General features: G+C 40.1%; 2 protein-coding genes across 2 annotated transcripts; both read left to right on the forward strand.

Moving 5' to 3' along the window:
- The first annotated feature begins 11,900 nt into the window (after positions 1–11,900).
- Positions 11,901–17,102, forward strand: LOC118238200 (mucin-22-like). Its single transcript, XM_035438818.1, has one exon. The coding sequence runs from the start codon at positions 11,991–11,993 to the stop codon at positions 17,100–17,102; it is 5,112 nt and encodes a 1,703-aa protein (XP_035294709.1). The 5' UTR covers positions 11,901–11,990.
- A 1,328-nt stretch (positions 17,103–18,430) lies between these two features.
- On the forward strand, positions 18,431–32,859 carry LOC100764026 (mucin-19-like). The gene is made up of 15 exons (XM_035438819.1): positions 18,431–18,458; positions 19,578–19,631; positions 19,736–19,789; positions 19,903–19,968; positions 20,639–20,692; positions 21,061–21,111; positions 23,202–23,255; positions 24,844–24,873; positions 26,582–26,613; positions 26,696–26,858; positions 27,290–27,327; positions 29,230–29,340; positions 31,265–31,304; positions 31,940–32,048; positions 32,685–32,859. Exons 1-15 carry the CDS (start codon positions 18,431–18,433, stop codon positions 32,857–32,859), a joined length of 1,059 nt encoding a protein of 352 aa, XP_035294710.1.
- The last annotated feature ends 39,230 nt before the right edge of the window (positions 32,860–72,089 follow it).

Genomic DNA, 72,089 nt, shown 5'->3' on the forward strand with positions numbered 1-72,089 from the left:
TGCAGCTAGAGGATGATGTTTGAGTTTGGCTCTTGGATGTGTTGTATATTAGTAAAAGTCACCTTCATTAGGTCACTGAATTATATGTAATCAACACAAATAATTTGACTGATTAGTGGGATTTGCCAATATAAGTAAGATTATTTGTTTAATGCATTTATAATTGTTATCTCTTCCTCAATTGATATAGAAGATTCCACTAGACCTACATCCAGTGATGAGGAAGACAGCACATCCAAGGAACAAGAACCTGCAGCTACAAGTCCAGGAACCTCAGGTAATTCCAAACATGGACCTGAGTATCTGAAATGTGCATGTATCAGTCCCAAACCACAGAAGCCACGAGATCTGGCTTGAGTGGGGGAGCATGGGCTTGGAAATTCTTAGCAACCCAATGGCAATAAAGACCAGACACTGGCATCTTGTTATCTTTAGAGAGCTCTCAGTTCCATGCTGCAAACTGGAGACTCCCATTTATTCCAGGATTTTCCTCAACTGCTTTCTAACCATTCTCTGGTGTTAGCAGAGGCCATTTCTCCTGAAACTCTCCCTAAACTCTCTCAGAAGATACCTCGTAACCATTTGTCCTCACAAAGACCTCACCCTCTACCTTGATGCAGGCCTGTAGAGATGCAAAACTAGGGGACATTCTCCACTGAGGCCATGCCATTCAACATCGAATCAGCTAGTATCTGCAATACATGGCAGACCAGAGCTCTGGAGGTTTGAACCCCGAGAAATTCTCTAATAGAATTTTTCTCAGCTCCCGACAGTGCACAACCAATGAAGATAGAAGTGGCATGGCCTTGTATTTTGAAAACAGCAGGAAATGTGTGAAATGCTACTTTCCATAGATGCTTGCACAGACCATTTCCTGCTTCATCTTAGCAAGTCTACTGCATATAGTAGAGTCAGCTCAAAAGGGCCAAGTGTCAGAGACAGTGAAGTTATCTACAACAATTCCAGAAAAACAAGGACCATGTCAACAGCTATTAAGGATATGGTCATTTGGGACAAAGTCATTTCAAAATTGTGCTTAAACATATACTGTGACATTTTCAAAATTTTTCATTATTTAATTTTATTTCTTAGTTCATGTTATGAAGGCTGCCTTCAAAGCTTCAGTCCTCTGCAAACTAGAATGTTTATAAAACTATTGTTTTGTTGCACAGAGCTTGGGAACTAGAAGCTTGGGTGGAAATTCAGGGATTGAGTTTGGATCTCAGGCTTATAATAAATCAATGTGGCCCAGGTATTTTACCTTGTATGGTAAAATAGGATTTTCTGCTGTGGATATTGATGAGAATGTTCAATTGGTTGATGACTTCTCAAATAATTTTAAATGCCACTTTCTTTTTAATTGGTAACACAGCAGGCGCTACCACACCCACATCAAGAGGTAAAGAAAGAAGCACACCTGGAGAACACAGCTCTAGAGTTACCAGTTCAGAAGTGTCAGGTAGGCCAGGGGTTGCACATCTATGCCTATAATGGGGCAAGTGTGACAGTGAGATATAGGGGATATGATGAATGTGCACAAATACAATTGTGCCCACATTTCCTAATAGGCCATACAAAAATAAGAATATGTTGAAACACCACTACCTAGTTAGTCAGGGCCTAAAGTAGGGTAGGTAGGGACTTCAGGTCATGCATGTGAGCACAGCAGGACTAAGAGTGTGAGCACAGCAGGACTATGAGTGTGAGCACAGCAGGACTATGAGTGTGAGCACAGCCGACCATGAGTGTGAGTATACAAGACCATGAGCATCAGCCTGGCAGGATTTGACTGTGAGTACAGCTGGACCAGGAGTGTAAAAACAGCAGAGGGTTAACCTCTGCCGCCCATGTAAGCACAACATAGTGTCCCCCTACGTGGATCCAGGTCAACTGTCTCCAGGATTTAGAATGGGATGAGGGTGAGGACAGGAGATCAGGGACAACTTTAAAGGAACTAAGGCTATGAAGGAGTGATGGAATACCCTGGCGATGGTTTTCTTTACTGTTCAATTCAGAAAGCTCCTTTTATCCCACAGCCACAAGTGGAAGAACAGGTGCACCAACTTCTAGAGCCACTGCAGGAAGCACATCTGGAAGAACAGGTAAGGAGGGGTAGGGGGAGGTAATAGGCAAGCACGAGGCCTGGGAGCTTAGTGTCCAGATTCATCAACAACAAAAGGTTCCCTGGGGATTTGTCACATTGTTTCCATTGTGAGGCCAAGTGCCCACAGACTAGAAAGGTAATAAAGTCATTTGTTGCATTCTGAGCAGTCTAGGGAATCTATGAAGCATAACAGGTTGATGCCAATTGCCTCAGAGATGAGAAATAGATTAAGTCTATAGGTTGTATTCCTAATACTCTATATGGTACTGTGTGGAATACAGGAATATATGAAGTGGGTGTTTATCTCCCAACTCTGCTTCCATTTGGAAAAGGAAGATATTGCATTCACATAATTGGTGACCCCCCAACTTGTCATCCAAGAGCCTTCATCTAGTAACTGATGGAAACACATGCAGAGAACCACTGAGAAGCATTTGGGCTGAGCTCAAGGAGTCCTGCTGAAGAGAGGGAGGAAGGAATGGAGAAGCCAGTGGGGGGCGGGGTGTCAAAGACATCACAAGGGAACTCACACAAACAACTAACCTGGCTCATTGGGAGCTCCCATATTCTGAACCAACAATCAGAACCTGCATGGGACCGACGTAGGCCTCTACATATATGTGACAGTTGTATAGCTAGCTTGGTTTACTTATGGGACTCCTAATAGTGGGAACAGGGACTGTTCCTAATGCTTTTGCTGGCTTTTGGTAACCTATTCCTCATACTAGGTTGCCTTGCCCAACCTTAATAGAAGGGGAGGTGCTTAGTACTACTGCAACTTGATATGCCAAGCTTTGTTGATACCCATGGGAGGCCTGCTCTTTCTGGGGAGAAGCAGAGAAGAGCGGACTGGGGAGTGGAGGGGAAGTGGGGGCAGAGACTGGGAAGAGAGGAGGGAGGGGAAACTGAACAGATTGTATAATTTAAAAAAAGATATGGACATAAAATAACTAGCCAGACAGAAAGGATTTTGGGGGCTGTGTCAATGGTATTGTAAGCATGAGGAAACATAAGATCAGTCAATGGTGAATATTGAGAAATAGACATGATTGATGTTTCTTAAAGTATGAAAACATTAATCAGAATGGTCTGATTTAACAGGATTGGGACTCTCACTCCACAGTTAAGAATTTTTGTATATAAGTGATTTTTCAGAAAAAAAGCAAACAGGCTTAATAATCCTTTTTGAAAGTTTATAAATTCACAGAATCTCAGTCTAATGTTTGTCCCCGTTATCAACATAAGGCTCATCTGGGCCATTATCTGGATCTAGCCCTGATACAACAAGTGTTAGCACCCCTGGAGAAGCAAGCACTGGAGCCACAGGTTCAGGTGGGAGACAATAGGCTGGGGTGATGATCCAGCAACTGCTGCCCAGGCTCTGATGAAGGGGAAGTTCCCTTGACCTCCTGGCGTTTAACTGAATGATACTGTGGTGCTGAGAAGTGCTTGGGGAATCATAAATTTCCATTTTCATTTCCTGAACTCCTAAAATATTCCAAGAAAAACAATCAGGTCCTCAACTTCCAATTTACTCTTGGTTTCTAGGAACCATAAACACTTCTGGAGTCTCCACCACTGTGAGACCTGACACATCGACTAGACCAGTCAGGACTTCTGCTACAAGCAGTGCAGGTAAAGGATAGAGAGATGTCTGACTTGGATATATGTGTGGAGCCCATTTTCTGGACATGGTTATTGGTGCACAATAGAAAGGAGTAGTAGGAAGCTGATGCTATAAGGGCTACTGCATGAAAAGCTATAAAGAAAAATGTGGGATAGATAATATTTCTCTAATCAGCTTGAGTGTTAACATGGCCACAGTGTTTTGAGAACCCCTTATACCTTGTAAGGCTTTGGATATTGAGTGGGAATGTGACTTTTAATGGAGCTTAGATAGGAGAATCACTAGTGATATTTTTGTAATATCAATGGAGAGACTTTCAGACTCATTGACATTCAAACTGTGTGGGAAACAATTTTAAAAGCATCAATAATTTCCACTGTGCAACCTCATTTCAGAAGCACTGAGCTCACCTTAGGGACATCAAATAAATAAATAAATGGCAAGCTAAAATGCATCCAGTAAACATTGGATCCTGCACAATTATTCTAGAACCTGTACATATTTTATGACTAAATGTTGGAAGTGCTGAATTAGAAGGGAAGATGTGACAAGACACATTTGGGAGAAATGTGAAATCAGGGAGCAGATTTGGCGTGATGTGGTTTATCAGGGGTCCTAATATCCACTTCCTGTTTACTCTGAAAGGGACCACTGCACCATCAGCTGGTGAAACAACTAGAGCCTCTAGCAGTCAATCAACCCAGCCTGGAGAACAATCAGGTGAGCAGGTAGTATTCAGAAGTGTGGAGTCATCACCCTGTTTCTCACTTAAAGCACAGAATTGGCATCAAACGCATGGATATCTGGTTGACCCAACCCCAGTTTTTAACTGTGTCTATGTAAAACAGTGCCAGAAGAGAAAACTAGCATATTTGAGACTATCATAACAGAATAAAACATTCGTCTATTATATTTTCTTGAGGACAAAAAACAAAAAAAAAGCTTAATCCTCCATTGGTAATCAAGTCCACCTAAACTTTAAATGAGTATTCCCTTTGATGTGTTCTGGGGCTCTATTGAAACCTCAGCTCCCATGAGCTCCTCAGTTGAAGGTGCAGGAACAAAAGCAAACCTGACCCCCAAGTTCAAAAGTCCTGGGCTCACAGAAGTCAAACTCAGTTGTGAATGAGAATCCTGGCCCAAGCCTGTTATACAAGAACACCAAGAAGATATTTCTTTTCCAAAATACAATACCATGCTTAGTTATTCCTTATGTTTAATTGAATCATAGTATCTTTAATCTTTCATAATTGCTTTAACCTATCATGTTACAATTTTATGTTCCTCCTTTCTTGAGCAGATACTTAGGCTGCTAATTATTTTTTCTGTATCATATCAGCCACAACTCTGGAGTCTTCTAGTGTAACCACAACAACAGTCAAAGGGCAAGGACATGGCAATGACACAGCATTCAGAGACGGTAAGACCACATAATCAGTCACTAGGAATAGTGTAAAAATACATTAATAAAATAACCATATAGTTATTGGACAGCTCAGAGTTTCCCTATTAGCCTCACACATCTACCTCATAAGTTAGTAAACATTAATGACTAGATGATGACATTTCTGTGAGTTGAGATATTATTAAATGTACAAGATGCAAAACCAGCATTAGATCTCCCTCATTCTGTCATTTGTAGGTCAAAGCTGAAACCAATAAAGGATAAAGAAAAGGTGCTTGTCCTTGTGAATCTAGGATATTGAGAGTCAGGAATTAAAACATATGATATAGAGACTTTAATAAGATAATTTGTTGGCAAATAGAATTTATTGAGTGCCTTAATTAGGATTACTATAGCTATCATGAAACCCCATGGCCAAGGCAATTTATAAAATGAAACTTTAGTTGAGGCCTTGCTTACAGTTTCAGAGTGTTAGTATTTGACCATCATGGCAGGGCATATGGAAGCAGGCATGCAGTCATAGTGCTGAATCGATAGTTAAGACCATATGCCCTGCTTTTTAGGCAGAAGATCTTTTAGGGAAAGATGAAGACTGGGCCTGGATTAGGCATTTGAAACCTAAAAGCCCAACACAACCCAGTGGCACACCTCCTCTCAGAAGGTCACACCTCCTTCAACAAAGCCAGATTTCCAGTCAAGGTCGTCACATATCCTCCAACAAGGCCATACCTCCTAATCCTGTCAAAGCAGCTAACTGGGGAACAGGCATTCAAATATACAAGCATCTGGGGACCATTTGCATTCAAACTATCACACATATGAACACAGTTCAAATGACTAAGTAATCCAGCATCCTTTAAAAGTTGTATTTCTTTTCTTTCTTTCTTTCTTTTTTCCTGGAACTCACTCTGTAGACCAGATTGGCCTTGAACTCACAGAGATCCACCTGTCTCTGCCTCCTGAATGCTAGACTTAAAGGCATGCCCCACCAGGCCTGGCAACTGATTGTGATTTCAAAAATGATACCCAGGAACCCACATTTCCTAAAGTTTGAATCAGGTTACTGGGGCCTTATGAAAAGCTCAATCACTTGTGCACTTTGTTTATCAGGCACTGTCAGTAGTGATGAGAGAAAGATGCTAAATTGGGTGCTTCTTACAGGAGTGATATACTAAGGCCTGAAACTGAGCTCATTCTCTTGGGAAAACATCCAACTGACACAGTGGAGTAGTATTTCTCTGTTGAAAAAGGCTTAGGTTATTATTAATTTTCTTTAATTTTTTTCTTTTCTATTTGCATTAGCCATAATTTTAAAACATGAATCTATCACAGTTGAGATTGTGTTATTAGTCATTGGCTCATGTGTTTAAGGAGTGCGGCTAGATCTAGATGCTTGAGTTAAATCTGTGAATGCATTCTTAACTAATTCACTAACCTGACTTATGTCCTTGCAATAATTCAAACATATTGAGAAACAATAAGTGCATTTAGAGGAGATCTAAACAATATCAATATTTTATTTGTTCTAGGGAAATTTTAATTGCTATTTTCTCATTAGTAGGTGAAGGCGGTCCCACTATGCCCATGCCTGCTCAAGGAGAAGCCAGTACACCCGGGGAGCAAGACTCTGCAGCTACCACTCTAGGAACCTTGGGTAATTCCAAACATGCACTGGGATGTCTTAAATATGTCCAATCGGGAAAACATGAAGGCTGTTGTGAACTTGGTGGAAAGTCAGGCCATGAAAGTTTGATTACATTTCCCAGAATCCCTTTCAAAGCAGCAACACATTAGAATCTCTGCTCTTGTTTGTCAGGTTCAACAGGGCCATCTTCAGGAACCAGCTCAGGAGCAGGCAATGGAAACTCACTTAGAACACCAGGCACAGGGACCTCCAGCTCTGTTACAACACCAGGTTAGGCGAGGTGTTGGTTGGTTCTTTCCCTGCTCTGCTACCCCTTCAACTCTCCACCCCTTTTTCTCTATGTACCCCTTTGCTACTTTATTCCATTTTCTTCCCCTTTCCTAAGACCACTTTTTTTCTTGTCTCGTGGACCATTTTCTTGTTCTTGGCCTTTTTTCACATTTGCTACTATCTAGATACATTTATTTCCCAGCTGGAGGTTAGAATCCACATATGGGAGGAGCATGTTTGTCCTTCTGAGTCTAAGTTACTTCACTTTATAACCTTTCCTTTCATCCATGTTCTTCTGGCATATTTCATAATCCTTTGTACCATATTTTTATTATCAGTTTCTCTGTTGACAGTTATCTAGGCTGATTCTATTCCCTTGCTACTGTAAAAAGAGCAGCATTACATGGATATACAGATGCCACTGCAGTAGGATATACAGTCCTTTGGGTATCTTCCCAGAGCTCAATTTTAGATAAGGGGTGTTGTTAATTGAAGTTAAAATATAGTAGATTTATTCTATTTTGAGAAGACCATATTACCAGTGTATGACGATGCTGGTCAATACACCTTAAGTAATGTCTCAGCACACAGGAAAGCACCATATAGTTTTTGGGCTGTGGCCAATTTCAGAGACCCCAAGGGCATAAATGTTTTAGGTGTTAGGAAAGCAGAAGTGAAAATAGTCTCTAAACTTAGAATCTTTATGCAAAGTGGAAAACAATAAAAATGGGCCTATTGATAAATATTAAAGCAGGATGAGATGCACAACAGCCTACTAAAGGACCGAGCAACCATGTTCCCAGTATAATCAATAAAAGCCCTCATGTGGGAGATATTAGCAGCATCATTCTTTTAAAAACAGGACATACTAAGTTCTCCTCTGGAAAGAATGTGTGTGGATGCAGTGTTCATTAATGAATCTAGGGAGGATTTTTCTTATCCCATCTCTTAAATGTCATATCTATCTATCTATCTATCTATCTATCTATCTTTTTCTCTCTCTCTTTCTCTCTCTCTCTCTGTTTCAATGTCTAATTAGCTGCCTTAATATTTCCTTACACTGGAAATACTTCTACCAAAAGTACAAAGGAATATAATGACAAGATCTGCTTGATCCTCAATGTGTACCTGTGCTCACAGAACAGCAACACAAAGGTTCAAGGCACAAATGGGGTTTTGTTTCATGAAAGGTGGGACATAGGTAAATACATAAACTAGAATACACAGGTAATTCTATCAGTCACAAAGAGGGACACATAGTTTGTACATGGAGGACATTAGACAGGACAGAAAAGATTTCAGTGCCTGGAAAGGAGCCCCACTCCAGGAAACAGTACTGAGATTCTTCACAGTAGAGGTGAGATGCCAGAAAGTGCATCAAAAGAGAGACAGATGGGGAGGCCTGCCACCCAAACATTGCAGATACTGTTATTTTCATTTTTTTAGACAATGTCTTATATACATAACAATAATTAAATGAAAAAAAGAAATCATGAATTTGAAAGAGCAGGGAGGGTTATGTGGGCGCATTTGAAGGGAGAAAAAGGAAGAGAGAAATTATGTAATTATGATATCAAAAATAAAAGAAAAATATGCAGATATATGACAGACAAATTAAAAAGATGAAAATTAGATAAACATTGCTAGGTAACAGGCAGGAGGTGGTCAGATGAGTCATTAGGGTTTCATGAATGAAATAAATGAGAGGTAACATTGCTGAGAGAGAAAAATGAACCATTAAGAAGAAGATGCTTGATAATTTTTATTAATTGATTGAAGGCATTCTCAAGATTAGGAAACACAGTGATAAAATTCATAACAGAAATTGGTCTGAGAGAAATAGAAACAAGAGTTTTCCCCAGAGAGGCCAAAAAGACATTGGGTTACCACTGTCTCACAAAGGAAGAATACCAATGATAGACAGAATGAATGAGTTTTTCCTTAAAATTATGTAGAGTCCTCAGCCATCAACTCAATATCTTAGTTCAGAATCACCAGGCACATTCTCTGAATGCAGGCAGGGAGATGACAATGACAGGCACTGGCACACAACCATTCAACAATTTTACAGTTAATAATGAAGTGGAAGAGGTAGGAATTGGAAGCAGGGATGAAATAGAAGATCAAATTCATGCACCCCCCAAATGTAAATTCAAACCAGACTGAAATGGCACTTCTCACTTTTTGGATTGGCAGAAATCCAAATGTTTGACAACAGCACTGTTGACAGGTTGGGAAAGAAACAGGTGGCACTTCGTGCCTGGCAGGTGGGCACTCACCATGACACACCCCACGGAGGCCAGCCAGACAAAGGGAACAAACCTCCAGTCATTTACCCTTCGGCCCAGAAGGCCTGCATTAGTGCTCTGTGGTGCAGTACAAGGTATCATACCCATACACTGCTCATGCTGGTGCTGGTTTTGTTTTTGTTTTTTTTTTTTTAAACAGAAGCAGATCAGAAACAAAGCTTGTCTTCAGAGAAAAAGACTGGAGGGGGGTAAATCTGCTGCAAAATTGCACCATTGCCACCATGACAAAGGAAGGAGGAGGCACTAATATATAATCTGTTTCCAAATCTGATCAGGAAAAGGCAGAAGCATAACTTACATGTACTCTACAGCCTTATTTTAAAAAGAGGGGTGGGTGTGTATATGCGCATATGTTGTTCAAGGGTTGGTATTATAGCCTCCTGTGTGCAAATGTGCATACAGAAACCAGAAGATGAAGGAAAGAGAATAGGAGGCTCTGAATTCTCTCAGTGGTCTATTAAGTTGCTTGTCATGACAACTTATTCCTTTATCCCTTTCTTAGTTGTCCCACAAATTGTAATTGTACATGAGACTTTTGCAGCACAAACTCAAGCCTTTCAGTGTTTAAAAATACCCTTGGAGTATCTAGTAAGAATTTGCATTTTAATAGACTTAACTAGTGACTCTTAGACACATTAGGAATTAAGGCTAATTGTTTATTATTAAGATTTATTACCATACACCATTCTGGAGCACAGAATACAGTCAGGACTATGCTGAAGAATACTGACCTAATGGTTAGGCGAAGAAGAACTGCAATACTTCAGTTAAAATGAAAATAGTGTGGCAAAACTGGTCACAGGAATGTCTGGAGTCCACAGCTTATTTTAGTTGAGCATAATTATACTTTAATCTTCTCTCTCTTCTTTGAGCAGGGACAATGGGAGTCTCAGTCAAATCAAGTGTAGCAACAGGAAGAACCACCAGCCTGCCAGGCAGTGAGTAGTGTGCCTTGGGATTCAGGAAAGGGCCAGATAATCACAGCAGTCTATCCATTCTGATCAGTTGTATTGATGACAAGCAAAGAATGCAAGTGTTTGGAAAAGGACAGTACACAATGGGAACAGAAAAGAGGATTTAGTAATTGCCTTCATTTCCCAGAAACTGTAGAAGTTGATTTAATCACAGCTGCTTTGAATGTTGTTCAAGTGGGACAGATCAGTCTGTGAAATCTACCAAGGGACATGACAGTACAGGTAGAGCTTTTGTAACTGAGGCCACCAGGTCAGGACACCCAACTGCATATCAAGCTGTCCCAACAATGGCCAACCTAAAGAAAGACATCAGGTATTCACAAGTCTAAGAGTGCAAGTACTTCAGCTTTGGTGAAGCTACAATTGAAGCATTTTTTATATTTAAAATCTTGCCTACCTGTTGGAAATTAGAGATCTTAGATCAAAATTTGATGTAGCAAAGACTTTGCAAATAATTCAATTATAAATTACCCAAATAACCAACTGATTTTTGGAAACAATACAATTATAGAGAAATTCCTATTATAATAATAATTGAAGAAATATGGAAGAAGAAATATATAAGCCACACAAGGGTTATTGTTACCTTTTACTAAGCAGTGCTTACATGATATAGCATTTTGCTTCTAGACCTAAAGAAACAGGTTAAAAAATAAATGAATTGATTGGTTAATATTTTTGAGAGATGAGAAAAAACTTTCTAAAAAATGTAACTAATAGACTAGCATCCACTTACCTTGATTTTTACTAGATATATTGAATAGAAGTTAATTGACAGAATAAAAGCATAAAAGTAGTTAGCTTTTGGAAAAAGCATTAGTGAATCATTTAAATCCAATTAACAAAAATGATAATTATAATGTGATTACAAAGTATAAAATGCAAACATTTTCCAACATACAAAATGGCTTGAATCTTCTATCCCATAAAATTTTAGCTATATTACTAGCTATTATATTTAATGTGTATAAAATAAGAGTACTTACTTGCAAAACAGAATAATTGTGGTAGTGGTCCAGGAAGGATGAGGCTTGAATCCTCACCAACAAGACACAAGTATTGTAGATATCTGTCAAAACTATAGAAAAATAATTTATCCTCTGGCTACCTTTCTGCCTTCCTTTCTCTCTTCTTTCTTTCCTTCCTTTCTTCCTTCCTTCCTTCTTTCCTTTCTCTCCCTCCTTCCCCCATAACCCTCTCTCTCTTTTCTTATGATAGTGTTTCCAAAACCTAGATTAGTTTCTAATTTAGGTACTTGAATGCCTGGTAGACCTGCAGTGATAAGGTAAAAAAAAAAAAATGAATATAGACTTCCAATTAGCTAAGGGACAACAGCTTTATTCTGAGATGTGAAACAAAATAACACACTATGAGAAATTAAGAAACACTTGTTGAAGGACTATCAATGTTGGTAAGGAGTGGGATACTTTCTATTATATTCAATAGAATTCTACTAAAAACGTCTTCAAGTCTATGCACTGTAGTATATGAATTACTGTTTTGGAAAATGCCAAGTCTCTGTAATTCTCTTCTCCTTTAGTGAATGTCACATCTGGAGAATCAACTAAAGTGAAAGAGACATCCACAACTTCTGTAGGGACAACATTTCAATCTACTGTAGTGTCAGACCAAATTACACTATCCACAGGCCCTACAATGACAACTGGACATTCATCAACTCATGGAATACAAACAAATACAGAAATTGCTAGGGGAACAGGAACAACTATTTTGTCAACTGGAGTTACTGAGAGAACTTCACAGTCCATTGGACAATCAGAAATTACTGGCTCCTCAACTAACACAGCAGAAACAACTAAGGAATCTGTAACTGGCTCAGAGTCAACTGGCACACCAACTAGAGGAACAGAGGCAGATACTATCTCAGCTGGAGAAGCAATACAAACTACACCAACACCTAGAGTGACTGTGACATCTCGACAAACATCTGGTACCACAACAGAAAGCACTCCGTCAGTTTCAGTGTCAGAAAGTACAGTAACAACTGGTAAACTGACTGTGACATCTGGGCAAGCACCTGAAGTGAAGGAGACATCCACACCTTCAATAGGGAACACAATCGGATCGACTGTAGTTTCACAAGAAACTACAATTTCCTCTGGCCCTACAGCCACAATTGGACAGTCATCAACACATGGACTACAAACAAGTACAGAAACTGTCAGAGGAACAGGAACAACTCTTGTGTCAACTATAGTTACAGAGAGAACTTCACAATCCCTTGGACAATCAGAAACTACTACATCTCCAACTAAAGCACCAGAAACAACTAAGGAACCTGTAACTGGCACAAGGATAACTGACACACCAACTAGAGGAACAGAGGCAGATACTACCTCAGCCGGAGAAGCAATAGAAACTACATCAACACCTAGAGTGGCTGTAACATCTGGACAAACATCTGGTACCACAGCAGCAACCACTCCATCAGTTTCAGTGTCAGGAAGTACCGTAACAACAGGAAAATTGACTGTGACATCTGGCCAGACCACTAGGGTGAATTCCACATCTGGACAATCACCAGAAGTCAAGGAGACATCAACACATTCTGTAGGGAACACATTGAGATCTACTGTAGTTTCACACCAAACTACAATTTCCTCTGGCCCTACAACCATAACTGGACTGTCATCAACTCATGGACTACGAACAAGTACAGAAACTTCTAGGGGAATAGGAACAACTGTTGTCTCAACTGTAGTTACCAAGAGAACTTCACAATCCTTTGGACAATCAGAAACTACTACATCCCGAACTAAAGAATCAGAAACAACTAAGGTATCTGTAACTGGCTCACAGTCAACTGGCACACCAACTAGAGGAACAAAGACAGATACTACCTCGGCTGGAGAAGCAATAGAAACTGCAACAACACCAAGAGTGGCTGTGACATCTGGACAAACATCTGGTACCACTGCAGCAACCACTCCATCAATTTCAGTGTCAGGAAGTACAGTAACAACTAGTAAATTGACTGTGACATCTGGCCAGACCACAAGGTTGAATTCCACATCTGGGCAAGCACCTGAAGTGAAGGAGACATCCACACCTTCTGTAGGAAACACAGTGAGAACTACTGTAATTTCACACCAAACTACAATTTCCTCTGGCCCTACAACCATAACTGGACTGTCATCAACTCATGGACTACAAACAAGTACAGAAACTGCTAGGGGAACAGGAACAACTGTTGTGTCAACCATAGTTACAGAGAGAACTTCACAATCCCTTGGACAATCAGAAACTACTACATCCCCAACTAAAGCATCAGAAACAACTAAGGTATCTGTAACTGGCTCACAGTCAACTGGCACACCAACTAGAGGAACAGAAACAGATACTACCTCAGCTGGAGAAGCAATAGAAACTGCAACAACACCAAGAGTGACTGTGACATCTGGACAAACATCTGCTACCACAGCAGCAACCACTACATCAGTTTCAGTGTCAGAAAGCACCATAACAACAGGAAAATTGACTGTGACATCTGGGCAAGCCCCTGAAGTGAAGGAGACATCCACACCTTCAGTAGGGAACACAGTGGGATCGACTGTAGTTGCAGACCAAACTACAATTTCTTCTGGCCCTACAACCACAATTGGACAGTCATCAACTCATGGTCTACAAACAAGTACAGAAACTGCTAGGGGAACAGGAACAACTGTTGTGTCAACTATAGTTACAGAGAGAACTTCACAATCCCTTGGACAATCAGAAACTACAACATCCCCAACTAAATCACCAGAAACAACTAAGGAATCTGTAACTGGCTCACAGTCAACTGGCACACCAACTAGAGGAACAGAGGCAGATACTACCTCAGCTGGAGAAGCAATAGAAACTACAACAACACCAAGAGTGACTGTGACATCTGGACAAACATCTGGTACCACATCAGCAACCACTCCATCAGGTTCAGTGTCAGAAAGCACCATAACAACAGGAAAATTGACTGTGACATCTGGTCAAGAACATGAAGTGAAGGAGACATCCACATCTTCAGTAGGGAACACAGTGGGATCGACTGTAGCTACAGACCAAACTACAATTTCCTCTGGCCCTACAACCACAATTGGACAGTCATCAACTCATGGTCTACAAACAAGTACAGAAACTGCTAGGGGAACAGGAACAACTGTTGTGTCAACTATAGTTACAGAGAGAACTTCACAATCCCTTGGACAATCAGAAACTACTACATCCCCAACTAAAGCACCAGAAACAACTAAGGTATCTGTAACTGGCTCACAGTCAACTGGCACACCAACTAGAGGAACAGAGGCAGATACTACCTCAGCTGGAGAAGCAATACAAACTACACCAACACCTAGAGTGGCTGTGACATCTGGACAAACATCTGCTACCACAGCAGCAACCACTCCATCAGTTTCAGTGTCAGGAAGTACTGTAACAACAGGAAAATTGACTGTGACATCTGGCCAGACCACTAGGGTGAATTCCACATCTGGACAATCACCAGAAGTGAAGGAGACATCCACACCTTCAGTAGGGAACACAGTGGGATCGACTGTAGTTGCAGACCAAACTACAATTTCCTCTGGCCCTACAACCACAACTGGACAGTCATCAACACATGGACTTCAAACAGGTACAGAAACTGCTAGGGGAACAGGAACAACTCGTGTGTCAACTATAGTTACAGAGAGAACTTCACAATCCCTTGGACAATCAGAAACTACTACATCCCCAACTAAAGCACCAGAAACAACTACGGTATCTGTAACTGGCTCACAGTCAACTGGCACACCAACTAGAGGAACAGAAACAGATACTACCTCAGCTGAAGAAGCAGTAGAAACTACACCAACACCTAGAGTGTCTGTGACATCTGGACAAACATCTGGTACCACTGCAGCAACCACTCCATCAGTTTCAGTGTCAGGAAGTACAGTAACAACTGGTAAATTGACTGTGACATCAGGCCAGACCACTAGGGTGAATTCCACATCTGTGCAAGCACCTGAAGTGAAGGAAACATCTACACCTTCGGTAAGGAACACAGTGGGATCGACTGTAGTTGCAGACCAAACTACAATTTCCTCTGGCCCTACAACCACAACTGGACAGTCGTCAACTCATGGACTACAAACAAGTACAGAAACTGCTAGGGGAACAGGACCAACTGTTGTGTCAACTATAGTTACAGAGAGAACTTCACAATCCCTTGGACAATCAGAAGCTACAACATCCCCAACTAAAGCACCAGAAACAACTAAGGAATCTGTAACTGGCTCAGAGTCAACTGGCACACCAACTAGAGGAACAAAGGCAGATACTACCTCAGCTGGAGAAGCAATACAAACTACACCAACACCTAGAGTGGCTGTGACATCTGGACAAACATCTGGTACCACAGCAGCAACCACTCCATCAGTTTCAGTGTCAGGAAGTACTGTAACAACAGGAAAATTGACTGTGACATCTGGCCAGACCACTAGGGTGAATTCCACATCTGGACAATCACCAGAAGTGAAGGAGACATCCACACCTTCAGTAGGGAACACAGTGGGATCGACTGTAGTTGCAGACCAAACTACAATTTCCTCTGGCCCTACAACCACAACTGGACAGTCATCAACACATGGACTTCAAACAGGTACAGAAACTGCTAGGGGAACAGGAACAACTCGTGTGTCAACTATAGTTACAGAGAGAACTTCACAATCCCTTGGACAATCAGAAACTACTACATCCCCAACTAAAGCACCAGAAACAACTACAGTATCTGTAACTGGCTCACAGTCAACTGGCACACCAACTAGAGGAACAGAGGCAGATACTACCTCAGCTGGAGAAGCAGTAGAAACTACACCAACACCTAGAGTGTCCATGACATCTGGACAAACATCTGGTACCACTGCAGCAACCACTCCATCAGTTTCAGTGTCAGGAAGTACAGTAACAACTGGTAAATTGACTGTGACATCAGGCCAGACCACTAGGGTGAATTCCACATCTGGGCAAGCACCTGAAGTGAAGGAGACATCCACACCTTCAGTAGGGAACACAGTGGGATCCACTGTAGTTTCACACCAAACTACAATTTCCCCTACAATGACAACTGGGCAGTCATCAACACATGGACTACAAACAAGTACAGAAACTGCTAGGGGAACAGGGACAACTGTTGTGACAACCATAGTTACCAAGAGAACTTCACAATCCCTTGGACAATCAGAAACTACTACATCCCCAATTAAAGCACCAGAAACAACTAAGGTATCAGTAATTGACACAAGTAAACCTGGGTTGTCAACAGGAGTAACCTTACGAAATGTTTCATCCATTGGAGAATCAGCTACTACTGTTTCCTCAGCTAAAGTGGTATTAACTACTAGGGTAACAGTTACTGGCTCAGGAACTGTCAATTCATCAACTGCATTTACAGAGACAACTGCATCTTATGATAGAAAATCATTTTCAACTGGATCAGTAGCTGGAGTGTCCATTTCATCTGGACCAACACCTGCAGCTACTGGTGTTTCTAGATCTCCATCTGTAGGTTCACCTTCTATAAGTACAATTAGTGATTTGACTTCAACATTGAAACCGTCACCTGGAGTCACTGTACCATTTGAGATTTCACCTGGAAGCACAGTGCTATCCAGTTCATTCACTGAAGTTCCCGGAAGAACTGTTCCAGCTGATGAAGGAACTACAAGCAGAAGAAATAATACTGGAGTAGCAGGAACTGAGTCTACAACAAGTAAAGGCAAGTGTGATTAACTCAATGTAAATTTTGCATGTGGTAAGGCCATGCTTGCTCTCATTTCCTTTAGGGAATTGTAAAATCTTACAGTAATTAAATAAGACATTAAGTCCTGAAATTGGTGAATACTCCTGTTTACCAAATCACCCTTGTTCTAATGTGAATTTTCAGCTGTTGTGAGAAATTTCTTATCGTTCTCATACAAAAATAACCAATCCTGGTACAGGATAATTATGGAGGCAGTTGCATGGGATCCCTAGGCTTTTATCAGTACTGCTGATAACAAAGCTATCAAGGCTCACCTGTGTGCTGTGCTGGTGATTCTTCATAAGCATCTCTATTATCCAACCTGTGATAAAATGGAGTAATATAACTAAGGACCTGAGTTCTAGGAAAAATTATTAGAGATGATCCATTTTATCAACGTGTAGATTTGGGGATACATTATAGATGTTCACTGCTTTTACTATAACCACATATGATATTACTTTTTTTACCATATATGATAACCATAGATCCACAACTCTTACAGGTTATGGCATGACCAGATTGACCACACCTGAGAAGTCAGGCAAGGGCGAGAGGAAATGACTTAGAGTGTCGCTTAGCATAAGGTGGTCTGCTAGATCTAGTAACTAATAGTCATGGGATGATTTATATAATTAAAGAGCAGGTCAGAATTGTCTGGTATTTTGAATTTTATATCTTGTTAGGTGATGTAGGGCTTTCCTGGAAGAATGTGCAACTGTCTTCACAGAGCTTAATTGATAAATAAATTTTGTAACAAAGCAGTGGAATCAGAGCTGTGTACTATGGGACAAGATGACTTTAATCAGGGTTGTGTCACATGTATCAATTTTCGGAGCAACCAATGTTTTCAAAACGTATGTTTTAACCTTTTCTAACAAGGACACCAAGGAGAATTTCAGTTAGCAGGGTAGTTGAGGCATCACACTTAGGAAACTGGGTAGCAGATTGGTGTGCCACTTTCCAGCATCACTCTCCCTCCTGTGGTAATGGCTATAAACTGGGCAGAAAGGGTGTTATCCTTAAAAGGAATGCCATTGAGGTCTCAGCTGTTAGAAATTTAACTAAAAACAAACAACCCTCCCCCAAACAGCAACATAAAAACTGAGCTACTGCAGAAGCTGCCACACTACACCTATAGATAAGGACAAAATTTAAACTACTCTATACCAGAAGTTTCTCTAATTTTGTTACATTTGATTCATTTTTGTTGTCTGTGAGCTATGTGCCATGTGCTATAAGAACTGTATGAGAAAAGATTTAAACATTTTGGGAAAGGTTACTAGGTAATAAGACAACGAACACTACAATAACATTAATGCGACAGCTATACAAAGAGGTAAAAGGTGAGCACATTAAAGATACATCTCCCCTTGTGACTAAAAGTCACAGTTCAAACCTGAGTCAGGGAAACAAGAGACCAGCAAGTCCAGGCGACAATTGCCCACATTATTAGAATTTGTTGCACTTGTTTTAATTTTGGCTAGCCCAGTAGTGCCTGTTGGGATCCATTGGAGTGCCAGGTGGAAATGGTGCTGTCACATAAAATCTGAGCACAGGAGTGACACCCTCCCAGATCACTGTTCCCTCAAAATCAGGTCACTACTCCTGGCTCTCTATTTAATTTCACACATCCCTAACCCAGCATTTGCAACAGGAAAACCACTGTGAACATGGTTGTCTGGTGGATTTTTGGCACATTTTTATACTGAGCAATCAGGAATGTAATTATTTGTTTAAAGATATCATCTCATCTAATTGTGGGGACATTTATTATTTTCTCGTGCTGCTTATGAAAATCATAGCCAAAGGCATTATCTAACTTGGTGTCAGTTTTGCAGCAAGTCGAGTGGTGGAACTGCTGTGTTTCCCTCCCTCTACCAACTCCAAAGTCTCTGCTTTTCATTGTGATACCATCCTCTTTAAAGCAAATTGCACCATGTTCTTTAATAATCCAGCAGGAAAACTTGCTTTTGAAGCAGTGGTTAATTTCTCATTGCCTTTATCACCCCAAGTTCACAAGGACTTCTGTCCATGGTTCTCAACCTATGGGTTGTGACCCCTTTGACAAACCTCCATCTCCAATTTACATTGTGATTCATAACAGTAGCAACATTAGAGTTATGAAGTAGCAATGAAAATGAATTTATGGTTAGAGGTCACCATAACACAGGAATTGTATTAAATGGTCACAGCATTAGGAAGTTTGGAAACCACTGTGTTAGTTGATCATGAATCTAAACTAATGACCAATATATGATATGAGAGGAAATTTCCTACCCACATTCAAAGCAAATGGCATTATGGTTGAGAACTGTCTCAGGAGACTTGATTTAGAATCATTGTATGGGACAGCTTCTACCATGGCAGGTCTCAGTGGTGGCTTCATAGAGGTTGGATTCCTGTTTGAATCAATGGCTAGACACATAATTGAACTCATGAGCACAATTATGTTCTTGTTTTAGGGACCACTGGTGCAGTCTCCAGGAAAACTGAAGAACCAGTGAGGTCTACTACAGGTAGTTATGGAAATACACTTCAAATGTGGACATTATATTTTTATAGCAGTACAGGGCATACTTTCCTAGATCACAGTCTTTACTCCTTTTGTTTGCTCTCCCAGAGGCCACAACTTCCACAGAAGGCAGTGAAACTACCCATGGAGAAGTTCCAACAGGTGAGCCTTTATTTTGTGAAGTTGTGAGTTTCTTATTTGTAATATTATTAAATGTATTCAAAGACTTTATTCTTGATGTGTGTCTCTATTCAACCCCATTCTTCTCCCCACAGAAACAAAAGGAAGAGCAGATGAAGACAGCAGTGCATCTTTTGAGGAAAGCACATCTGAGGAAAGAGGTACTGAGGGTGTTTGGCAGAGGGACATCAAGCAGGAGACTCACATTTATTATGTTTGTGCTTCAATGACTTGTCAATCGGGCATCATGGAATACAATTCCTGAAAGTTGTATTGGTGATGCAGCCAAAATCTACTTCCATATGACTAAATTCAGCCAAGAGAACTATGACAACAGATGTCTTATGTAAATTTACCAAAGGAGCAATATGTTCCATAGAAACATCTCCACTGTCTTAAAACCACAAAGCCAGAGATATAAGTTTATTACTGAATAGAGAAAATTCAGGACTTTTTTTTTTCCTTTAGAGATGATACCCATGTCACAGTCTACCATCAGGGTGAAGATTTTGTTATGTTTGCTATGTAAGCTACTATAAGATAGGCTTCTCAGGAAATGCCTTCATTTATTTTGGTATAATCCCGGCAACTAAGCAGGGAGTAATACATATTTATTGAATAAATTAAATAGTTGGTATGTGAGAAAAAAAAACTTAACCCAGGAACAGAGGGGCTGATGAAAGCATGTGGTCAAAGAACTGCCAAACAGTTTCTAAAAGGCCCCTTCCAGAGCTGTGCAGTACAAAATCCTGAATGAGAGCACTTGCTGTATACCTTGGTTGTGTCAATGCAAAACATTCTCAGTATTGACTTCAAGCCTTCTCATTCCAGGTACCACTCATGCAGCTGTCAGTGTGACTAAGATATCTGGAAGTTCCAGTGCAGGTGAGCTAACCATTCTGTAAGAAGGGTGCATGGTGCTGCTTTGTGACAGTGTCACAAATTCCTTCCTAAATTTCTATCTTTCATCTGTTTCTCTCAGAAGCCACAACTTTCACAGGAGTCAGTGGAACTATGGTCATAGGAGAGAATGTGGGTGGGAATGAATGGAGGGTGTTTGCCTTTTAAGGGATGATAAATTACAATTAAATTTTGTTTCTTAGTAATAAGAAGTTCTCATTAAGGTCAACAGTGCCTTCATTTGTGACTAGGCTTTGGATCAATTTTGGCAGATTTTAGGAGGTGAGTCTCTGTAAACTAGAGTGGACTTGGCAATTATCTGGAAAATTTTCTTTTTCCATTTGTCTTTTCAGGAATCACTACATCAGCTGGAGGAAACACAGGTTCAGAGAGTTCCATTTCAGGTAAACAGAAGGCCAAAATGAATATAAAAAGTTACCTTAATATTAGTAGATTCTTCCTTGAGTAGAAACCAGATAATGTGCCATTTTTGGCCATTTTTTAGGACAGTGTTTCTCAACCTCTGGGTCATGACCCCTTTGGGGAGGAGGGTTGAATAACCTTTTTGACTTGACGACCTTTTTGACCATCTTTTCACAGGGGCCACATATCAGATATCCTGTATATCAGATATTTACATTAAGATTTATAACTAGCAAAATTACAGCTATGAAGTTGCAATGAAATAATTTTATGGTTGGGAGTCACCACAACATGAGGAAGTGTATTAAAGATACACTTAATAGTTAATAGTTGCAGCATTAGGAAGGTTGAGAACCACTGTCTTAGGATGATAATGGATCTTTATCTTGGTCACTACTCTTTCTTTTCCTTTTTATGTCAGATAACACAGGCCTCTGGCATGACTTTCCTCTGTATCTAGTGGTCCCAACATAGGGAAACCAATGACTTAACAGTAATGCAAGGAATCCCACAAACACATAGCAGACATTAGTAGTCACATGGTTCTGAATGTCTTCTTTGCTATTATTTGTCTGTTTAAAGGCAACAACTTAAGAGGCAGGACCTCAAGTGTTGGAGTCCACTAGATCGTCCCCAACAGCTAATTGCCTTCCCATTCATTTTAAATTGTCTGATAGAATGAATTTTGGGGAATTTTCCCCAGCCCACCTTTGAGTACAAATTGCCTGGGTGATCACACACTACTCCATGTGAACTGTCCTTTCTATGTTTAGAGAAAATGGCATAACAGGAATCATGAATCATCTGTTAATTGAAGCAAGAAAGTTAACTCAGGAAACCCATACATTTACCCTAAACCCAAATCCTAATTTTAGGATGGAGGGAGTCATAAACTATTCTCTCCTTCTGTGATTTCAGTCACCAGAGGAGTGACCACTGGTCTAACTGGAGTCCCTGGGAATTTCCACACTCATGAGTCATGATAATGTTTGGAGGATTTGTCTCTTAACTGCAGAGGCTGCTGCCTCTCCTAGGAATAGTGGGCAGTAGAGTCACAGGGCTTCATATTTCCCAAATGTTCACAACCTGAGCTCTGCCCCCCTCTGTGCAGGGGTTGTAGCTTTAGTAGATGAGAGAAAAATGGACAGAAACAGGGTTTGTTGCTTCCTTTGACAAAATACACATGATCTTTTTTGATGTGGCACTTTCATTTCATTTGATAAAATGTCAAGTGAACCAAGCATGACCCTCTTCCTTTTGGCCATTCCCTCCACATAGTAGTCTCTTAGACATGGGTTTTGTTGTTGTCGCAGTCCTAGCCATCTTGCTGTTAGGTGTTACTTCTGGTTCAGTTGGAATTCCCAGAGACCTGGAGAAATCCAGTTCTTGGGAGGAGAGATATTTAATTCAACCATCATCATGGATTTTTTTTCTCTTGACTATTCCCTAAATTTACCCCCTCAGGAGTCCCCACAGAAGCACCAGGCAGCCAAAGCACAGGAGGGAAAACAGGTAAATCACTTCCTCCTGAAACATTAGGCCATAGCAAAAGAATGAGCATTCGTAAATAAACAGGCTTTCTCTTTGGACACAAAGGCTCCTTTGTTGATGATAAACATGAATTTGTTCAACTCTGTCCTATTCTTAGGAATTGGGGGAACACTACTATGATTTCTCAGTCTGAAACTGGAGCACCAACAAATGAATGTTGTCTCTACCACCCTTCAGAGATCCCTGTGGCTTTGTTCCTAAGGGGCTAAGTTGAGGGTTTCTGGAAAAGGAAGTAGGTCAGAACGGGTTCAGGGAGAACAGGGAAACCTCCTTTCATTATACAACTTGCAAGTCCTTTGAGAAAAAAGGTTTTCAACTGATCCTTGGGAAGATGTAGCATGTAGCCTGAGAGCTCTATGTTGTTTTGACATAGGGTCTCACTGTGTACATTTTCTGGTCTCAGACTTCCTGTCTCTGCCTTCTAACCTCTAGGATTCCACAGCCTAACTCTGAGATTCCCAAGAAGAAGGTTATTGACAGTGCTGGTCCTGGAATAATCTATACTTTCTTCCTTTTGCAGATACTACTTCAATAGCAACTGAAGTTACAACCAGTGCCCACACACCCCAGCCAGGTAAAATAGAGAGATCCAATGGATTCAAATGAATCCTAGGAAATTTATCTCTTCCACATTGGGTCTACCTTGCATATGTATCTGCCATCACTGAGATGAACACACACAGACCTGATATGGATTCTTGCTATTGTGAGTAAAACATTGTATTATCATTCCCTCCTCTAGAAACCACTGCAAGAACAACAGAAGGTCAAACTACTGAAAATAAAACAGGTCAGTATGAGACACCCTCCAGTTGTTTCAGGGTCCAGCGGTGTTTCTTTTACTTAAAAAAAAATGTGCTAATGTGTGTAGTATATATTAAAAGTCAAACCTTCAGTAAGAAACAGTGATTGCCATGATGTAATCTCTGTAGTGGGGACAGAGGATATTATAGGTACAGGCATGATTGTTATTGTTCATTTATTGATCAATGAAAAATATATAAAAATTATGGTTCTGTGGAATAGGAGGTGAGTAGAGGGTTCCTCTCAGTCTTCCAGTTGGTAGTCATGAGTGAAGGCACAAGAATGAAGACAGTTGAATTTTATACTGGCTAGGTGGGCAGCAAATTTCTACCAAACATAAAAACAGAGACTTGAAGATGTGTATGTGTGAGTTCCCGACTCAGCCAGAAGCTGTCAATGCAAGTGTGAGGCTCAGGGAGGAAGATGAGGAAATACAGAAAAGTTTATGAAAGATTTTAGTTCCAAATTCAAATGTCAAATGTGACTCCATCCTTACAGCAAATGAGATCCCCTCAGTTTTATTGAGAGGATGGCCTGCTCAGAAGGCTAGAGGAAGTGACTCTGACAGCAGTGTGGAAATTAGATTATTGTGTTACATATATCCATCATTTTTCTACTGTTATCAAAAATTAGGAGCTATCCCAGATTGCCTTAACAAAGAGTTGGAGATATTTTATCTCCCAAATTTTCACATATTTTACTACTTTATTATCAAGTTTTGATAACAGTTGTTAGAATTGCTTCAAGTAAATATGTAGAAATTGAAAGTTTCTTTTAAGAATGGCCATCCTAGCCAGTTTGTGTTTCTTTGATTTTGGTAGGGTAGGGATAACAGTACAAATTTGACTTTCAGCAATTTTGAATTAGAATTTGAATTTAGAATCTTGTAAATATGGCTGGCCCCTATCTGAGAAATACAGAAACTTAAAGGTATACATGTATATTATCTGCTTAAAGCATTTGAGAGGATGGAGTAAAAGCATTTCATGGGGTTGAAAAAAGGATAAATGTTCTTAAAGTCAAAACTATGTTACTATAATTATATTCCTGTGTAGCAAAATCATCCCTTACTGTTTCACTGGCCTATTCATCAGAACTGTTTTCCAAGAAAATTTTCAAGAGAAAGTTATCTTTATTTCTACTCTCAATACAGATTTATGTGGCATTAAATTTTGAGGTCTAAAAGAAACACCCTACAATAGTAGGGTATCAAATGCTCTGAACAGAACAGAAGGGAGATGGGTGGTATATTTGTAAGCCTGACTGTATAGCCAATTATCAGGTAAATGAATTTTCCCCAACACCATGATAGCATTCCAAAAATTCTAGAGCCTAACAGATTTTCTGTTTTTACACAGTGTGTTCAGGCCCACCTCCACCAGCCCCAGGTGAGTGCACCCCCAGTGCAATGGAATTCCATGGTGATGGTTCTTCTTGTAAATCAGGTATCTGAAGTCCAGTACATGGATGGGAATGAATGCTATAAAATAAACTCAGTACACGAATCTGACTTTTACTTGCCAAATAATGTATAGGTTATTTTCTCCTTCACAAACAAATGTGGCCAGGCAATACATGCTAATTTGCCTGCTAGCTCTTTCATGAAATTATGTATCCTGGTAAGAGGTAGTTAATGTTACTGCTCTCATAACAGTGGGCATTTAACGAACTACATAATACAACTTTGGGGGTTTTGTTCTAGCTGAAAATTGCAAGTGTGCATGAGTTTAATAATTTCTGAGAACTTTATTGAGTTCCCACTATTTACAAGATAATGTAATGCATTTTTGCAGTGAGCATTTAACAAAGAAAGTAATTTTGACCTCATTTAGTGGGGAAATGAAAATTCTAAAACAACAGTTTTCATAGAAGGCAGACAATAAAGTTTACAATAGGAAGTAAATAGATGTCCTGTGGAGAATGCAGGTTTTAGAATTGAAATTTGAAAGCAATAAGTCGACTATTCTAGAGCCAGTAAACGAGAGGACTTAGTTGATTAAAGAGGTGGCTTTAATATGGGAGACCTTGGAGACTGGAATACAGTATTCATTTTAAAAACCTAACATTTAAAATAAAAGCAATTAGATAATTAGGCATTAGGGAAATTGCTGTAGCTGTGGTGCAGAGAACTGATTGGATCAGAAAGGAATCTATGCAGTTGAGCTGCTGGGTTGATGACAATGAGGAGGATTAGCCAAGAACAAAGAAAGGAAAGGCTTAAAGTGAGAGCCACAGAAACAAACTGCAATTCGTGCGCATGGTTCCTAAGTCCCATGTTTTAATAATTGGAAGAGTACTTTAACTTGGAAGAGAAAATAGTGCTTGGGGTGAGAAGACACAGTCTGTTTTGTGCATTTGTGTTGGAGGTTATTGAAGATTTGTTGGGACACTGTATAGTCAAAGTGCTAGAGCTAGGGTTGGGAATTTAGCTCAGTGGTAGAACGCTTGCCTAGCAAGCACAAGGCCCTGGGTTCAGTCCTCAGTTGTGGAAAAAAAGACAAAATAACATAGAAGTAGAGCTGTGCCCATGGCTTAAAAGTGTCCACGGACTCAAAGAAGTTAGAATGGAAGGAGAACCTTCCATTTCGTGTACATCATGGGGAAAAGATTCCTTTGAAAAGACAAGAGACAAAATTAAGAGGAGTGGAGAAGAGCTGCTCCTAGTATGGATGGGGTTTCCTGAATGTTAAATTTAAAGAAAGGAGAACATTTTCTTGAATGTGGAAGTTTATGTCGCCTATGACAGGGAAATTAAGTGATTAAAGAAATTTGGATCTTTGGATTTGCCAGTAATAATGTCTTGGTACTTACTGAATGTAGAGATAGAAACCAGTTTTATAAGATAGTGAGCTAGATAGTTCACACACACACACACACACACACACACACACACACACACACTGTATACACTTATACAAAACACTTGACTGGAAGCAGGTGGTGTCATTTATCCTCCTTCAGGCACAATGTCTCCACAAAAATGACCTTTGGGATCCTGGTGTCAATTACCATATGGGCCCCCTGCTGATTATCTATAAATGGCAAGTGGTCATAATTTGCAATATTCAATGAGCATTTATCACTTTCTGTTAACAGCATGTCATGGTCCACTGGGAGAAGAGAAATCTGTAAGTATAAAGGTCTACTTTAACCTAAATTTTCTTTCTGGCTCTTTGTGGGAAAATGTCTAAACATGGTTTGTATCTGTAGCCTGGAGACGTCTGGACATCTAATTGCCACCAATGTACCTGTACTGAAGCAAGAGCTGTGGACTGCAAACCTAAAGAGTGTCCTTCTCCACCCACCTGCAAAACTGGAGAGAAGCTTATGACATTCAAATCAAATGATTCCTGCTGTGAAATCAGCCACTGTGGTATGTACCTGTCATGCCTGTTGATACATTCAAGGGATGTTTTTGAGGTAATATGTCACACATGACATTAAGATCTGGTAAATATAACAGATATAGTACTTGTTAAAATTTATCATTGTTGTATTGAAGAAAAATCCAGAATTAAGAGATAGTAACAACATGAATAGGTTAAAAGGCAATTATACTATTTTAAGGAAAGCATAATTGGTTGATAAGTATGCTCTCACATGCAAATTCTCCTCCATAATTTTTTTTTTTTTTATTTTTTGAGACAGGGTTTCTCTGTGTAGCTTTGTAAACCAGGCTGGTCTCAGAACTTACAGAGATCTGCCTGTCTCTGCCTCCAGAGTGCTGGGATTAAAGGTATGTGCCACCACCACCCCGCTTCTCCTTCATAAATATTAAAGAGGTATATTACATTTATTTTTCAGAACCAAGAACGTGTTTATATAACGATACTGATTATGAGGTAAGCCTTTTTCTTCTCTCTTTTATTAATGTAATCATATGAATAAATGCAATGCTAAGCCACACCTGAGGGTTTTCAGTGTATAATTTTTAAAAAATGGTTTTAAAAATACTTTGGTAAAGACATTAGTCACATAAAACATAATACTGGCAGTGCTCCTTCCTAAGGAAGCAGTCCTCTCTCTCAATCATTAACCAGCCAGCAGTCAATCTCAGAATGCAAGTTCCCCAGGGTCCCACCAGATGGAGAAGACATACTGTGCAACATTCAAGTTAATGAACAGAGTTCAGCTGTAATTACAGCCAGAAAGATCAGATGGCCAAACTGCCAGCCATCAAACAAGAAAACTCAAGGGCTCCACCCACTTGGGGGATTAGCCTGTGCAGGGCTGGGTCTGGACTGCTGAGCTCACATTTGAGGCAAGGCTTAACTTTCTAGAAAATGCTTTGTGAAACCACAGATGTCAGATGATTCTCAAACTGGTATTAACACTATCAACTGGTGTTGGTAAATACTTAAAACTCAAACTAAGTAAATGAGGCATGTGAAGAAAAAATGTAACAAGATGCATGTAAAATATACCTCACTCACATTTCCATCTTATCTTCTCAACTTTCCATTTCCAAAATTTTTGTGACTCTAGAAACCACAAAATCTAATTGCTCAAGACAAAAAAAAAAGGAAATTCCAATAATTTGCATATAAAGAGTTGAAATCATAAAATTCCTGTTTAATAGAAAATTTATCTTATGGTCTAGTGCCTTAAAACAGTAGTTCTCAACCTGTAGGTCACGATCTCTTTTAACAGGGGTTGCATATCAGATATCCTGCATATCAGATATTTACATTATAATTCATAATAGTAGCAAAATTACAGTTATGAAGTAGCAATGAAATAACTTTACAGTTGGGGGGATCACTACACACGAGGAGCTGTATTAAGGCTGATGCTATGTCCTAAATTAAAAGTTGTTTCTCAGACTGTGGTTTGAACATTGGACAGAAATTAATTACAAAACTGTCCAAAGAGCTTTAACAAAGATAGAAGTAAGGTATCTTGGGAGGATGGCCATTAACTCTAAAGATTTATTTATTTTTATTTTAGTGTATAAGTGTTTTATGTTATATGTATAAATGTATATGTTTAAATATAAGTTTTATATTTATAAGTCTGCATGTATGAGTGTGTACCACATGGGTTCTTGGTGCCCTCAGAAGGCAGAAGAGGGCACTGGAACCCCTGGAACTGATGTATAGATGGTGAGTCACCATTTGGGTACTGAGAGCCAAATCCTGGTCCCCCGGAAGAGCAGCAGGGACTCAACCACTGAGACATCTCTGCAGCCCTATAAGTCCTCATTTAAACTTTTATCTAATTATTAGTGCGTGTGAATGCAGCATGGCACATGTGTGAAGGCCAAGGGCATCTTTTAGGTATCAGTTCTCTCTACAGTTGATTCCTATGGTCCAACTCAAGCTTGCAGCAAGTGCTTTACCTACTAAGATGTCTTACAGACCCATGAGTCTTAATTCCATGAACTTCTTTTGTATCATTTTGTCAATGTAGATGTTCTATTTTCCTTGAAACATAGAGCAAAATTGATGAATTTCTTGCTTACCATAAAATATCCATTCTTGAAAAATATTCTTAAACATATAACACAGTGACTATCAAAAGTTTTATTTTGAATATTGGGCATCTTGATGCACTCTATGTCCCCAATGGAGAATTTTGATTTATTCACTGAAGTTGAAGAGCCTTCTTTCCTTAACTGCTAACAATTGAAAGTGCCTCTTTACAGACACTAAAATAAGAGATGTCATCCTTTTTGCCAGTTTTAATTGGTAAGTTAAATTATATTCAAAAGGACATAACTTCTCTCCTCCCCTATGCCCTTGCAGATTGGTGCATCCTTTGATGACCCTAGCAACCCATGTGTCTCCTACACCTGTAACAGCACTGGCTTGGTGGCCGTGGTTCAGGACTGCCCAAAGCAAACCTGGTGCACAGAAGTAAGTCATGGTCTAACAAAGGCAAGCAAGGTCACCACTCAAGTTCGACTCAGACCCTTCTCATCTTTCTGCTCCTTCCGGAAAATAGGTCTTTGGCCAAGAGATACAAATCTGTCATCAGTTCCATGGATGTTCACACAAATTCATGTACCAAGAGCCAGATGGTTCTAGAAATACCAGCTTTTATTGAGTATATTCCTCATACCGAAGAACAGGTTTTTATTTTTTCCAGCTCCATAAAACTTAATTTAGTACTATTCTAAAAGTAGGTTATTATAAAACTATTAGCTATTTATTTTTAATATTATGGGAGAGTTTCTTTATTAAAGTAGCAATGTCATTCTAATGCCCGTTGCACACATTTTACGATATTATTCATTACAATTGTTTTTTTTCCAATTTTCTATTTCATTTTGCATTCCAACCACAGTTCTTCCTCCCACCTCTCCTCTTACCACTCTTTGTCTCCTCCCACAACCTCCTCACCTCCCTGTATGTTTGTTTATTTTAACTTATGTGTGTGAGTGTTTTACCTGCATGTGTATATGGGTACTATGTTCATGCCTGGTACCCTCAGAGGTCAAAAGAGGGTATTGGTTCATTAGAAATGGAGTATGGATAGTCGTGGGTTCTAGAAACTAAATCTGGGTCCTTTGTAAGAATTATAAATTCTCTGTCTCTGTCTCTCTCTTTCTCTCTGTGTGTATAAATTTGACTACATGAATTTATCTATATATATGTATAATAATTAGAGAATAAGAGGTCATGGATTCAAAAGGGAGCTGAGGTGGGGGCATGGAAAGTATTTGATAATGCAATTAGATTTTAATAAATTTTAATTTTTTCTTAGAACAACAACAACAAATAAAGCAACAACCACTCTAACCTATTGAGCCAAATCCCCCTGTATTATTTTATAGACAAAATTAAAAACCATCTTTTTATATGAAAGCTCATGGTTAATTACTTCCTATAATAATTCAAATTCTGTAAAATGACATGTATCTATACTATCTATATCTTTGTGTGACAACCATCATTTCTTTGCCTTCATATTTTGGTTTCTGTTACTGTAATGAATACCATGATCAAAAACAACTTGGAGAGGAAAGGATGTATTCATTTTGCAGTTCTCATGTCACATGTCATTAGGGAAGTCAGAGCAGAAACCTGGAGACAGGAACTGATGCAGACGCCTTGGAGGAGGGCTGCTTACTAGCTTGCTCTCCATGGTTTCCCCAGGCTGCTTTTTTATAGAACCCAGGAAAGCCAGCCCAGGGTTGGCACTGACTACAGTGAGTTGTCACTTCTATATTAACAATTAATCAAGAAAAATGACCCATAAGCTTTCCTACTGGCCAATCTAGTTGGAACATTTTTTAAAATGAGGTTCTCTCTCCTCAACTGGTTCTAACTGGGGCCAACAATACTCACTATATGTTGGTTTTTATATTAGTATATGCTTGATATTGCATTACCACTTTCCTTTCCAAATCTGTAATTTATAGCATATTTTAAAGCATCATTTTAGAATTCTAATATTGTATTTCAATAGTTTATTTGGATGTCATCTTAAGAGTAAGGAAGATTTGAATTTGAAACAAAGTTTAAGTGCAGATCTTGGGTAAAAGAAGCTGACAGCATCTGGTATTGTGTTAAAGGATTTTTCCTTTGAAGTAAGCGAAGCATAATTTGTTTTCATATTTGCATATTCTTTTTCCTTCTCTTCCTGCCATTGCAAAACCTTAGTCTTAAACATTCAATCTCGTGTTTATTACCAAGTTCAACTCCTTCTGCACTTGCCTAGCCCCAGAATTGACATCAGCATGCTCATCTCCTTCCATGTCCCCTTCCTGTTGCTACTTTAGTATATTAAGAAATGTTGTATTTCATTCAGTATTAAATATTTCAATTTTTCCTACAGGGAGAGAGAACATATGATTCAAAGAAATGTTGCTATACGTGTAAGTAAACCTTTAAAAATAGAAAGTATCTAAATATTTGGAAAAGTAGCATTTCATTAAGACAGAATGACAGATCATTAATAGAAGGTTTGCCAGTTGTGTTAAAAAACAGAAATCTGGGTTGTAATATATGCTGCCAACTGATACACTTGTAAAGAGTATTATAGTTATTTGTAGATAGTAGTAGCTTTTCTTTTTAAAATATGAGCAGTTATGTTTACAAGTGAATCTCTCTTGTTTCCTATGAAAAAAAAAAAAAGACTACGTTTCTGTCCTAATACCAGTGGTTTGTGTTATAAATCTGTGTACTAGAATACAGAGGTATGTGATGGGCAATGAGAAAATGCTCTTCAGCAATGTCCCATCATCTTCTCTGCTCTGACTGGCCCCTCTCTCTTTCTTCTACTTATTACTTCCTTCCCTCTTAACCTGCAATAGAATCATAACAGCAATCAGACAATATCTATACAAGTTTTAACCAGGTGCCTTTCACAGCCTGGGTTGAGATAGTTATTTCCCTTAATAACATGGCGAAGTAGTTGGTGCACCCCTCCCCTTTGGTTAAGATAATGTATGCCTAATAATAGCTAAGATGTCAAATCTCACTCTCTTGTCTGTTATGCACTTTGCTTTAGGTAAAAGTGACTGCAGAACTTCACCTGTGAATGTGACCATTAGATATAATGGCTGTAGGAAGAAAGTTGAGATGGCAAGATGTGTAGGAGAATGCAAAAGGACCCTCAAGTAAGTTTCCCTGTGAATGTGTTCTGTGCATTAACTTGGTGCTTATAGAGAAAATCAAGCAATATCATGTAGGAGAGTTTGACATGAAAGAACTGTCTGATTAGGATGTTAATGGAAAAATAAATAAAACACTATGATCTGAGGACTAAAATCATCACTTTGGCAATCAGTTATTCTGAGGTCATTTTCTAAACATGCTTAAACGTATTTGTAATAAATACATTCATTTTCCTGTAGAGATTGTAGAGGGTCATTACTCAAGGAAGCACATTACCCAAATCATTTTAAAGCTGAATTTTAGAATGGCATTATATGTTTTCCTTAATATACCACTTTACATATAGATTAATTTAGTGAGAATAATTATAGTTTGATATTGTTTTCAATCCATTATTTACATTTTTGCACCACATTATTCAGTGACAGCTCTTTTTTTTTAGTCTCATTTTGTCTTTAATGCCGATTATCACCAGTCTACATCAGGGTTTTGTAGCTGGAAGGGATACAAGATCTAGAAAAAGATCACATTACGTAAAGGCTAGTAAACCATTTAAGAAAGTCATTGGAACCTAAGGTCTAGTTATGTGATGCTTGCAACTATTTCGAAATATTTATTACTGATTTCACTTCCCTTAGGTACAATTATGAGACCTTCCAATTGGAGAATTCATGTATTTGCTGCCGTGAAGAAAACTATGAATACAGGGACATTGAGCTCGATTGTTCTGATGGCAGCACCATCCCATACAGATACAGGCACACTACAACCTGCTCTTGTCTGGACCAGTGTGAACAGTCTACAGCCAGTTAATGCCTGCATTGCCTTTCTGGTTGCCCTTTTTTAGACAGGAAGAAAAATAAATAGTGTTGATGGATAAATCTGAGTATGTCTTATTTAGAAAATGAGGCCCACAATGATGCATTCCATTCTGTTGTTGACAGTGCCAGAAAATAAATGCACTGGTGCAAGTATTTAGTGAGGACCTGGATTTTTTTTTTACACAGTATGAATTCTGCAAATTACAGAGAGCACAAGCCAGTGATGACTCCCAGTGCCCTGGGGCCACTGGTCTGTTCCATTCCCTCCCTCCTCTCACTATTTAACGACAATGTGCTCTTCATCCTTTTCCATTTGCCTGTCTCAGCTGCACCACACTTTACTGTGCCACATCCCCCTCTCCTGCAACACCTTGACTTCTTCTTAGTTGTCAAGATTTTCATATCATTTCTACTCTGGCTTCTCTGAAGCATTTTTCTAGTTATTCCCACAATATTTGAAATCCACCATCCAGGCTTTGTGGATAACCTTGCTTTGTGGACTCCAACTTTTGTAACTGCACAGTGTTCCTCTTTTCATTTTGTGCAGGTGTTTTGACACTCTGTATCAACATAGGCACACACACCAAGGGATTTCTATCTTACTCCAAACACATTGACATCACTGTGTTCTAGAGGTTACAGCTTGTTATCTCCAAGTCACTAATGCTGAACTATGGGAAACTGAGGTAACAAACTCAGAAGATATGAAAGTTTACTCCTGACTGATGCACAAGGGTGGGTAGGTGTGACTAAGCCTAGCATCCTCCTCCTCATGTTTTTGTTCTATCATTGAAAATACATCTTCCACCTTCTACTTTGATGGTCACAAATGGTCACCTCTCTTCCATAATATTTCAATCTTTAGTCCAGCCAACAAAGAGGAATGGGAGATGGGGAGTGATTGGTGTTTGTTCTTTGGGAGCAAGCCCTAGAAGTTGTACACATTCTTCCATAAACATCTGATTGGACAAAATGCAGAGTCCAATGGATTCATAAATGATGGTTCTAAATGAAGGTATAATAATTACCTTCGTAAAACCATGTAATTAGGAACTTCCCCCAATGTACAGTTCAATACATGAGAAATCAATTAGTCAAATTAATAAGTGCAAAGCAAGTTCTAAGAGCTAGCTGGAACAATTGCAACTTGAGTTATCACTAAGCGAACTCATTCTGAGAGTGTTATGATGTATTACTATATATTCTTCCCCACATTTATTTCATACGTGTTGAGAATATGCCAGAAGATCATCTTCAGCTGTTATCAACCTTTGGGATTGTCTCATTGTTAGGTTTCTCCTTCTAGGGAAAAGTTGTTGATAGGTAGCAGTAAAAGGATCATCTCTAACCACAGCCAGAGTCCATGACCTCCCTGCAGGGCTGATGGATGCCTCCATTGAGAAATCACAGTGCCTTGATTTCTTCCTCCATGCAATAAAGTCAGTGCATAAAAATCTCCAATGCAGTGACTTCTCTAAGGGAACTTAATCTGTATTGCATATGCATCATTCTCTATAACTCTTCAAATGGCTGTGATATTGAAGTCTGAAGATTGAATGGGGAAGGATGCAGTCATTAGCTCACTTTTGTCCTTGCTAGTTTTTGATGATTGAAATGAGCTACACATTGAGCCCTTCCCTACTACAGTATCTTATCCAATTCCCCTTGCTTCCCTTAAACAATATACAGTTTTCTATACAGAGAGCACATTGTTTTAAGGGTCTTAAGTCACAAGATTACCTCATAACAAAAGTGAAGTTAATTAAAACTCAAAATATAGAGTCATGATTTGGGTGTGCACCAAATCTAGGTGTGTGTGTGTGTGTGTGTGTGTGTGTGTGTGTGTGTGTGTGTGTGTAAAATGGCCAAGACATTTTGGAAAATGAGGAATTTCCTCAAATTGTCAAACATGCCGTTAACACAGGATCTGATTTCACTCCTATATACTTCTTTCCAAATGTATGATTTACTAATGCTTTCTCCCATCTGTAGGTTGGTTCTTTGCTGTGCTGTTTTTTTTTTTTCCTTTACTGTTCTAAATTACTTTTTTTAAGATTACAATATAATGACATCATTCCCCCCTTACTTTTCCCCTTCCAAATAATCTCATGTAATTCTACTTGTGCTCTTTCAAATTCATGCCCTCTTTTTTGTGCTAATTGCTTTTGCATACACACACACACACACACACACACACACACACACACACACACACACACACTTGTGCATGTGTGCTCCTATGTATACAAATACAGTGTGTTCAGTCTGTATAATGTTACTTGACTGTATGTTTTCTGGACTCACCATCTAGTATTGGATATCCTAACTGGTGTACTCTGCCACGAAGGCTTTCTCCCACTCTCAGCATTTTTTAATTGCCTGTAGTTGTTTTGGTGAGGTTAAGGCCTTGTAATCTTTCCCCTGCCCACATTGTCATGCCTATCAGTGCTATCCTTGTTTAACTCTGGTGTAGACTATCCTGTTAGTGAGACATTATGGGATGCATCAGAGTTTTTATTGCTGTGAAGGGACACCATGACCACAACAACTTTTTTTTTTTTTTGCTTGGTTTTTTGAGACAGGGTTTCTTTGTATTACTTTGGAGCCTGTACTGGAACTCACTCTGTAGACCAGGCTGGCTGTGAACTCACAAAGATTCATGTGCCTCTGCCTCCCAAGTGCTGGGATTAAAGGCATATGCCACCAACACCTGGCTTAACCACAGCAACTCTTACAAAGAAAACATATAATTGAGGTGATGGCTTACAGTTTCAGAGGTTCAATCCATTATCATCAAAATGGGGGGCATGGCAGCCTACAGGCAGACATGATGCTGGCTATACCTTGACCAGAAAGAAGGCAGCAGTAAATTGACTGTCACACTGAGTGAAGCTTAGAAAAAAACCTCAAAGCCCACTCGACAGTAACACACTTCCTTCAACAAGACCTTACCTCCTAATAGTGCCACTCTCTTTGGGGGCCATTTTCTTTCAAACCACCACATGTGTGTAGCTTCTGACCTTACTAGGGGACACAATCTCACAGCCAACTCCTTGTTTCTCTAGCTCTTACAATCTTTCCACCTCCTCTTTTGGAATGGTCACTGCAATGAGCTTTATGTTCAGGAGTTGTGCTGTAGATGTTAGCAGTTAAGATTAGGTTCTACAACTCTACATTTTGGTTGTGGTTTTCTGTCATGGTCTCCACCTGCTGCAGAGAGTAATTTCTTTGCTGATGGGAGAGGACTGCACTTAGCTATAGATATAAGGACAGATATTTCTAATGTAGTTAGGGATTATGCTTGTTTAGTAATACAGTGATTCTCCAGGATCCATGGGTTCACTAGCTTTGGGTAGTTGGCTAGATTTCCAGTACCAGACATATTTTCCCTCTTGTTGAGTAGGTCCTTTAGAGAGCTATGAGTTCCATAATTGTACCCTTCGGATTATCATGCTAGAAGCACCTTTCATTACTATGAAAGTTTGTTGTCAGGCATTCAGGTCAGTTCCAGTGTAGGGGCCCTGGGCCCTGTGTCCAAAGTTGTTTTTGGCAACAGGGATTTATCTATCACTTGGGTGGGGACAACAAAGGGCAATAGCAATAACTTAAAATGTCTTGGAAGTATCTTGAACAACTCTGACCAACAACCCAAAAGAGAGAATTCTCATGTGTAATTTGGGAGAGTTTGTCAGAAGTCTTTGGCTCTTAGAGGGAGTATCATCCATCCAGTGGAAAGTTCATTTAAACTAGATATGTATATTTATACAATGACTTATATGCACCATAGGTGTCCCCAGGTAGACAGTTAATAGTTAATAGGATTATTCCCTATGGCTTTTTCAGATACCCTTACTGTTATTTTTCTTCCCCTTCTCTAATTAGAAATGTGTTTCCCATTTCCCCTTTCAGGTCACTGTACCCTACTCTTAAAAGCTTTTCAAGTCAAAATAATCTCACTATTTTGACTATTTTTGCTGGTTTTGATTTTTTGTCAAAAAGGTCTTACCATTTTGACAAAGATGATATCAAGTACCTATGTGCTTTATTAGTTTTTACTAACTCCTCTTCTGTTGTTCTGATAAAATATACTGACAAAGCCAACTTAAAGAGAGTTATAGCTGTCATAACTAGTTTTATGTCAACTTGCCCCAAACTGGACTCATCTGAAAGGAGGGAACTTCAATTGAAAAAATGACCCCATAAGATCCTGCTGTGGGACATTTCTTAATTAGTGACTGGTGAGGGAGTCCCAGCTCTTTGTGGGTAGGTTCATTCCTGGGCTGGTGGTCCTGGGTTCTACAAGAAGGCAGGATGAGGAAGCCAAGTATGCAGTACCCCTCTGTGGCCTCTGCATCAGCTCCTGCCTCCAGGTTTTGGCCCTGTTTGAGTTCCTGTCCTGACTTCCTAAAGTGATAGACTACAATGTGAAAGTGTAAGCCAAATAAAACTTTTCCTCCCCAACTTGCTTTGGTCATAGTGTTTTATCACAGCAATAGGAACCCCATCTATGACAACAGATCAAAGTTCTAGGGACTACAGTCTACCACAGTTGGAGAGCTTTGGCAGCAGAAGTCACATTGTGCCCACAGTCAGGAAGCAGAGAATGGTGAATGACTAGGCTCATGAATCTTAATCCATGGGATGGCACTACCTGTAATGACTGAGTATTCATTACTTAGTAATGAATGTAGTCAATATAATTGTCCACAGGCAAGTGGAGAGGCTCCATCTCCCAGGTGGTACTGGACCTCATCAAGTTAACACTTGAGCTTAACTGTCATGTACACTCTGGGGTAATACAAGCCCAATAAAAACAGAACTGTACAAGGCAGGCCCAAGGCTCCTACTGCTCTTTCCTGCCTATTGGTTGGGGAATTTATAGGCTAAGACTGTTGCAACCAGCTACAGGTGATGTTGAACCAGAATGTAAATCTGATGTACTGAGGCCGTATTTCTTCACCTGAAATCCAGAGGCTTTATCTATGAGTGGGCCTGGGAATGGTAGATAGTAGAATCTCTGTGTTGTGATTCAGTTGTCTCATTGTAAGTTCCAAAACAAAGTCCGATGTTTATTCCTCCATCCTACCCTGCTTACATGGTGTTTTGCTCCATATTATGCTGCCTGAAACTTGGGTAATATTGCTGAAGATAATCACTACCAAAGCTAATGCTGGTATCACACCTGAGTCTCATAGTTTTAGGATCTAATAGTCTCAGTCATGGAGGTAGGCTTGTGTTGTAGCTGGCAGTAATACAGACTAAAACTCAAGTTCATACACCAGGATACAGAGTAACAGGGCAGATCAAGAACCTTCATCTCTGGCCCTGATTATGAAGATAACAGTGCTTCCCAAATTGGAATAACCATCCCTTAGCCACTAAGGCTGACAATCAGCTGGGATCTATTTAGTTCAGCCAAAAGGACCTTCTGCACAGTGTCAGTGTGCCCCAGGTCAACTGCAAGGATGCAGTGATGCAAGCCAGAACTCAGGCTGTTCCACCAGCATGCAGGATTCCTCTTGCTGCTCTGGCAGGTACAGACTGTTCATCTTCAAGCATGAAACCAGTTGCTGAGGCTGAGTTCCAGTGTAAAGTCCTGAACTAGCTTTTATGCTCTACTCTTGGTAGCGAGAGTCTTGCTCTCTGCTTTCTACCTCATGCTGGAGGATGTGGTAGGGAAGCCCGTTGATCACCTGGATAGCACTGTTTCAGTGTCTTGCTGCTTGGGAAATTGCTTAGAATCATGGATTTGGGGAGCTTTCTGATACCAGGATTCAGCATGACAGGCCTGGTATTGAGTTTTAAGTTTAAGGCCTTTGTTTATGTGGAGGTTTGACTGACAAAGTTCCTCACAGTTTTGGGTAATTGATTGCATGGTCCCCATTTAGTGGTACTGTTTGGGGAGGCTTAGGAGGTGTAGCCTAGCTGGAGGGATTATGTCACTGTGGGTGGGCTTTGTGATTTTAAAGGCAAATGCCATTCTGTTTGTTCTTTGCTTCCTGCTTGTAGTTTAAGAGTAATCAACACCTTCTCAACTGCCATCTCTGGTTGCCATGCTTGTCTGCTGCCATGCTTCTTTGCCAAGATGGTAATGGACTCTTTAACCTCCCTGGAACTGTAAGCTCCAAATAAGTCCTCCCTTCTATAAACTGGCTTGCTTGTGGTGTTTTATCAGAGTAATAGAAAAGCAACTAATACAATTAATACTTCTCTCAAATGAAGAACATTTCTCTCCGGGCTGCTTGCTTCTGGGCACAGGTGATGTAGTCCACCCTTTCCTTTCTGCTTTATTCAATTCATCTTCATCTTCTCTTCAGTAATACTGGGCACTATGGTTTTATTTTTATTTTTAGCTGGCTTCTTAACTCTCACTGTGTATCTTGTGCATTAATGGCTGTTTAGATAGATGTGTGGGGGGGGATACTGACTGCTGAGAGATCTTTCTCAGATACCATGTTCAATGTTATGCAATTTTACTTTAACTTGGCAAAGAAGTATTATCTGTGTTTATGTTGCAGAATATTACTTTAACTGTGTAGAGGTGTGCTACATTTCTTTATGCTACATTTGTTTCATTATGAGAACATTGTTGCATTTGTTTCACCTGGCCTAACTAAGACACCTAGTTGATCTAACAAAAAGCTAACTGGCCAATATGGAGGACAGATATATGTGACTGGGAGGCAGAGAGAATAAGTAGGAGGAGCAGGACTTTCTAGCCTTGGAAAGTAGTGAGAAGAGAGAATTAGGATGAGAGGGAAATGTCTATGGCCAGCTAAGCAACTTCCAGCAGCCTGCCGGGAAGCAGAACATACAGAATGAAAGAAAGGTGAAAAGCCCTGAGGCAAAACACAGATGAAGAGAAACACAGATGAAGAGTTAAATCAAGTTATAAGCGCTAGCAAGAAATTAGCATAGGCTAAGACTGAACATTCATAAGTAATAATAAGTCTCCATGTCATGATTTGGGAGTTGATTGGTGGCCCAAAAGAAATCTTGTTGCAGTTCAATATAAATTCATTTACCTTTTATTTGGTCCAGGGATATAATGTAGTATATGAGAGATAGTCAGGCTAAATGCGATTTTCCATGAACAGTTTTCTATGAGCAGAGAATTTGACAAAATCATCTGTTGTGGTTAATTCTAATACTTAATATGAACTCAGAATATATGTCATTGTTTTAAGGAAATAGTGTAATATAAGTAGTTGAATTTAGTTTGGTTGTCTTACAATATGCTAGGTCCTCTTCTATATGTTGGGAAGAGAGCTATTAAACACAGATCCAAATTTGCTTTTTATTTAAAAAAATAATTTAGAAAATAATGGTGGTAACTTCAATTAAAAGTATATGTAAGACTTCCAAGTGCATAGATGTGGATAATGAGAGGTTGATAATTTTCGGGGGTAATTAAAGGTGGAGAGAAAGACATTAGAATAGTCAGAAATAGTTTTAAAGGTTCATACCCAAATCATAACTCTATATTTTGAGTTTTAATTAGCTTCACTTCTGTCACGAGGTAATCTTGTGACTTAAGACCATTAAAGCAATGTACTCTACATATAGAAAACTGTATATTGTTTAAGGGAAGCAAGAGGAATTGGATAAGATACTGTAGTAGGGAAGGGCTCAATGTGTAGCTCATTTCAATCATCAAAAACTAGCAAGGACAAAAGTGAGCTAATGACTGCATCCTTCCCCATTCAATCTTCAGACTTCAATATCACAGCCATTTGAAGAGTTATAGAGAATGATGCATATGCAATACAGATTAAGTTCCCTTAGAGAAGTCACTGCATTGGAGATTTTTATGCACTGACTTTATTGCATGGAGGAAGAAATCAAGGCACTGTGATTTCTCAGTGGAAGCAGCCATCAGCATTGCAGGGAGGTCATGGACTCTGGCTGAGGTTAGAAAGATGATCCTTTTACTGCTACCCATCAACCATTGGGCGCTACTCTTTTCCCCAGAAAGGGGAACCTAACAATGATACAGTCCCCAAGGTGGATAACAGCTGAAAATGATCTTCTGGTATATTCTAAGCATGTATGAAATGGGAAATGGGAGGAAACATTTGTAAATTATACAATGTTGTGTTAACTGCATGTTCAACATTTTGAGGAAATTCCTCATTTTCTAATTGGTTTGGCCATTTCACAACACCCCACAGCATTGCTGCTCTATATGCTGTTGACATTTATTATCATCTCTATCTCTTCTAACACTTGACTTAATTTCCTTTTTGAACTCTTTTTCTCATGTGTAGAACAGAGCTAATGAAGCAGTCTACATCTGCTAGTCCATTGCTCTGCAAACATCTCCTTTGTTATTTACCATCCTGCCATTCTTCAGCACAGAGTTTCTCTGCAGCTCTAGAAACAGGTTTTCGAGCCTGGCGTTGGTGGCGCATGCCTTTAATCTCAGCACTCGGGAGGCAGAGGCAGGCGGATCTCTGTGAGTTCGAGGGCAGCCTGGTCTCCAGAGCGAGTGCCAGGATAGGCTCCAAAGCTACACAGAGAAACCCTGTCTCGAAAAACAAAAACAAACAAACAAACAAACAACAACAACAACAAAAGAAACAGGTTTGCATGCTGTGGACCTGCAGATATGGACCAAGTGAAATGGCACTCCTCAGAAATAAGGACATAACTATTCTGATATCAAGGATATCTAAGTCCAGCTAGAATCTTGCTGAAATTGAATTGGTAATAAAGAAATGTTCTGAACTTTGTGAAATAAAAGGATGAAAGTGACGAGGGTTGAAAACAGTTCATTTGAGCTCCAACTGTGATAATGGTGCCCTGTCACGCTTTACAGGTATCTTGTGAGAAAAGAGAAAATTTTCAGTTTTCTGTGCTCCTTTACTGTGTCCTGTGTTGGCTCTCCATCTCTTGTTCTCATTACTGGGGCCCCAAACCAGGGCCTCACATATGCTAGGCAAGTACTTTATACTAAACTCCACAGACGCCATTGTGTAGGCCAGGAGGGCTCTGATACACAGGATTACAAGCCTGTGTAAACAGGTCAGAAATTTAAAAATTGGAATAATTTGTCTTTGAACTTATCTTTATCCATTTTAGTTTTATTGTTAGGCTTTTTGATCAATAATCTAGATTAAATTGTACAGCCACCTTCCACTGTTCTGCAATTATCAAAAGCTAATTTCTTTCACCATACATAGGAATCCAAGCTTGCCAGGAAACAAATATAAAGTCTACTCTTTGTATATATGAGGGGAAGAATAACAGAACAATGTTGACTATGTTTTTCATTAATCAGGACATAACACCAATGCCTGATTGTGAAAACATAATGAAACTCTCAGTATTAGAGATTTCCTATGCAAATTGCTAGCCATGTGTAATGAGTTATTTGATTATGCTTGTATTCTTTGCTGTCTTTTTCATTTTCTCTTTAAAAACATCTTGATTAACATGTAACAATTGATAGTTCATTAACACATTAATGGGATTCAGGGTGATATTTAAAACATTCAAATAGCATGCACTGATTTAACCATACCTCCCTTCCTCCACCATCACTTAAATACTTCCCAATGTTGTCATTGTCTGGGTACAGCTATGTCTATTCCATGGCTCCCCCTACTCACCCAGTATGTCAAATTAGTTGATGTCTATCTTCATCCATAGCCTTGCAATCTTTGGACAATTCTACCTTAGGGATCATGTGCTTATTATCTCCTATACAACATTCCACACCAAAGTCAACACTGAGCTGGTGGCACTTGGCTCTGAGAGCCAAGTTTCCATCTTGTTCCTGAGGTCTGTATTCAACCTTTTTCCAGTCTTGAGTTGTGATCTCCTTTTCTACAGTCTGACTGTTCTTGGTAATCCAATGACTAGCAGCAGGAACAGGCTCTGCTATGCTTCTCCCCACCCCCTTCTCTCCTTCTGTACTTCCTATCCTTGTGCTTTGGGTTATGCTTAAGTGTGAAAATATTTTCTATCTTCGGTCTGTCCTTTGCTTAGATTTCCTAACATTCTTGGACTCTGTTGGGAAATTGGGTTAAAGGAGCATGGAGCTTTGGCTGCACTGCCATGTACTCTCCTGCTCAATGCAACAGCATCTTCTTGCAGAATTCTCAGGAAATTTATTTGCTGTTATAGATTATTGAAATCATTGTCCACTCAGACAATGTACTACATAGACATGTGACAACCCATGAAGATTTCAGTCAGGTACCAGCTTGTCTTTCTGTACAATTAGGATTGCATCTAATCACATTCAAAACTGTGCCCTTAGCAATGCCAGAGCCTTTAGGAGGCATCAGCAATGCATTTACTGAGGCTCATGAGGGAGATACATACACAAGAAACAATGACAGGAGAATATAAGCTGATCCTATATGGTGTGCAAAGCTTACCCAAATACATCTCCATTTCTTTGGATGGGGATAGTGTTAAGCACATGGGGGAAAAGAATGAACAAGCAGATAAACAAAAACATGTTACCTCTTATTTTAACCCCTTTATCTAATCTGGTGGCTTTAAATTCAAATTCTATGTTTAATTAAGGCATGAGCAAAACTTTCATATGAATATACACAGAGAAACTAAATTTAATATCAAAGACATATTTCCTGCATATTTTTGCATATTTTTGTGGGTATTCCCAAATAATTTGCATTGTGCCTAGTGCTAATAATATTCTTATTGGGGATTTTGTTTCTTTTGACATACTTTGTAATTAAAAAGTTATCCAAAGTAGTCATTGAAGATATTATTAATGTTCCATATTGCACTTGGATGAGAATTCCTCTACTCTCCTTTGGTTCTGAAATCATATCCAGCTGTGTAATATAAGCATTAGGATAAAGTTTGAAAGGGAACCTGCATGGGGGACCTTGGATGGGGGACCATGGCAAGTGAGGGTGACCGAGGTGGGAGACAAATATGTCAGGCAGACAGAGTTTAACTGAGAAGTTTTATTAGAAAGGGAAGGGAGGGGAGAAGGAAAGAGAAAAGAGGTAAGAGACACACAGACGAGAGGACAGAAGAGAAGAGGGAGGCAGGAAGAGTTCTGTCTGCCCCAGGGGAACGGTGGGAAGATAGCTGGAAAAGAGCAGAAAGAGAAGAGAGCAGAGACGGAGAAGAACCAGAAGGAGAGCACAGCCGAAAAGAGCACAGAGAGCATAAGTGGGCGGAGGTCTGTCTTCTAAAGGGGTCCTTTGCACCTGCATGCAGACCAGTACTCATGTTACCCGGGGCTGGCCAGAGTACTGCCTGAGTGCATTCTGCTGGTAACTGGGGCAGGTCGGCACAATGCCTGAATCCTTACAATAAGCTCATCCATCAGAGAGTATGAAGGAATAGACTCCATATGTAGTCCTTCAATAATTATTTTCCAAACAAATACTATGCTAGGCCATGGATATGTAAGACATAGGATGGTTACATAGAATAATGAATGTGAGTCATACATACATATAACTCTCTACATAGATATCACATATCATCCTGTGGGGGTACAAGGAGCTGTGGTGAAAGGACACAACACACAGTTCTAAAGCACAGTCATCTATGTACCCAGCAGAGAGGCATCTCCTAGCGGTATTTGGAAAGAAGACCTTTCTGAGACTTGAGAACAAGACAAAGTCCTACCTTTGAAGACAAAGTTGAAAAGCATTCCAAGAGAAGAAACATCTAGATCAAGAGCTTGAAACACACTCACCGAAAGATCAGTGGAGGAACAGTATGAAATGATGTTACACAGGAAGTCTAGGGCCTGACTACATGGGGAACAAAGCAAGCAACTTGGTTTCATTCTGGGCAACAGTAGAAGTCCTTGAACATACTCAAAAAGTATAGGCTTTGATTGGTTTAGTGGGAAGTAGACTGATGTTAGGTAAATCCCTTGTATGAAAGCAGCGTTATTGTCAGTAGCTACACTTCCTCTGTGAGTGGCAGATGGGAAAACAGTCCCACCCCTTTAAATAGTCTCTGTCTCATGAAGTCTGTTCTGTTTGAGTCCTTGAATCTGGGTCTTGAATTGAGACCTGCTCTGGAGTGATGAGCAGAGATGTAAAAAAGAGAACGAGCTTATTTGAAGATTGCCATTCTTTTCTTGAGAATCGTTCCATCATAAGAACAAATCCAGTATCCATGATGGCTGAGCCACCACAGCCACCATCACAACTTGGTGAGATCACACTACCATATTTAGCTTCAACCAGTTCATAACACAACCTCCCATGCAATCTCCATAATTGTGGAAAGCAGTAAATGGTATGGTGTTTCAAGCTGCTAACAGTGGAGGTGTTTCATAATGCAGCAAAAGCCAATCAGTGACCAGCAGTTAATGTCAGGAGTAGTAATAATACTTAGTGGCCAACTCCTCACCTCCTCCTACCCCCTCACCTCCTCCTAGCCACTTCACCTTCCCCAGCCCACCCCCAGTTCACCCCTCCTCACAGGTAAGGGCTCCCATGAGGATTCAACATAGTCTGGCATAATAGTTAGGGGTAGGGCCTGGCCCCTGTCCCATGCATTAAGACTGAGCATGGCATCCCACCATAAGGAGTGGGCTCTAACAAGCTAGTGCATGTATTGGGATTATATCGTGATCCTACTGCCACTGATCATGACATCCCATCCTTCAAACTCCTTTTATGAGGCTATAGTATCCCTGATACCCAAACCACACAAAGATGCAACAAAGAAAGAGAACTACAGTCCAATCTCCCTCATGAACATTGATGCAAAAATACTCAATAAAATATTGGCAAAATAAATCCAATAACACATCAAAAAATCATTCACTGTGACCAATCCAGACAGTATCATGTAAACCAATTTGATGAATCTCGTTTGTAACATTCATTCATTCTGTCATTTCCTTTCATCTAAAGAACCCTCCATGGAAACGATTTTGAAGATGACCAGAGATGTACTCTATTAATCCACAGGCTTCTCCATCTCACCAAGCCCTGCAACAATTACTGACATACTGTTTTTTTATTTGGACTTTATAACTTGTAGATGCAGGATTGGTTTAACATATGAAAATCTGTCAATATAATCCGCCATATAAACAAACTGAAAGAAAAAACATGATCATCTCATTAGATGCTGGAAAAACCTTCCACATAATCCAACACCCAAAGATATTTTTTCTACCCTGAGTACAAGGAAGCTATTAAAACTTTCAGGCTCATGAGAAAGATATGTCCAGGGGTTTACACTGGCAATACCAAGGTGAACTTGAGCATCAATATAATAAGTATTTAAATGCAGTGAAACACATTGGAAACAGCCAGCTCATCTCTAAGACAGGACTTTCACTGTATCATCCTCAAGGAAGGCAGACATTCACTTGTCAGCAATCTAAAGCTTACCTTTCCAGGGCTGTATACACTTTAGGAAAGCATTTGTCCACCTAGCCACACCCCAGCCGAATGCTTCCTTTGTTTTTCTTCTGTTTTCTCAGAAGGTCTACTCTTCCTATGGTTGAAGCAAAGTTTTTTAAACCTTCCTCTTTGACTCCTTCAGTGCACAAGTTAACTGAAAATTACCTGTTAATATTAGTTCTGAGTTGATTTTTTTTCTCAAAACTGAGTAAGGAGAAGAATCAAGTATTTTTTTTTAACCATTCTTGTGTTTCTAGATAGAAATGAAATAGTTAATGAGAAAAATTTCTTTTTTATGGAAACAAACACATCAAGAGGAATGAGAATGCAAAGATTGCACTTTATCTGCTGCAAACAAAACAATGGAAGCAGGCACTGGCCATCAGGGGCTCCTTAAACTACCATGTGAGTTTCCAAAATGGCCTTTCAAAGGCTGCCTCTCACATTCTTTTTGTAGTAATGATCTTAGTAATGATACAGACACTATACATTAATATTTGATGATGTAACAGCCCCAAAAAGTGATTTTATAGAGTTTTCTTGCTATCAATTGTAAAGCTGTATGTAGGCATGCCTCTAAATTTAATGACCAATTATGTAAAGATTCTAAATGGTACCACGAAGTTAAAAAGTCCAAATAAAAAAACAGTATGCCAGTAATTGTAGGGCTTGGTGAGATAGAGAAGCCTGAAGATCAGTAGAGTACATCTCTGGTCATCTTCAAAATCATTTCCATGGAGGTTTCTCTAGAGGAAAGAAAATGACAGAAAGGATGAATGTCACAATTGGGATTTATCAGATTGGTTTACATGATACTTCTGGGTAGTTTAACAATACCCAGAGGTCAAAAAACTTGTTTCTCAGTTCTTGAAGCTGGGATCTTCACAATCTCAGCCAGGCACTAAATGGCTGGAGGATTCCTAGAAGAGGCCACTGGTTTTTAGTCCATAATGGAAGCTGGAAGAAGCTTGGCTCAGATATCAGCTAAGAAACACAGCAGCAGCAGCAATAACAATAGAGTGTGAACTTGACCATCAGGGCCTCAAGAAGGTAGAAAACAAAGCTTCTGTTCTTGGGCCCCTTTTTTATCTGTGTTTACATTAGAAGATGATGTCTGCTTTTAGAGTGGATATTCCCACTTCAAATAACCTGGTCAAGAAAACCTCTCCGGGGTATGCCCAGTGACTTGCCTCTTGTTGATTCCAAATTGGGTCAAGTTGACAACACACATGCCCACTGGAATGTGGGTAGTGCTATCACATAAGGTGGGATATATGGGAGAAAAGATAAAGGCCTCAGCCTAGGGATTCTCTTTTTCACACCGTGGCAGCAACAATTCTCTCTGCTCTGTCTCATCCCTCCCTGCCTGCCACATTGTACGGAGACCCTAAAATACTCAGCTACCCCTGCCCTCCTCAAGCTGCTCTCAGGTATGTGTCACCATATTGATCCATTATCTTCAGCAACTAGAATTGAGGAGGAGGAATTATAAGACAAGTTTAAGCATTATATGGACTAAATATGATAAGATATAGTTGATATAGTTGAGACAGAATTAGCATTAAGTTAAAGCTAAACATTAAACATAAAGCTAAACATTAAGTGACAAGTAAGGATCATGTCAATTTCACCAGCAGGATAATGATTTTGTGACTATACTTTCTGACTTCATTCTTGTAGTAGAGCTTCAACTGTTCTGACAGCACAGCCTTGGTCATTGTTTACAGTGGACAATGTGGTTTATTTCCCTGTGTAGTCCTCTTATACACTCACAAGTCAAAGGTTCTTAAAGGTTCTTGCATATTTCAGTAAAGATAAGGACTATTTTTGGTGTGAGCTTCAAAGTCTCATTGTCTGACATTGCCACTGTAACATGCATATCCAATTAGTTTACATCCAGCAGAAATGAACAGACTGATCCTTGGATCTGAGGATTCACATTACAGTGCCTGTTTTGGTAGGTATTTTTAATTACACACACACACACACACACACACACACACACACACACACACACACACACCATTGATTACTGAAAACATCTAAAGGAAATAAGAAATATTATGTGATCATAACACAAGGAATTCCTTGGAATAGCTTATTGCTATCTTAATATTTATATGCATAGAATTTAATGCCTCAAGAAGCTAAATTATGAGTATCTGCACAATTCTTTTGGTTTGTAATTATTTATTTTTGAGAAAGTGTCTCACTATGTATGCTTGGTGGACTATAACTCATCATGTAGACCAGGCTGACCTTGAACTCACAGAGATCTACTTGCTTCTACTTTCCATATGCTGCAATTAATAGTATATAATACTTAACAAATAGACAAAAACCACTGAAGGGCCAGTGAAATTGTTTAGTGTGTACAGGCTGTTGCTGCCAAGCCTGGTAACTGAGTTCAAAACCCTTGACTGACATGGTAGGAGAGAATCATCTTCCACAATTTGATGTCAGACCCTTAGGTGTGCACATGCATGCATATATACGTACAAAGAAAGACACACATGCAAAATTAAAAATCAATGGAAATTTAAAAACAAACTTAAGTATATCTCCATCTTCTTGCAATGAATTCATTTATAAAAACATCTATTAGAAAAAAATCCTGAAAACACAACATGCAAGCCATGAATTTAAAAGAAAGGTTGGAGGTACATGGCAGGTTTTGGTTCGGGAAAGGCAAAAGGGGGATGATACAATTATATTATAATCTCAAAAATATTTTTTAAAAACATCCACAGTTGTGATTTGGGAAGTGTCTCATTGGATGCAGGAAAGGGAAAGAGACAGACTCCAGTGTGAGTGTCCTGCTTTGTCAGAGGGCCTGCCAACTGGCAGAAGTGAGTACTTAGCCACCGTAGGAGCTGGTGAAATTCACTTCCCATTTTCTTGTCTATGATCTTCAAAAAAGTTATACATAAGACCTGGTGTAGAGATATTTTAGTACCAGAACACCAAAATATAAAAAAAAAAACAAAGAGAAAGCTGAGTAACTTGGCTGTGATCTCAATAGATTTTGAAAGCATCCCCCAAAAGTTAGCAGCTAGGAGCAGTTCCTCTTTCTGGTGGTATTGGGGCTAGTGGGAAGGAATTTGGGTTATGTGTGTGGCAGTCTCAAGAACAGGTTAAGACCTTTCTAGAGGGATGTATTTATCCCCTTTCATGCCGCTCCTTCCTCCTTTTAAAATACTTCATTATTTTTTAGACTTTGCTATAAAGCAAAGATTTCTGTATGGAACTCTTATAAATATTTTATTTGGCTGGATTCATTGCTTCTGCATATTTATGCAAACTTTCTTGGTGTACCCTTTCACATCCAGTATTCTGTACCCCACTTCTTTAAAGCATTTTTTTCTCAGTCCCATAGGCCCCTCTCCAGGTTCCTGGCCATTGCCAATATTTTCTCCCACCTCAATGCACATATGCCATGGTTAAGGACTAGGGCCTGCTCATGGGAGTGAAGAGCTTCAGCTTACATTCATCTGGCATCAAGTCTGTAATGCTCTAACAGAAACTCAGCAAGACCCACCCCTTTCATTCTGGCCAGGATTCCTCTCCTGGAGCAGTGTGGGATGAAGACGGTAGGGCATAAAGTCTGAGGTATTCTCTCTAGGATGTATCCCAATCATTGGAACGGCTGCAGTCCCCTCAGTCCCACATTTGTACGAGCTTTGTGTTATCTAACATGGACCCAATATCTAAATCTAAAGATGCCACAAAGATGATCCACTGAAATTTAGGCCAAATAATCATTACTTGATGCAAATTAGCAGGTAATTGAAGAAAATACTTCTGGAGTAAATCAATTTAAAATTGAAGCTCAGAAATGTTTTTGCTAAGAAAGCTCTGTTTCTGGGGCCAAATAAAGGCAAAGTGGAGTTGAATTCATAACAGATCGTTAATCAAGGTTGACTACATGCACAAACTATGGCAGATGGACATTAGCCAAAGCCACTCAAGACCAGAGAGCTTAGAGTATTGAATACAAGCAAGGAGACTGCAGGGAGCAAAGGGGAGTACTCTGACCTGGAGAAAGAGTCAGAGAAAGGAAGAATGACATGCTTGGAGCCCAGTGGCTTCCCTGACCTTTCAAGTAAAAGTTTAATTTTTGCATTTTTGTGCTATCTTTTTTTTTTCCTTAGTCCTTTTGACTTCAAGCCAATTGGAGTAGATTTTTGTAGTTCTTAACCAAATGGGATTTTTTTTTTGTTGCTATAGTTGTTTTAAAAACATTTTGTCATTTATTTTTAATATATTTTTAATTAGAATTACTTCACTTTTTCCTTCCCTTGTCTTTCTCCAGGCTCTCCCAAGTACCCTCTTTTCAACCTCTCTCTTTTCTGCCACTCCCAAATTTCTCCAACTGATGATGGTTTCTTTTTCTTTGACTGTTACTGGTGTGTGTGTGTGTATGTGTGTGTGTGTGTGTGTGTGTGTGTGTGTGTGTGTGTGTGTGTGAGTCTATTTTTGCTGTTTGTCTGTATATGGTTTCAGAAGTGACCACTTTGTATTAGACAATCAACAAGGTTGCTCATCCCTGGGAGAGGTTAATTCTCTCTCTCCCTCAGCAGTCATTAGTTACCTGAACTTCTTCATCTAGTCATCTAGAGGTGGCATCCTGGAAAGTTTCTTCACTTTCATATTAACAAGTCTATTAGCATTGCCATTGCTCCAGTCTTGCTCATGCAACTGTTCCGGGAGACTGTTTCACGGCAGATTTCCTCATATACCAGGTCTCACATCTTTCTTCTAGCTCTTTGAAGATGTTCCCTGAGACATAGATGCTATAGTTGTGACATAGATTTGAATTCTGGGGTTTGGGCTGACCATGACCCACTGGTTTCTGCATTGTGTCCGGTTGTGGTTTAGGGGTTTTTTTGTTTGTTTGTTTTGCTTTTTGTATTGCAAAAAGAAGCCTTTGGGTGAAGGATTGTACCCACACTTATCTGGGAGAGGTAACTGGTGAACATTAACCACAAGATTTTATTGGAATATCATTTAATACAGCTGTCCCACTTCTACATCCCTGGCTCCATGGCTGTTTTTCCAAGAACTACCCCTCCCCTTTATTCAGGGACCCCAATTGTGTGATTTCCATTATTAAAGTTTCTCTGTTTGGTATTTTGTTGTTGTTGTTTGGTGGTGGTGGTGTACCCCTGTATGTGTATAATTCATTGTCTCATGACTGCTAAGCAAGTGTCGCATCACTAAACTTTATCCTGAGCCCTGTTAATAACCTTTTTCATTGAGTGTGTCTTAAAGTCTTTCCATCAATCTACTGTGGCATAAATCAATATAGCTGCTGTAGAGGAAAGCTGGGACAAGAGCAAAGTCACGCTTAAGGCTTGCCTGGCTTCCAGTGACATGACTTTAGAATGTTTGTAACTGTAGGGAAACTGATCCTTCCAGGAATGATGATGAAACTGCACATATCCTTGCTAGTCCTCACCTTGTCAGTGTCTCTTTCAGCACCTGTCACCACTACTCTGCTCACACATGTCTGCTCCAGCAGACTTTGCACCAGACTGCTTAGCAATGGATCTCAGCTCTTTGCAAACATCCCCTTTGTCTCAACCTCTAGTTTTTCTTAAAATTCAACTAGATGTGTAGCTATACCCAAGTACTTACTGTTCTAGCAATACAAAGACAAGTGGGGGTGGTGAATAACTTCACAGTAACCTCAGAGATAGGGTGGTTCAGTCTCCAGCCACAGAGGTCAGCTGCAGGCATCATGGCATACTGCCCTTTCAGAGCCTTCTATGCCTCTCTTTCTCATAGGCTTATGTTTGAACAGGTCTTCTGCACTCATCCACTCCAACCTCTTCATTAAAATAAGAAAACTCAGCTCTGGAGAGTCATGACTGCTGATGGTAAAGCCAGGACTGAAGCCTATGTCACCAGTGGTAGAATGACTTGCTCCACCCAGGAACCAGACCAGATTTCTTCATTTGTATTGTCACACAGATCCCTCTCAGCTACCCAAATAACATAACAATTAACACTTTTGGAAACCTCTTCAGTAGAATTCTCTAAACTGAGTTTTAGCAAATTTTGGGTTCAGGAATTCCACTCATAGATATTTGTTCAAAAAAAATCCATGTATATCTAACGAGAGTATTTACACTTGTGTTAATATTAATGTTTCCTAAATGAAAATCCCTGTCCATCAAAATATCTCCATAGAATGGCTGAAGAAGATACATGGATTGTGGCTTATTCGTAAGAAATACTATGTAGAAGAATGTCTAAGAAAAATCTACAGATGCATGTAGCAATGTATATGGTAGTAAATTATATTGAAGTAGATATTCAAGGGAACATATGCTTTATGGATTAATTTTTTTAAAGTTCGAAACCAGGGAAACCTTACTTATGACTTTGCAGGATGAGAATAGACTTTGGGGAACAAAGGAGAGGCAGGACAAATGCTAATGCTTCTGCATATTTCCAAATATAATTTATGCACACACATACTCTTGGCAATTTTGTAATTCACAAAGTTCAAATCCAAGGCTTTTTAAATAGCTCATTTGACAACAATATCTGACCCTAACTGAACCCATCTGGTGACAAACCCTGACCTTAACTGACATGAAGTTATTTATAGACTTGTTTATCCCACTTGGGGTGAATATTCATAGTTTCCTGTGGAAGGATTAATGTGCTTGCATATGGATGCTGCCTCAGAAACTACCTAGAGTGTTAAGTTGAAATCCGACAATTATGAATTCCACATTCCATCTGGTCTTAAGTGTTCAACACAAGGTCTTATATTTTGTGGTATGTACAATAAAGTCTCCCCAAAGATATCCACACTCTAAATCTGTGAGTACATCAAGTGACATAGCAAAGAGAATTGGGGTTGCTGATAGGCTAATCCTGTTCATTAGCTTACCTTGAGATTAAAAAAAAAATGATTATTACCTGAATGGGTCCAAGTTAATCCTAAGGGGCTTTGTAAGTGGAAAAGTAATGTAAAACAAAGAGCCAGAGAAACTGCATTATAAGAAAGTCTCAGTTAACACATTGTCTTTGAAGACAAAAAAGAAAGGAGCCTCTGAAAACAGATAAAGAAAAGACATGGGTCATTTTTCTGAAACTCTCAAATGAAGTACATTCTTTCTGTACCTCAGTGTTAGCCCACAATGATCCAGTTTCATATATTTGACTTCCAGAACTATAAAATCATAATTTGTGGTGATTTAAGCCACAGCATTTGTGAAAAAAATGTTATAGAAGTGTGTGGAAAAAATACATCTATATGCTATTAAATATGTGTGTATTAGATATGCATCTATGTATTTAAGTGTGTGTCTGCTTATGGGCATTTGTGTCTAATATCTAAATCATACAATGCATGGCACAAAGTAGAATCAAAAGAAGACTTTTCTAATATATGAATAAATGAGTGACATGATTGAAGTGAGTATGATAAATGAATGACTTGAATGGAGTTAGTGTGTATAGAGGCCAATTCCTGGTCTATGTACTAATAAACTGTTGCTGCATAATGAACGTAAAATGTCAAATTAACTCTCTTAGCTACCTTTATATTGATGTGCTAATATACCATGGACAAGGTAACTTATAAATGAAAGTGTTTATTGGGGCTTACATTTCCAGAGGATTAGAATCCATGGCCACGATGATCAGGAACATAGCAGCAGGCAGACAGGCATGACACTGGAGCAGTAGCTATAGAAGGCAGACAGGGAGACAGGGGCTAAATAACTAGGAATGATGTAGGCTTCAGATTTCATGTTAGCTTATTATCTTATCAGCAGCCTTATGCACACACATACTCTTTGTCATTTTGTGCAGATAGGGATAGAATTAAAGGGGCCATGTTATATCAAATCTGCTACTATAATGATCACTATATTTTACATAGCTAAAAGTCATGGGACAGAGAAGTATGTGCATATATTATGAACTAGAGAGAGGGAAAGATGGATGCATGGGAGGGGAAGGGAGAAAATGATGTAATTATATTATAATTTTTAAAACTTTAAAATAATATACAAAAAAATTGGAATAACCCCCTGTATCTTATCAGACCACCATGCTTTAAAGTTAGAATTCAACAACAACACAAATTACAGAAAAACTACAAACTCATGGAAATTGAATAATGCACAATTGCACCATTCCTGGGTCAAGAAAGAAATTAAAGACTTCCTAGAATTTAATGAAAATGAAGACACAACATACCCAAACTTATGGGACACTTTGAAAGCAGTGATAAGAGATCAGTTCATAGTACTAAGTTCCCACATGAAGAAACTGGAGAATAATCACACTAGAGAATTAACAGCGCAACTGAAAGCTCTAGAACAAAAGGAAGCATACTCACTGCAGAGGAGTAGACACCAGGAAATAATCAAACTGAGGGCTGAAATCAATAAAGTAGAAACTAGGAAAACATTACAAAGACTCAATGAAACAAAATTTTTTTCTTGGAGAAAATCAACAAGACAGACAAACCTCTATCCAAATTAACCAAAAGGCAGAGAGGGAGTATGCTAATTAGCAAAATCAGAAATGAAAAGGAGGGCATAACAATGGACACTGAGGAAATCCAGAGAATCATCAGATCATACTTTGAAAACCTGTACTCCACAAAATTAGAAAATCTAAAGGAAATGGACAATTTTCTGGATAGATATCACCTACCAAAATTAAATCAAGAACAGATAATCAAGAAAAGACAAACAGACCTATAACCTCTAATGAAAAAGAAGCAGTCATCAGAATCTCCCAACCAAAATAAGCCCAGGGCCAGATGGGCCAGTGCAGAATTCTACCAGAATTTCAAAGAAGACCTAATATCAATACTCCTCAAATTGTTCCACACAATAGCAGCAGAAGGGACAACGCCAAACTCTTTTTACAAGGCTACAAGTACCTTGATACTCAAGCCACACAAAGACACAACTAAAAAAGAGAATTACAGATGAATATCGCTCATGAACATCTATGCAAAAATATTCAAAAAATACTGGCAAATTGAATCCAAGAACGCATCATAGAAATAATCCACCATACTTTGGGAAGCCCCTGTCGAGGGTCCTACCCTGCCTGGGGAGTGGAGGATGGATGGGGTGGGGAGTAGGTCTGGGGTAGGGGTGTGAGTCCTCTAAAATCAGGAACAAGACAAGGCTGTCCACTCTCTCCATGTCTCTTCAATATTGTACTTGAAGTTCTAGCTAGAGCAGTAAGACAAGAAAAGGAGATCAAGGGGATACAACTTGGAAAGAAAGAAGTCAAACTTTCGCTATTTGCAGATGATATGATAGTCTACATAAGTGACCCGAAAAACTCTACCAGGGAACTCCTAGAGCTGATAAAAACCTTCAGCAAAGTGGCAGGATACAAGATTAACAAAAAACAAACAAACAAACAAAAAACAGTAGCCCTACTATATACAAATGATAAATGTGCTGAGAAAGATATCAGAGAAACATCACCCTTTACAATTGCCACAAACAACATAAAATATCTTGAGGTAACACAACCAAACACACAAAAGACCTGTATACTAAGTACTTTGAGTCTTTAAAGAAAGAAATTAAAGAAGATACCAGAAAAATGGAAAGATCTCCCATGCTCTTGGATAAGTAGCATCAACATAGTAAACATGGCAATCTTGCCAAAAGCAATCTACAGATTCAATGCAACTCCCATCAAAAATTCCAACACAATTCTTCACAGACTTTGGAAGAACAATACTCAACTTCATATGGAAAAACAACAACAACAACAAAATCCAGGATAGCCAAAACAACTCTGTACAATAAAGGATCTTCTGGAGGCATCCCATCCCTGACTTCAAGCTCTATTATAGAGCCACAGTTCTGAAAACAGCTTGGTATTGGCACAAACTTAGAGAGGTTGACCAATGGAATCAAATTGGAAAGCCTGATATTAACTCACACTTATGAACACCTGATTTTTGACAAAGAAGCTAAAGTTATACAATGAAAAAAAAGAAAGCATCTTCAACAAATGGTGCTGGCATAACTGGATTTGGACATGCAGATGATTGCAGATAGATCCATATCTGTCACCATGCACAAAACTTAAGTCCAAATGGATCAAAAACCTCAAAATACATTCAGCCACACTGAATCTCCTAGAAGAGAAGGTAGGTGGTACTCTAGAACGAATTGGTACAGGTGACCGCTTCCTGAACATAACATCAGTAGCACAGACATTAATATCAACAATTAATAAATGGGACCTCCTGAAACTGAGAAGCCTCTGTAAGGCAAAGGACACAGTCAGCAAGACAAAATGACAGCCCACAGAATAGGAAAAGATCTTTACCAACCCCACATTTGACAGAGGGCTGATTTTCAAAATATACAATGAACTCAAGAAGCTAGCCACCAAAACACCAAAAAAAAATGAAATTAAAAAGTGGAGTGTAGAACTAAATAGAGAATTCTCAACAGAGGAATCTAAAATGGCTGAAAAAAAAGTGCTCAACATCCTTAGCCATCAGGGAAATGCAACTCAAAACAACTCTGAGATGTCATCTTACTCCTGTCAGAATGGCTAAAATTAAAAGCACCAATAACAGTCTATGCTGGAGAGCATGTGGAAAAAAAGGAACACTTCTCCATTGCTGGTGGGAGTGCAAACTTGTAAGACCACTTTGGAAATCAGTATGGCAGTTTCTCAGAAAAATGGGAATCAGTCTACCTCAAGATCCAGCCATTCCTCTCTTGGGTATATACCCAAAGAGTACACATTCATACAATAAGGACATATGTTCAACTATGTTCATAGCAGCATTATTTGTAATAGTCAGAACCTGGAAGCAGCCTAGATGCCCCTCAACTGAAGAATGGCAGAGAAAATGTGGTACATTTACACAATGGAGTACTACTCAGTGGGAAAAACAAAACAAAACATTGGAATCTTGAAATTTGCAGGTAAATGGATGGAACTAGAAGAAATCATTCTGAGCAAGGTAACCCAGTCACAAAAAGACAAACGTGGTATGTACTCTCATTCACATATGATTTTTAGACATAGAGCAAACAATTACCAGCTTACAATCCACACCACCAGAGGAGCTACGGAACAAGGAAGTCCCCAAGAAAAGATTGCATAGTCCCTCAAAGAAGGGAAGGGGGACAAGGACCCCTGAGAAAATTGGGAGGGGGAGAGAAAGGAGGTGGGAAGGGAAAAGAGGGAGAAGGGGAGGGAGGAAAACAAGAGGTCTGAGAGAGGGGAGAAATAGAGGAGGGTAAGAAAGGAGATATCTTGATATAGGGAGACAGTACAGGTTTGGAGAGAGGTCTGGAACAGGGGAAATGTTAGGGAATCCACAGTGATGACCCCAACTAAGATTCTAGGCAGTGATGGAGAGGCTGCCTTTGATGACCTTCCCCTATAATGAGATTGATATCTACCTTGGTTACCATTCTTAGAGCCTTCATCCAGGAGCTGCTCCGAGCAGAAGCAGGCACCCACAACTAAACACTGAACCATATTCCTGGAATCCAGTTGCAGAGAGGGAGGAGGGATCAGCAAAGGAGCCAAGATGGTGCTAGAAAAATCCGCAGAAACAGTTGACCTGACCTAGTGAGAAAATGGAGACCCTAGTTGTAAAGCTGGGGAAACTGCATTGAACCGAACCAAGCCCTCTGAATGTGGGTGCCAGCTAGGAGGCCAAGACAGTCTATGGGATTTCTAACAGTGGAGCCAGTGTTTATCCCTACAGCACAAATGGACTTTGGGAGCCCATTCCCTATGTAGGGATACTATTGTAGCCAAGATACAGCAAGGAGGGCCTAGGCCCTCCCCTAAATGATATGACAGACTTTGATGCTCCCCCCGTGGAGGGCCTCCCTCTCTGGGGAGGAGGAGGGGGTGGGTTGCAGGGGGGGTTGGTGGGGAACATGGAAGGATGGGAGGGCAAGGGAATGGGGGATGCATATGTAAATATGAGTGCTTTTAAAATAAAAAGAAAAAAATTTAAAATATTTTTTTTAAAAAAAGAATAACCTAACATAAACTTTTAAAAAATGGCATTTCAAATTGTTGGCTGTTTACAGTAAGCAATCACCACAACACACACTATTCTGGTCAGGGGCATGGATGAGTATGTAGTTTTGCTTTGTTTGAAAAATCTGACTACATGGGAAAACGAAGACATAGTAAGATTGATTATATTGTTTTCTTAAAGGCAAATGAAGCCAAAATAGGCTGAGTACACAGTAGGATAGCAGATTGAGCACATAGTTTTAGATGAACTCATGACATATTATTCACTTGGCTATGAAGCCTGACAAAATTCTTGGAAGGCGGGAGAAAATTTCTAAAAAGGTACAAACAACAAGCTGAGCCCTTAAGTAACTCAAGAAAGAAATAGTAATCTGTCATGCAAGAGAGAATGAGATGGAACTGCAAAGGAAAGAGTTTCATGTGATATGTGGAGAATTAGCCAGGGGCAAGCTTAATTCGGCAACTTAGGGAAAGTCCTCTTAAGGCTACTGCAACAGTATATTAAAGTCATAATAAATAAGATCAATAAATACTCAAACTACTGGGAAGATGGACAGATTCATGGCATGACTTCTTGGTACAGCATTTTAGAATGATAACTGGTTTCTAGGATCTCTAGGTAAAGTGATTATAGCTTTATTAGGAGATGCAAGAAGCTACCCTAGTTGCCTGAACCACCTTGTATCTTGAGGAAGGCAGGTAGTGCTTATGGGAGAAATCTAAAGACTCATGGACCCGAGAAATCTGTCCAGGTTCTGCCTCTAGCCTCTTCAGAGACTGTTCTTGCCTACTCTACATTCTGTTTTCCTCCTTGTTATTGTCAGCAAAAGACTCAGTAAGAACTTGAGACAAATAGAGGGGCAGTATTTCAATAAGCAATTTTCAAAGCTGGGGAAATAGCCTCAGATCCAAGTTACTGCAAGGACGAGGCAGAGGGGCTTGCCTACATAGAAGGAAAGTCTTGAGCAGCCTCCCACTCTAATCCTCTGTGCAACAGGGAGACAAGCAAGCTTAGTCTTGGTTGCTTGACTGGGTGAAATTAGTTTGACTTAAGTGAATGGGGTATGAAATAGGACTTTCACGGGGTGTTCTTTCTAATGGAAGCAAAATTTGAACTAACTACATTTCTTTCAGGAAGACTCCCATGTTGAACTGGGGCCCAGTAAGCTAGTTGGAAACCTTCCTGGATATAGAATTCTTCTTCACTAATTCACACTCTGTACTCTCCCTATCTATATCTGAGCCAGGCAAGTATGCAGGATTTTGTTTTTTGTTGTTGTTGTTTTTTTTTTCCTCAGAAAGTCCCTTTTAAAGAAAATCTATAGGTCCACCCACTGTTGGCTGTGTCACATTTATTCTGCCTCCAGCTCACTCTCAGAGCTCCAGCTGCAGTGTAAAACTACAGAATGATCTTGGCCAGCAGGACTAGAAATGCTCAACTGTTGGGAATTTTCATTACACTGATGTTGTAAGATTAAAATGCCTTCATTGCAAACAAACTTATGGCCACTGTGTGATCAATTTAGTAAGTAACAAAGGATCATGATCCCAGCAAACAGGGATCTGTCATATTCTGGTCCTGCCAATGCAGATGTGGAGCTAGAAAGCTCAGTCAGTATCCCCTGCCATCCTCGAAAATCATCTGCTTTTGTCACTTGCCAAATGTGCCTATTTCTCTTCCATCCATCCTCTGGGGTCATTCTCCAGCTCTTCTTTCTAAGGTTAGAAAATTGCAGCCCGCAGTGGTGTTACACACCTATAATAGCAGCACTTGGGAGTCAGAGGCAGGTGGATCTCTATGAGTTCCAGGCCAGCTTGGTCTACAAAGCAAGTTTCAGAACAGCTAGGGCTGTTAAACAGAAAAACCCTGTCTCAATAAATAAATAAATAAATAAATAAATAAATAAATAAATAAATAGGATTAAAAAATAAAATAAAAAAGACAGACAGAAGGAAGAAAGATTGAATGAATGAATGAATGAGTGAATGAATGAATGAAAATTGCTACATATGTCAGAGCAGACATAATACACAATAAATTTCTTTTTTTCCCCAAGAGAATATTTTTTATTAGTTCAAATTAGAAATGAAAGGCCCGCTGCCTCTCTGTCTGCCCCCCGCCTATGCTGATGCTGGGTGTTCTCTCTGGAGCAGCCGGGATGGGCTGGAGAGTGCAGCGCGGGCGAGCTGCCGCAGAGCCGCCCTGCCCCCGCAGAGCCGCCCTGCCCCGCCGGTTCACCCAGGCGGGGCTGCCCTGGCACCGCGCCGGGGCTGGGGCCGAGCACCCCTCGCCCCCACGCCCCCCCCCCGTTGAGAAACACTCCGTCCCAAGGTCTCCGCCCCCAAGGTCAGCCACCTGGGCGCGGAGGGAGGAATCAAGTCTGTTGTACCAGACACCAGACCTTGAGAATATGCTGATCTGGAATGGCTCTGTGCCTCATTTGAACCATCAAATAGAATCCCTGCTCCTAGCTTGCGCCTTTTTCCCTATATAAGGACCCTTTTCCCTTGGCTCGGGGCGCTTAGCCACACAGAAGCTAAGTCGCCCCAGGTACCTGCGTCTCCAATAAAGCCTCTTGTTTTTTTACATCCAGTTCGTGGCCTCGCTGGTTCCTGGGTGTGTGGGTCTCCCTCTACGAAAGTGCCTCTTCGGGGTCTTTCATTTGGGGGCTCGGTCCGGGATCGAGACCCGCCCAGGGACCACCGACCCACGTCTGGGAGGTAAGTGTTGTGCGGATCCGCTGTTTTGTCTTGTCTGGTCTGAGTCTGTCTTGTGAATTGCGCTTGCGTTTGTAGTATACAGCTGTGTACATTTGTAGGCGGATCCGAGGAGGGACTGACGGGTTCGAACTCCCGACCGCGGCTCCAGGAGACGTCCTGGTAGCGTTTGAAGCCCTCTGTGTGAGGGATTTGTATTTTGAACTTGGGAAGCCCTCAATGTGAGGGATTTGTACTTTGAAAACTGCGCTGCGAAAACCTGTTCTGTGTTCTGTGTTGTTTGGCCTTTGTTTTATAATTGATGTGCATAAACGCAAATGAATTACTCTTTGTTCCTCAGCTCCAGCGTATAAACTTATCTGGCCTAATCCGGACATCTAAACGGCCTTAAAGTTATTAAGAACTGTAAAAAGGACTTTGATAAAATTTTGATGTTAACTGAGAAATGAAAAAAAAATGTAGGAGACTTAAATAATAAAGAGGGAAAGAAAAAAAAAAGAAAACTTGTCTAAGAATGTCTAAGAGAGTCAGAGAAATGAACTAAAAGGTTATAGAAAATTAAAGCAAGCAAGTCATAGCAGAGAAGATTGTTACAGAAAGTTATGGAGGGTCAAAGCAAGTTGTAAAAGGTCAGAGGAAAGTTGTTAAAAGTCAGAAAAAAGGTTATTATAAGTCAGAGAAAAATGTAAACTGTGCTATGGTTTCTCATGTCTAAAATTTTAACCATATTAAGCTAATTCTGTTTTATATATACTTGTTTTAAAATGTTCATATGACTTGACTGGTCGCCATTTTGCTAAAATTAAAAAAGGAATACTTAAACCGCCATCTTGACTAAAGATGACCGCATGGAAATTAGAGGTACCATCTTAGAAACAAGTTTTTCAATTGAGATTTACAATGTTAATGCTTCTATATATTACAGAAAGACCTTAAGGGAATTTAAATTTCTTTTTAAAACCAGTTTTTTTTTATGTTTGTTTTTATTAATGTTTGTACTTAAAGAGCTTCAATTTAAAATTATTTTTGAGCAAAGCCTGACAATGTAAAGTTTTTATTTTATGAAAGATGCTGATCTATTATAAGGTATTACAGTTTATATTTTAGAAATAAATTTAGGATGTTGATAACACACACCTTTAAGCTCAGGATGTTGGTAGCACACGCCTTAAGTTTAGAACATTGGGGATACACGCCTTTAATCCCACCACTCGGGAGTAAGAGGCAGATGGATCTTTATGAGTTCAAGGCCTGTCTGGTCCGGCAGATCGAATTCCAGGACAGGCTCCAAAGTCACAGAAAAACCCTGCCTAAGAAAGAAGTTAAGCTACTGTTTAAGGAATATAAGGTAGCTCTATGCAGTTTTAAGTTCAGCTGTGCTGTTTCAAACATCTTACTAAGTTAAAACCAGTTACAGTCAGACTAAAAATTATTTACAGAAATAAGACCTTACCTAGCCACCTGTATACTTAATGTATGCTTAAGGCAAGTAATTAAAACAGACAAACAGACCTCTAATGCTTCAGAGATCTTCAGAATATGGCATTTAAATTGTTATCTCTAAAGTTTATAATGTCAGACAGACTGCCAGATCCTGACAATGACCCGAAGATTACAGGCACCTCAGTTCCTGCACCTGGACCAATGAGCAGATGCTCAGATATGAAACCTGCCGCCTGCCAGAACCTGGCCGAGACTGTGGACAAAGCTGCTGGACGCTGGAAAATTGATTGTACCCCTTTGCCTAGACAAAACAAGGTCAGTCTTTTCCATGTCCCTCTTCCACAGAGAGAAAATAAAACCTCTCACAATATAGGCCTGGCGAAGATTGCTGTTCTTTGAGACAGCTGCCTCCAACGGTAATGGAGAAACTTGGGTTTGGCTAACTGTATATGGACTTGCTTCTGACTGGCTTCTGTCCTTTTTAGTAGATTCGGATAAAATATACCCTTCTCAGATCTCTGAAATATTACTGGTTGTCAGCTTGACAGCATCAGACAGTCAGATCCACTATAGACTAGTCAGTATGTTAGCTGATAAAATAATGACTATCTACTGTTCAGGCACAAGCTCAAGGTTTTTAAGTTTATTTTGGTTGTCATCTAAGTACAAACTTAAAGGGCTTTTCATCAGGCCAAAGGCACCCCTGTCCAATCCATACCTAGCTCTCTGGACAGAAGAAAAATGTACATGCTTATAGCCCAAATCTGTAGTTTTTGCTAGGACTCAAAGTTATAAATGTGTTCTTGCTGTTTGAACAGATATCCAGATATCTGCTTTTTCTGCACTGTGGGCTTCTATAAATAAGTTTTAACCTCTGTTCCTAGTTTAAATATGTCTTAAACAGGTTTCTGCTTCTGACAGACATCTGAGTACCAGTTGCTGACTTCAGACTGTTCTAAGTAGACTGCGAACCCTAGACTTGCTATGGATGTGAACTAGTCTGCTGATATGGACACCCCCTATCTCTGCAACAGTGTCTGCTAACCAGAAGCCCCTGATGGATTCCCCGTTGCCTAAATTCCTTTTTGTTTTTGACTAGCATTTCAACCTTCTGGGGTCCTTAACTTCGTCCCAAAGTCAGCAGGAAGCAGTTTAGAAAAGAATTTCGCCGTCCATTCTCCCTGGTTGAAATGCTAAGTCAAAGGGAACTTCCTTGCGAGGGGATGCCAGTACCTATCACTCCCTGATGGGGACACTAGAGACTGGGTCCTCCTACTCCCCCTAGCATACCCCTAGGCCATATGGGCTCACACCTTTTAAAAAAAAAAACTTATAAAGACCAGAGGGACCATCCTACCATTCCCCATTCCTACCAGATCGGGGACACTGTCTGGGTCCGGCGTCACCAGACCTCAGCGCCTACCAGTTGTGAAACTGCCATGCAGCACAAGCTCACATTGTCTGAGGTCTCAGGAAAGGGGCTATGCATAGGCAGTACTGGTTTGACCCCCTGCGTCTCTACTACCGTTCTCAATGCCACTATTGACTTTTGTATATTGACAGAACTTTGGCCCAGGGTCACATATCACCAACCTGAATATATTTATAGGGTACTAGAGAAGTCAACCCGACATAAGAGGGAGCCAATATCCTTTACCGTGGCCCTATTATTAGGAGGGATAACAGTGGGGGCCATAGCAGCCGGCATAGGGACCGGAACCATTGCCTTACAGGGAATTAATCATTTTAAGCTTCTACAACAAGCCATGCACACGGATATCCAGGTCCTAGAAGAGTCAGTCAGTGCACTCGAAAAATCCTTATACAGGAATAATTAGAGACAGCATGGCCAAGCTTAGAGAAAGACCTAACCAGAGACCTTTGAATGAAAGATTTCATTCAGTCACAAGAGAAATGGGGGAATGAAAGGCCCGCTGCCTCTCTGTCTCCCCCCGCCTATGCTGATGCTGGGTGTTCTCTCTGGAGCAGCCGGGATGGGCTGGAGAGTGCAGCGCGGCGGGGCGAGCTGCCGCAGAGCCGCCCTGCCCCCGCCGGCCTCCACTTCCCCCGGCTGCCGTTTTCCCTCCCAAGCCGGTTCACCCAGGCGGGGCTGCCCTGGCACCGCGCCGGGGCTGGGGCCGAGCACCCCTCGCCCCCACGCCCCCCCCCGTTGAGAAACACTCCGTCCCAAGGTCTCCGCCCCCAAGGTCAGCCACCTGGGCGCGGAGGGAGGAATCAAGTCTGTTGTACCAGACACCAGACCTTGAGAATATGCTGATCTGGAATGGCTCTGTGCCTCATTTGAACCATCAAATAGAATCCCTGCTCCTAGCTTGCGCCTTTTTCCCTATATAAGGACCCTTTCCCTTGGCTCGGGGCGCTTAGCCACACAGAAGCTAAGTCGCCCCAGGTACCTGCGTCTCCAATAAAGCCTCTTGTTTTTTTACATCCAGTTCGTGGCCTCGCTGGTTCCTGGGTGTGTGGGTCTCCCTCTACGAAAGTGCCTCTTCGGGGTCTTTCAGAAACAATTCTGCTTCACATGTCAATCCCTTCTCCCTCTCCCTCCTCTCCCAACCCCTCACGAGTCCCCCACCCTATCCCCCCTTTGCTCCCCAGAGAGGGTAAGGCCCTCCATGGGGATTCCCCAAAGTCTGTCATATCATCCTGGGCAGGGCCTAGGCCCTCCCCCATGAGTACAGGCTGAGAGAGCATCCCCCCATGTGGGATGGGCTCCCAAATTCCCTTCTTAAACCAGGGATAAATACTGATCCACTACCAGGGGCCCCATAGAGTGCCGAGGCCTACTCATTGACATCCACGTTCAGGGGTCTGGATATTTCCATGCTGGACTCTCAGACATCAGTCTGGGGTCCATGTGCTCCTCCTTGTTCAGGTCAGCTGTTTCTGTGGGTTTCACCAGCCTGGTCCCAACCTCTTTGCTCTTCACTCCTCCCTCTCTGAAATTGGGTTCCAGAGTTCAGTTCAGTGTTTAGCCGTGGGTGTCTGCCTCTGCTTCCATCAGCCACTGGAAGAGGGCTCTAGGATGGTATATGAGGCAGTCATCAGGCTCATTATAGGGGAAGGACATTTCAGGTAGCCTCTCCAACATTGCCTAGATTGTCAGTTTTTGTCATCCTTGTAGATATCTGGAAATCTCCCTAGTGCCAAGTCTCTCCTTGAACCTATAATGGCTCCCTTTGTTATGGTATCTCTCATCTTGCTCTCCTCTATTCTTCCCCTGACTCAACCTTCCTGTTCCTCCATTTCCTCCTCTCCCCTCCTCTTCTCCCCCGCTCATTCTGCCAGCTCCCTTTCCCCTATCCTCATCCTCCCAATTAGCTCAGGAGATCCTGCCCTTACCCCATCTCCGGGGTCCATGCATTCCTCTCTTGTTTCCTAGTTCTTTCACTTTTTTAGTTAGTGTTACCCCAAGATATTTTGTTTGTGGATATTTTGAAGGGTGATGTTTCTCTGATTTCTTTCTCATTGTTTTTATAATCTGTATATAGTAGGGCTACTGATTTTTTTACTTAATTTTGTATTCTGCTACTTTGCTGAAGGTGTTTATCAGCTGTAGGAGTTCTCTGGTAGAGTTTTTCAGGTCACTTATCATATCTGCAAATAGTGAAAGTTTGACTTCTTCCTTTCCAATTTGTATCCCCTTGATCTCCTTTTCTTGTCTTATTGCTCTGGCTAGAACTTCAAGTACAATATTGAAGAGATATGGAGAGAGTGGACAGCTTCGTCTTGTTCCTGATTTTAGAGGAGTCACATTGAGTTTCTCTCCACTTAGTTTGATGTTGGCTGTTGGTTGGCTGTTGGATATTGCTTTTATCATGTTTAGATATGTTCCTGTTATTCCTGTTCTCTCCAAGATCTTTATCATGAAGGGATGTTGGATTTTGTCAAAGGCTTTTCCAGCATGTAGTGAGATGATCTTGTGGCTTTTCTTTTTCAGTTTGTTTATATAGTGGATTACATTGATGGATTTTCATGTGTTGAACCATCCTTGCATCCTGGGATGAAGCCTACTTGATCATGGTGGATGATTTTTCTGATGTGTTCTTGGATTCCATTAGCCAATATTTTGTTGAGTATCTTTGCATCGATGTTCATGAGGGATATTGGTCTGTAATTCTCTTTTTTACTTGTGTCTTTGTGTGGCTTGGGCATCAAGGTACTTGTAGCCTCATAAAGAGTTTGGCAATGTCCCTTCTGTTTCTGTTGTGTGGAACAATTTGAGGAGTATTGGTATTAGCTCTTTGATTTTCTGGTAGAATTCTGCAGTGAAGCCATCTAGCCCTGGGCTTTTTTTGGATGGGAGACTTTTGATGACTGCTTTTATTTCATTAGGGGTTATAGGTCAATTTACATTGCTTGTCTGTTCTTCATTTAATTTTGGTAGGTGATATCTATCCAGAAAATTGTACATTTCCTTTAGATTTTCAAATTTTGTGGAGTACAGGTTTTCAAAGTATGATCTGATGATTCTCTGGATTTCCTCAGTGTCTGTTGTTTTATCCCCCTTTTCATTTCTGATTTTGTTAATTAGCATATTCTCTCTCTACCTTTTGGTTAGCTTGGATAGAGGGTTGTCTATCTTGTTGATTTTCTCAAAGAACCAACTCTTTGTTTCATTGATTCTTTGTAATGTTTTCTTAGTTTCTACTTTATTGATTTCAGCCCTCAGTTTGATTATTTCCTGGTGTCTACTCCTCTGCAGTGAGTTTGATTTTTTTCTAAAGCTTTCACTTGTCCTGTAAATTCTCTAGTGTGACTATTCTCCAGTTTCTTCATGTGGGAACTTAGTGCTATGAACTTTGCTTTTAGCAATGCTTTCAAAGTGTCCCATAAGTTTGGGTATGTTGTGTGTTCATTCTCATTAAATTCTAGGAAGTCTTTGATTTCTTTTTTTTTATTTCTTTCTTGACCCAGGAATGGTGCAATTGTGCATTATTCAATTTCCATGAGTTTGTAGTTTTTTTGTAATTTGTGTTGTTGTTGAATTCTAACTTTAAAGCATGGTGGTCTGAGAAGATACAGGAGGTTATTTCAATTTATTTTGTATCTGTGAAGGTTGGCTATGTTGCCAAGTATGTGGTCAGTTTTAGAGAAGGTTCCATGTGGTGCTGAGTAGAAGGTATATTCTTTTGTGTTTGGATGGAATGTTCTATAGATGTCTGTTAAACCCAATTGGGTCATAACTTCTGTTAGATCCTTGGTTTCTTTGTTGAGTTTCTGTCTGGTGGTCCTGTCTAGGAGCAGGGTGTTGAAGTCTCCTACTATAAGTGTGTGATGTTTTATGTGTGGTTTGAGCTTTAGTAATGTTTCTTTTACAAATGTGGGTGCCTTCCTACTTAGGGCATAGATGTTCAGGATTGAGATTTCATCTTGATGGCCTTTTCCTGTGATGAGTATGAAATGCCCTTCTTCATCTCTTTTGATTGATTTTAGTCTGAAATCTAATTTGTTAGATTTCTTGGGTCCATTTGATTGGAAGATCTTTTTCCAACCCTATACTCTGAGATAATGTCTGTCTTTGAAGTTGAGGTGTGTTTCTTATATAGAGCAGAAGGATTAATTCTGTCTTTGTATCCACTCTGTTAGCCTGTGTCTTTTTATAGGCAAATTAAGATGATTAATATTGAGGGAAATTAAGGACCTTTGAGTGCTTATTCTTGTTTGTTTTTTATTTGTTGTTGGTAGTGGTATTGTATGTGGATTTACCCTGCTTTTCCTTTGGGTTTTGGTAAGTGGGATTATCTATTGCCTATGTTTTTTTTGAGTGTAGTTAATTTCCTTAGGTTGGAGTTTTCCTTCCAGTACTTTCTGTAGGGCTGGATTAGTGGTTATATATTGTTTAAATCTGGTTGTGTTGTGGAATATCTTGTTTTCTCCATTTATAGTGATTGAAAGATTTGCTGGGTATAGCAGTCTGGGCTGGTATCCATGTTCTCTTAGAGTTGGTAGAATAACTATCTAGGCTTTCAGACTTTCCTTGGAGAAGTCCGGTGTAATTTTGATAGGTTTGCCTTTATATGCTACTTGGCCTTTTCCCCTTGCTGTTCTTAATATTCTTTATTCTGTATGTTTGGTGTTTTAATTACTATGTGATGAGGGTACTTTCTTTTGTGGTCCACTCTATTTTATGTTCTGTAGGCTTCTTGTACTTTCATTGGCATGTCTTTCTTTAGGTTGGGAAAGTTTTCTTCTATGATTTTGTTGAATATGTTTTCTGCACCTTTGAGTTGGGTTTCTTCACCTTCTTCTATACCTATTATCCTTAGGTTTGGTCTTTTCACAGTGTCCCATATTTCCTGGATTTTTGTGTTAAGGATTTGTTGGACTTAAAAATTTCTTTGCTTGATGAATTTATTTCCTCTAGTTTATCGTCAGTCTCTGAAATTCTGTATTCCATCTCTTGTATTCTGTCGGTTATGCTTGCATCTGTGGTTCCTGAATGTTTACTCAGCTTTTCCACTTCCAGCATTCCCTCAGTTTGTGTTTTCTTTATTGTCTCTATTTCAATTTTCAGGTCCTGAACTGTTTCTTTCAGCTGTTTAATTGCATTTCCTTGGCTTTCCTTGATTTCTTGCATCTTTTGGTTTGTCTTTTCTTCCATTTCCCTGAAGGATTTTCTGATTTCCTCTCTTAGGGTCTCTGTCATCTGCATGAAGTTGTTTTTAAGGTTGCTCTCTTCTGCTTCTTCTGTGTTGGGATGTTCAGGTCTTGCTGGCGTAAAGTCCCTAGACTCTGGTGGTATCATGTTGATTTTCCTGTTGTTGGATGTGTTCTTATATTGTCATCCTCCCATCTCTTCTTCCAGTGGGTTCAGGTGGTGTCTCTTCCTTTCCTGGTGCATATGGGTCCAAGGTTCTGTTCTGGTGGGTGCAGTTGGCCCTGGAAACTCTGATGGGTCTTAAGGTGGGTGTGGGTTCTAGGCACTTGCTCTCCAGGTATGTGAGAGCGGGACTAGCCCAGAGATGTCAGCAGACTCTGGGTTGCTTGGTCCTCAGGGGCCAAGTCGACCTGCTTGCACACCCCAGGGCAGGAGTTCCCAGAGTGGGCAGGCAGAAGTTGGGCCCAAGGCGGGGCCTGCAGCTCACCTCTCTGCACTCTGCACTGCATGGGGGCAGGAGTAACCCAGCAATCTCAGCAGAGTCAGGGTCGCTTGGTCCTCAGGGGCCGATTCAATCTACCTGCAGACCCCATGGTGGGAGTTCCCTGAGTGGGCCCAAGGCAGGGGCGCATTCTGTGTTTTCTTTATTGTTTCTATTTCAGCTTTCATGCCTTGAACTGTTTTGATTGTTTCCTTCATTTGTTTGTTTGTCTTTTCTGGGCTTTCTTTAGATTCTTTAAGAGAATTATTTATTTCTTGAATTCTTTTGTATTTCTTCTATTTCTTTAAGAGATTTTCTCAGTTTCCTCTTTAAGGAATTCTATCATCTTCATAAAGTAGTTTTTAAGATCAGGCTCTTCTTCTTCCTCTGTGTTGTGCTTTTCAGATCTTGCTGGTGTGGAGTCCCTAGATTCTGGTGGTGTCATTTTGGTCTTTCTGTTGTTGAGTGTGTTCTTATTCTGTCTTCTTCCCATGTCTTCTTCCAGTGGGTACAGGTGGGGACTCTCTATCTCCTCTTGTCACCCAGTGATGTATGTGGGCCAAGACTTCAGTGTCTGCAGCTCTGGATGGTCTAGCCTCTCCTGGTAATCTCCTGGCTCAGCAGAGGTCAAGGCAGAGGGAGAACCAACAGTGAGGTGATTCTGGACTCAGGGAGATCCAAGGGGTGATGGCAGGATTCCTGTGGGAGTGGGGCAGGAGCAGCAGGGACACTCACCTCAGCAGAGGTCAGGGCAGAGGGGGAAAGAAGAGTGAGGTATTTCTGGACTCAGAGAGGTCCTCTCTGTTTGGGTGGGTCCACTCTGTGCCAGGCACAGGCCCAGTGAGATCCAAGGGGTGATGGCTGGAGTTGGGCAGGAGCAGAGAGGACACTCACCTCAGCAGAGGCCAGGGCTGAGGGAGAACCCTCGGTAAATTTCTTAATCATGCATATTCCTAAGACATTGTAGGTAGGTGTTTAGGGATGGTCCACATTTTCTATCATGTGCTGATGCTACTACATTAAAGTCTTGGTTATGAGAGACCTCACTTGCTCCTTCAGAAAAAAAAATTTTGAGTGGCTACTTATGTGGAACACATTTTTCTGAATATTCATGACATAACATTGATTTCTTTTCTAAACATTAAAAGAAAGTCTGTGTCCTCATGGAGCTTGCATGGTGATAGACACTGCCTCTAATTAAGTAAATGAACTATTATGGTAATAGTCTGTGACACACGCAATAGAAAAAATGCAAGAAAATGGGTTAAATAGATTTGTGAGGCTATTGGAAGAGGCCATTTTAAAATAATATATAAAGAATCCTCTTTGGGAAAGTTATTACTGAAAAGAATAAGGAATCTTGCCATGTAAATAGCTAGGAGTTGAGGGTGGATTTCAGACAACAGAGACCTGAATGTCAGGCATTGATGCTAGAATATAGCAGGTGATTTCTCAAGTGTCCAGAGTAGCTGGAGGAAAATGACTAAAATCACATAAGAAATAAGCTAAGAGCTTGGTCAGATGGGACTTTGGATGCTACAGGGAAAATTCTAGATTGATATCTCTCCTTTGATCTCCCCCACCCCCTAGTGACTCAGTTGAGACCAGAGATCATCATAAGCATGACAGAGTTATTAAATTTAGGGTTATATATACTTCTGATGCCTATGTCAGAGGGGATCATTTGGAAGTTGCAGGAGTGGTGGTCAGGTCTGTGACTGAGGCAGGTGCAATGTATATGGTCCCAATGGGAGAGTGAAGTCCTTAGAATCTTCAATCTTGTAACACCAAATTGGTGTTAAATTTAGATGTGGCTATCATTCACGATACAGCTTGACAGATGACGTTCCTCTCTTAATTATAATAGTGGATCGTTTGAAAAACACCTTAGCTATTCAAACATTTATTTTCCATTTTTTTTTTTTTGCATCTAGATTTCTGTAGCGGGATTTTTAGGCTCTGGATGGTTTACAAATATGCATTATTCCCTTGCACCAACTCATCACAGAATGAGATTTAAACATTTTTCTAGTTTGTGACTTCCTTGCCAGTTGGCCTCAAGGTTCCATTCTTCTTGCAAAACCTGGTACTCTAGCACTGACTTTAAGCATGGTTATACAACTGTCCCCTGCTGGTTGTCACCAAGGATAGCAAAGATGAAGCTGACCTATTGTTGAAAGCAACATGACTGGTAACAGAGATCTTCCTACTTTTTTTTTTTTTTAATCTAACATGACTTGGAGAGTAAGGTGTTCAAGGTCAGAATATGTCTCTTTGTTGATTTTTTTTTTACAACAGTAAAGTTGGGAGAAGGTCTGAGCACAGAGGCAGTTATCCTCTGGAGGGGTAGTTGGGTCTCAGTACTAGGTAAAGGAACTGAATCACAAGAGATTTTTATCAATGGAGACCTTGACTGAAACATACAGAACAAGGCTTACTCATTCATAGTGCCTTTCCCAGTCACATCTCATCACTTCCTTCACATTCTTTCTCTGTTTAATTTGAAGATGCTCTGTAAGAGTACTAAACTGTCTCTTTGAAATTTACCCTGTCCTTGAGTACTTTCCATA

This window comes from Cricetulus griseus, chromosome 2, assembly GCF_003668045.3.
Source record: "Cricetulus griseus strain 17A/GY chromosome 2, alternate assembly CriGri-PICRH-1.0, whole genome shotgun sequence".
Classification (NCBI taxonomy): domain Eukaryota; kingdom Metazoa; phylum Chordata; class Mammalia; order Rodentia; family Cricetidae; genus Cricetulus; species Cricetulus griseus.

What these genes read in the sequence shown, in the direction of transcription:
- LOC118238200 (XM_035438818.1), top strand. Translation starts at nt 11,991, where the DNA reads ATGACAACTGGACATTCATCAACTCATGGAATACAAACAAATACAGAA.
- LOC100764026 (XM_035438819.1), top strand. Translation starts at nt 18,431, where the DNA reads ATGCGACAGCTATACAAAGAGGTAAAAG. An exon ending in AAGCACATCTGAGGAAAGAG is followed by an intron (nt 19,969 to 20,638) that starts GTACTGAGGGTG and finishes TTCTCATTCCAG; the next exon opens with GTACCACTCATGCAGCTGTC. An exon ending in AGCAAACCTGGTGCACAGAA is followed by an intron (nt 29,341 to 31,264) that starts GTAAGTCATGGT and finishes TTTTTCCTACAG; the next exon opens with GGAGAGAGAACATATGATTC.